Source organism: Antechinus flavipes, chromosome 1 (assembly GCF_016432865.1).
Source record: "Antechinus flavipes isolate AdamAnt ecotype Samford, QLD, Australia chromosome 1, AdamAnt_v2, whole genome shotgun sequence".
In the NCBI taxonomy this organism is placed as follows: Eukaryota; Metazoa; Chordata; class Mammalia; order Dasyuromorphia; family Dasyuridae; genus Antechinus; species Antechinus flavipes.
The window spans coordinates 127,864,146-127,936,234 of NC_067398.1; the positions used below are offsets into that span (position 1 = coordinate 127,864,146).

Genomic DNA, 72,089 nt, shown 5'->3' on the forward strand with positions numbered 1-72,089 from the left:
GCCTCTGTGTCTATTCCTCCTATGCACCTCATTTGCATAACATGATTACTATTTTTCATCTTAACTTTGTCCTAATCTTTCTTTTGAGCTGCCCTGTTGTTGTCAACAAATGGTATTCATTTTTCCATGTAAAAAGAAAAAATTTAAACAATTTGTCCATGTTGATTCCTTGAAATTGATCTTTGATATTGGTCTTATATGTTAAATTTTCTATTAAGTTCAGGTTTGGTTGACAGAAAGTCCTGAAAATCTACAAGTTCATTGAATAACCATTTTATCTCATTCAATATTATAGATAATTTTGCCGGATATGATATTTTTGGCCACAGGCCTAGTTATTTTGATTGTCGGTAGATATGATTCCTGGATCTATGTTCTTTTATTGTGGCTGCTAAATCCTATGTAATTCTAATTGTGAGCTCCAGAATATCTGAATTGTTTTTTTCTTGTTTCTTGCAAATTTTCCTCATTGATTTGGTAGTTTTGAAATTTGGTAATAATATTCCTATGTGTTTTCCACAAAAGATGTTGTTGAGATGGTGATCAGTGGACTTTTTCTATTTCTACTTTCCCCTCACATTCTATCATTCCAGGACAATTTTCTGGGATTATTTTCTTCCCAGACTCAAACCCCAACTTCATACACAGTCCTGGAGGTGAAAGTTTCTATGGTTTCTGCTGAGGCTCCAACCACACCAGGTTAGCCACTTTGGTGTTTCTATAGAGATAGCCTGAAGGTGTCTGCACTTCCCTTAGTTTAAGCCCTGGCCTGGGGTCTCTTTTGGATCTTTTTGATTGCATCTGGAGGATCCATATTCTGCCCCAAGTCTTCATTTTTCACTTCTCTATGTTCACTCTAAGGCGAGAATTTGTCCGATTTGTGGGGGAAATGTGGAGAGCTTGAAATTTACCAACCTACTCTGCTATCTTCCCAGAATTCTCCCTCATAATCAGTATTCTTTAGACAACACTTGGACATTCAAAGTTGTTAAAATTTCAAATCCTAAAATAAAAAAAAAAGTCTTATTAAAATTAAAAAAAAAATCTGCAGGGCATAACCAAATGTACCAGTATGAAGTATAGCAAGAGCTGACCTATGGCCCTAAGTCCCATGGTTGGGTTTTACAGCAAGGAGTCTTGACTTCAAATTCCTGTAAAACAATGTGGTAGGACTAGGGATATTATCATGGGGGGGGGAAGGGGGATGGTGGAAAATTGGTGGGTCCTGAGTTATGGACTTAAGAGTCAAGTTATAAGGAGTACATTTAAGAGCAATGTAATGACTGAAATATTATAAGCAATGAGTGAAACATATGATGCGATCATATATTTAGAGCTAGAAAGGATCTCAAGTCCAATCCGTTCATTTTAGCAATTTAAAAAATGAGACCAAGAAAACTTAGATTTGAATCTTTTTTTTTAATTAAAGCTTTTTATTTACAAAACATATGCATGGGTAATTTTTCATCAATCCTTTCAAAACCTTGTGTTCCATATTTTTCCCTTCTTCCCCCCATCCCCTTCCCTAGATGGCAAGTAATCCAATATATGTTAAACATGGTAAAAATATGTTAAATCCAATATAGGCATACATATTTATGCAATTATCTTGCTGCTCAAGAAAAATCAGATCAAAAAAGGAAAAAAATTAGAAAGAAAATAAAATGCAAGCAAACCACAACAAAAAGAGTAAACGAGTGAAAATGCTATGTTGTGATCCACCCTCAGTTCCCACAGTCCTCTCTCTGAGTATAGATGGCTCTCATCATCATAACATCATTGGAACTGGCCTGATTCATCTCGTTGTTGAAAAGAGCCACATCTATCAGAATTGATCTTAAAATCTTGTTTCCATGTATAATGATCTCCTGGTTCTGCTCATTTCACTTAGTATCAGTTCTTGTAAGTCTCTCCAGGCTTCTCCGAAATCATCCTGCTGATCATTTCTTCTAGAACAATAATATTCCATAACATTCATATACTATAACTTATTCAGCTCCAACTGAAGGGCATCCACTCAGTTTTGGATATAAATTCTTTCCCCATCTAAATGATGTTCTAGTTTCTAGTCAGAGACAGTGAGGTGGCACAGTAAAGTACTGCACCTGGGGACAATAAAACCTGAGTTTGAATTTGACCTCAGATAATTTGCTAACTGTGGAAACCTGGGCAAGTAAGTCTCTTTTAACACCTTTCAACTACAGTTTCCTCATCTGTAAATAGCAATAATTGTACCTCCTTTTCAGGGTGTTGTGAAGATCAAATGAGGTAACATAGTTAGCATGCTTTGAAAATCATATAAATGATTTATTTACTTATTTTTTTGAAATCTTACTCCTATTTAACCAGACTGTTATGAGCCAGAACTCTGTATTTAAAACAAGGATTCTTACAAGGTGTTAAGTCAGTGGAACTGATAAGACAATGGTTATCTAGTTTAGCATCCGGTGATTAATAGTTCCCTAAATTCAGTATGACTAATTTAATCTTACAACAAATAATGGTTTCCTGGTGATATAATGATTGGTTTATACTCAGTGTAGAGCATATAAGCTGGAACAAACTCAGTCAGGGTCAGAGTCAAATTCATTCATTCCATCTTGTGGTAGCTGGCCTCTTGTACTTCCCGCCCAGCCCCAGGTAAGCAAACTAGATTGTGAAGGAGACAATAAAGGATTTGGACTTTAACACCTGGCTATTCTAGTGGAGATTACTCTGCTGAAACAAAGGCTAGTCCAAGACCTCCAGAAAACCCAACAGGAACACTACAAGACTCCATAGAGGAATACCTTCAAATGCAGCTTTTGCCTTGTTTTATACAGTTTTCATTTGGAAACTTGAGGGGAAAACTTCCTTCCTAGACTATGCTACGAATGAGCAAAGTGAAAGATTTTTGTTCAAGGAATAAGTACTGAAATGTTTCCATTTCTGTTCCAATTAATTTTTTTGTTTATTAGTTTTGTTGTTTATTAAGACTCAAATTGACTTTAAAAGTTTCCAATCCTTGACTGGGTGGAGGCACGATGAATTACTTGTAAATAAGGCTTAGAACCTGTCTGCTCTCTGGGAGTTGGGGTTTTAGGAAGAAAGAACCATTTATTTTTATTTTTTCCTGGAAAATTTAATTATTTTGTTAATAATGCCAGCATTTTAATAAAAGTATGGTCACTTGGGCTATATCTCTCTTAGACCAAAGACCAAAAGAACCATTTATAAACTAACCCCTACCCCCCCAATTCTTGACATAGTGTTTAATTAATGTTTATTGATTTCCCAAAAGAATTCTCCCACATAGTTGATTTCAAGTCTTTATGGACTAGTGTTGCCCAGAATTTAGTGACATATCCTTTTATAGAAAAGTGACATTATATTGGCTTACAAGCCTTTCCTTGAAAAAGGTAGATAGTTTCTCAGTTTTTAAGAAAAATCCATACATCAATTTCTAAATTCATGATTTCATCTAGATATTCCTCCAATGCTGCAAATAACCTTCCATGTCTTCTCATGCTGGGAGATTTTTTCTTTTCTCTTCCCCAAAACCTTCATAAGGAAATGATAGGATCAAAATGCATGGAGGACTCAACCTTGAAATATTCCAGGGGTACCAGTGCAACATTTGGGCTATCTGTCCCTGAACATACTAAATGCTTTGCTTAATTCCTTTTCTGCTTATACACAAAAAAATTAGTCCCATCCTCAAGAAGCTTATAGTTTAATGGGAAGACAACGTACAAACAAATATATACTTGGCTACCTAATAGCCAAACAAATAGAAAATAATTAACAGAATGAAGTCACTGGAATTAAGAGGGTTTGGGAAAGGTTTCCTGTAAAAGATGGAATTTTAGCTAGAACTTAAAGGAAGCCAAGGAGGTCAGGAGGTGGAGTTGAGGTAGGGAAGCATTCCAGGATGGAAGCAGCCAGAGAAAAAGCCTGGAGCTAAGAGTTGGGGTGTGGATCTAAAGTACAGGGTGGGGAGAAATAAAGCTTAAGAAGAGTGACAAAGTAGAAGGGGCTATTTATACAGATTTTTGAATGCCAAATATAACACTTTGTAATCCATCTTAAAGGAGGTAGAAAATCACTGTAGTTCACCAAGTAGAGTAACTTGGTTGGATTTGAATTTTAGGAAAATCACTTTGGTAGCTGAATGAAGGATGGATCAGAGTGGAGAGATTTGAAGCAGGCAGACCCACCAGCAGGCTACTTTGATAGCCCATGTGAAATGATTCTGAAGATTACACTTATTAAAGGTTTCCAGTGGACTTTGAGAATGGCCTGCACAAGATTTACTCTTGACTCTGACTACAACTCACTTAAAACCTGGGTCCCACTGTACCTCCTTATAGTCTTATTACAGTACTATTTTAATGAATGCTTTGTCAAATTCATCACCTGTTTAGCAGTGTTGAGGGTAGCAAAGGATCATAGCAGTGAAAATTTTAGAGGTCATCTAGTCTAACCTCTAACTTGGACAGATGTGGAACTAAAGTCCAGAAAGTTTAAATGATTTACTGAGATCATGTAGTAGTACATGGCTGAGTTGAGAGTCAAACCAAGGTCTTTTGATTTGGAATTCTTTCCACATTCATGGAATATTTAAGTTTATTCTGAGCAGAGGCTATTTCCTCATTGGCCATATTGGTCACAGTGTTATGGAAGAGGCACTGGACCAGACATAAAAGAACCACATGAGGACTCTGAGCCTCAATCCCGCCAACTGGAGACTGGGGGTGATAATATCTTTGTTCAGTCATTTGTGTTCAACTCTTTTAAAAAGAAATAGTATTTTCTTTTTCCAATTACACATAAAAATAATTTTCAACATTCATTTCTGTAAGATTTTGAGTTCCATTTTTTTTCACCCTTCTTCCCTTACCATCCCCTTCCCCAAGACAGCAAGCAATGTGATATAGGTTATGCATGAACAATAATTTTGAACATATTTTTGTATTAATCATATTGTGAATGAAAAATCAGAACCAAAGGGGGGGAAAAGAAAAAAGAAAAAAAGAAAATTAGTTTGCTTTGATCCGCATTAAGTCTCCATAATTTTCTCTTTGATTGAGGATGGCATTTTCTATCCCAAGTCTTGGAATTATCTTGGATCACTGCATTATTGAGAGGAGCTAAGTTTATCATAGTTGACATAATCTTGCTGTTAATGTAAATAATATTCTCTGTTTACTTCACTCAACATCAGTTCATTTAAATCTTTCCAGGCTTTTCTGAAATCAGATTGCTTATCATTTCTTATAGAACAATAATATTCCATTACTTTCATATACCATAACTTCTTCAGACATTCTCCAATTGATGGGAGTAATATGAAATATGCCTGGAAAGATAGGTGGATAACAGATTGTAAAAAGCTTTAAATGCCTGACTTAAGATTTTGTATTTTATAGAAGCAATAGGAAGCCACTGAGGATTTTACAGTGGTGAAAGGGAAAGTAAAATAGTCAGATTTGTATTTTAATAATATCATTTGCCAAGACAAAGTGGTACATGCTTAAAATTCTTGCTATTAGGAGTATCTGATGGATTGAGTTTTGGAGTGTTCTAAACTTCAGTGAGGCTAAAGCCAATTTGGATATCTGCAGCCCAGTACTAGCTGATTAAAGATGTATGAACCAGCTCAGGTCAGAAAAATGGAGCAAGTTAAAGCCTCTTCACTGATCAGCACTGAGGTCAGACCTTTGAGTAGATACTCAGTTCCAGTCTAGGCATTATGGGGAGAAATAGTCTCAAAAAAAAAAAAGAAAATCAGTTTGGCAGCTTGTAGAGAATAGATTGAAAAGGGGATGGACTGGAAGCAGGGAACTCAATTAGAAGTTATTAGAATGATCCTGGTTAGATAAAAACAAGGGCCTAAACTCATTAAATTAGAGGCGGGGAGTAGAGAGAACACAACTGTTTTCGAGAGATATTGTGGAGGTCCTTTTGGGACCTCTCCATCCCAAAGAGAGATGGCCATCAGAGAGCTGGTAACTTTAAGGAGGCTCATGGCAGAGGGGAAAGAACTCAAGATTTGGAATCAAAAGCTTTTGTTTTGAATTTTGTCACTTGCCTGTGTGACTAGGAAAAGCACTTCAACTCTCTGACCCTAGTTTTTGTTGATTAGTCGTTTTTTTAGTCATGTCTGAGTCTTTGTGACCCCTTTTGGGAGTTTTCTTGGCAGAGATAGTAGTTTTCTATTTCCTTCTCCAACCCATTTTAAAGGTAAGGAAACTGAGACAAATAGGGTTAAATAATATGCCTAGTATCTATAAATAGGAAGTGTCTGAGGCTGGATCTGCACTCAGACCCTTTTGACTCCAGGGCCAGTACTCTATTCACAGTGCCATCTAACTGCCCAATGCTAGTTCACTCATCTGAAAAATGAAGTTAGAAATAATAATTTCTAAGTTTCCTTCATATGTAGGTCTATAAGACAAATTTGAAACATTAAAGTTAGATGTACCTATTTGGACTCATCTGCATAGAACTGTCAACTGGACTCCACAGAAACTGATGAGATTGTCAAAGAATGGAGTGCAGAAAAAGCAGAGAGCCTCAGACAAAGCTTTGAAGGACACACATTTAAAAAGCAGGACAGGAGTTTAGGAAAGAAGATTAAGAAAGATCCATCAGACAGGTAGGAGAAAAACCAAAAGAGAACATAACCACATAAGTCAAAGGAAAAATGCCCAGAAGGAGGTTACTTGACAGTGACAAAAACTGAAGTCAAGAAGAAAGAAAACTCAGAAAAGAAGGCCCACTCATTTTTCAGCAGTTATATTAGCAAATTCAGAGAAAGTAGTTACAGTCAAGTAGTAGGATAAGAAAGACATCAAATTGCAAGAGATTAAAAAGTGAGTGGGACATGAAAAAAAGGAGGCAACCATCATAAAAGGCTTTTTCTTTGAAAAAAAGGGAAAAAAGATAAAGCCTGGAGAAAAGATTTAAAGATAGAAGAGAAGCAAGTATGTTTTTAGATGGTGAGTAAAAAAGCCAGCAGATAAGGATAAGTTGAAAATAAGAAAAAAGAAGAAATTAGTTTGGGGGTAGGGGGAGGAGACTAGAAAGACTAGGACCAAGAATTAAAGTGAAAGTACTGACTTTAGCAAGGTGGTCCACCAATTTATCAGAGACAGGAGCAAAATAGGAAAGAAAGGGATGACAAAGGGTTTAGGAGTGTGGAGTGGGAGAGAAAAGGGACATCTTATGAATGGCCTCTATTTTCCTTACAAAGTAGGAGTTAAAGGTTTTCTGATAGAGGCAGGATGTAAAAGATTGGGTAGAGGATGTAGATATATGAGGTCAGGGGAAAGAAAAATTGAAATTGCTTCATAAATGTGACAGAATCAGCCAGAGAGAAGAAAAGCATTAATGTGTAGCAATCAGTATCCAGTTGAAATTAGGTAACATAAATTTGTAGAGGATCCAGCTTCAAGACTTTTTCAGCAGCAATACAATAAGAATATAGAAGGTAGGTCAGTCAGCTCTTTTATAAAAGGGAGGGAATCTCAGAGGAGCAGGCACTAGAGAAGGGAGTAAGAAGGAAGGGGAGAGAGGAAACTAAAAAATGGATCTTGAAGAAGATAGGATATGAGTTGAGTTTTTTTAATTTTGAGATTGGTTTTTCCTATCTCATCCAGGAAGTTCTGTAACCAATCACAAAGCAGATGCATGAGGAAGCTTTAACCCACTCTTTTTTTTTCTTCCTTTCCTCCATCCCTTTCTTCTTTTCTTTCTTTCTTTCATTTGTTTTTGATTAGATTTTAATTTCCAATTTTTTTTCTCTCTCCTCCTCATCCCTCCCTAAGATGGCAATCTAATACACGTCATACATGTACAATCATATTAAACATATTTCCACATTAGACATGTTGTGAAAGAAGAATCAGATCAAAAGAGAAAAACCATGAGAAGATGTTGGAATCTTTACAAACTGTTAAGTCATTAGAGTTGATAGAGACAATAATTATCTAATTTAGCATGGTTCAGTATCACTGATCTGATCTTACAAGGAGATGTTTTGGGCCAGAACCTGAAACAAGATACTAAGTAGAACTAATTGATACAATGCTTGTGTTCACACCAGTACTCATTGGAGTTCACAAGTATGGGAGAAAGCAAACTTTGTAACTTTGTGAATTCACACCTCCCTTAGGTGTGCCTCAAAACATCTCCTTCTAAGATCAGATCAAGGATACTGAACCATGCTAAATTAGATAATTATTGTCTCTATCAACTTAATGACTTAACAGTTTGTAAAGATTCCAATCTGATCTTACAAGGAGATGTTTTGGGCCAGAACCTGAAACAAGGTACTAAGTAGAACTAATTGATACAATGCTTGTGTTCATACCAGTACTCACTGGAGTTCACAAGTATGGGAGAAAGCAAACTTTGTAACTTTGTGAATTCACACCTCCCTTAGGTGTGACTCAAAACATCTCCTTCTAAGATCAGATCAAGGATACTGAACCATGCTAAATTAGATAATTATTGTCTCTATCAACTCTAATGACTTAACAGTTTGTAAAGATTCCAACAAAGAAAAAAACAAAGAGTAAAAATAATTTGCTTCAATCTGTATTTATACTCCATAGTTCTTTTTCTGGATATAAATATCATTTTCCACTGAGTCTTTTAGAATTATCTTATATCATTGTATTGCTGAGATCATCTATCAAAGTTGATCACCCACACAATGTTACTGTTATAGTGTATGTTTTCCTGATTCTACTCACTTCATTCTACATCAGTTCACATAAGTCCAGGTTTTCCTGAAATCTGCCTGCTCATCATTTCTTATAGAACAAAAGTATTATATTACATTCAAATACCACAATTTGTTCAGCCCAACTGATGGGCATTACTTCAATTTCTATTCTTTGCTACCACAGAGATCTGCTATAAACATTTTGGTACATGAGGATTCTTTTCCATTTTTTAAGTGATCTTTTTGGGATACAAACCTAGTAGAGGTATTGCTGATTCAAAGGATATATATAGTTTTATGTTACTTTGGGCATAGTTCCATACTGCTCTCCAGAATGGCTGGATCAGTTTATAGCACTACCAATAATGCATTAGTATTCCAATTTTCCTGCATTCTATCCAACATTTATCATTTTCCTTTTCTAAGCTACTCCATTTCCAAATTGAGTCAGTTCTCCCTCCTTGGGCAGCCCAATGACTCTTCTATCTCTGGGGCTCATTGTTGTTCAGTCCTGTCCAACTCTACATGATCCCATTTGGAGTTTTCTTGGCAAAGATACTGAAATGGTTTTCCATTTCGTTCTCCCGGTCATTTCATGGATGAGGAAGTGAGGCAAACAGGGTTAAGTAATTTGCCTACATAGCGTCTGAAGCCAGATTTGAATTCAGAAAGATAAGTCTTCCTGACTTTGGGCCCAACACTCTATTCACCTTACCATCTAGCTACCCCACTACATTGGTGCTCCACTAATTAGTGTGGATGCTTGATCAGTTTTAGCCCTACTTGAAGTACAGAAGCCTGGAACTTAAATGACTCATCAGTCTCAACACCTAACTTTTAGAAGCAAAGGTTACAGGCTTGAACCACTAGTCTCAGATGAGCTAAGTGCTGAAGAAAGCCAGTGAAGTCAGTAGGCTGAGGTGAGGGCGGAGATCATTCCAAGTATGATGGACAACCGATGAAAAGGCTTAGTGTGTGGACAGATAATTTTATTCAAAGAACAGGAGTGCCAGTGAATTGTAGAACATGTAGAGGGGAGTAAGGTGTAAGAATATTGGAAAGGAATAGGTTGTGAAGACCTTTAAAAAACAAATATGGGATTTCATATTTAATTTTAGAGGTAACAAGCACTGCAGATTACTAATGAGAGAGAGAGAGAGAGTGTAGGTAATCCAAGGCTGAAGTTTGGCAAGGTATGACTGTTGACAGAACATGGGACTCAGGAGTAGATGTTAGTGTATAGCTGAACTGCTCAAGCCTATGAAAGGAGAAAAAGGAAATCTGGGCAAGGCGTTGATGAACTGGAAAAATTGATAGAGGAGGGTGGGAACTGGAGTTCATGGTAAAAATAAATAGCTTGTGAGGCAGAGAGATTTAATCAGAGGAGGCTGTATTCTGAGTGTTGAAATTTCAGAGATCCAAATCATGAAGGTGGAACAATTATGAGTGATGTAACTAGGTCAAGAGGTATGGTCATTCCTGAGTTTGAAGGGAAACATGGGAGTTTAAGACCCTGAAAAGTTGGAAAGCCAGAATGCTCAAGTGGACACTAATATACATATTGATGTCTACAAGTACAAGATTAGGGGCTGGGGTACAGAAGAAAATCATGAATTTTCAGGTACTAAACTACTCACCGGAAGGAAAATAACCTGGAGATAAGCAGATGCTATGACAAGGATTTGGACAAGATAACAGAGATGGAATGACCTTCAAAAGGAAGATGTTAAGTAATGGGTGCAAAGAGACAGTGTAGAAGGGAGAATGAGGAATGAGGAATGAAGAATATCCCTATTCCTCTTGCTGGTTCTATGCTTCTAAAGGTATAAAAGAACCACTCAATAATAGAATAGCTATGGATGCAGTATTTCTTCCAGGAAAGAATCAGTTTTCTTTAGTACAAGACAAAATGAAGAGAACTACAGTAAAGGGGAAGCAAGAAGTTCAGCCAGTACAATGGCATAGGAAGACAGAGGATGATCTAGATGGTGGAGAAGTAGATTATTAGGTGTGAAAGTACAGGGAAATATAGATGGGGAAAGAATTTGCACTTTGGGAGATGTTGATTCTGAGCCTCAAGGATAAAGGGGAAGTGAAGCCCAGACTTTATTACGATCAATTGATGGGGAAGGTGACATTCTTTATGGCTGGATTTCTTCCTTATTTTTAAATAGAAATTTTTTACGTGCAATTTATAATCTGATTTTCCCATTCTATTAGAAAAACTCTTGTAAACATGCAAAGTCTGTAAGCACTAATTTACTCTTTGGTATTAAATTTTTCTTTATAATCAAGAGATTCACATACAATAACCAGAACTTTAAATTAACATTAAATACCACAAGCTGAGCATTGCACAGGCTTTTGTGAAACAGATACTTGAAACATTTTAGAAATGGCACATTTTGACAAATTTTAGGGTTTTAACATGTTTCAATGTTAGAGGAGAAATGAAAAGACATCCTAGTGAGTTCTCTTCGGGTGGGAGGGTGAGAATGGGAAGAAAAGTCTTATTTGTGCTTTCCACTTCTTAGATCACTTACTATTTTGTCTGATATTGCAGGTCTCTGGTTTCTTCTAACTAGGTATTAACTTCTTGAGGATAAAGGTCTATTCTTTTCCTTAGCTTGGAACAGAGAAAATACTCAAACAACTATTTGTTGAGTTGGATTGTAAACAATGAAAGGATGGGCCGCGTGTTTGCTCGTTATTACGGTCTCTGGGAGAGGCTAGAGACAGGTTTCTTAAATGGATTAGGTGGAAGCAGCGTGCAGTCCGCCGAGGGGAGGGGGATCTTACAGAAGCATCTGCTCCACCGAGCAATCATCTGCTCTCACAGCCTGGGCTAGGAGGAGGGCGCCCGGTGGCAGGAACGTGCTCGCCCTCTCTGCCACCACCAGGGAACTAGTGGTGAGCGCTCAGCGCTTCTGCTGCTCCTAGGTGAGGGTGAGTCGGAAACACACGTGTAAGTCATTGTATTAGAGAACAGGTGCGGCACAAGGGGGAAAAAAGGACACAAGCAGAAGTCGTGGGAGGGGGAAAAATGCCGGGGGTGGTTGGAAAGGGAAGGGCATATAATTTGGGAGAGGGAATTTGTCAGGTATGGGGGAAAGAGATGAGCCCCTGGTGGAAAGAAATAAAAAATCTTGGGAATAATGAGGTGGGCTATCTGTGGGAAGAGTGAGGTAAGTCTTAGTAGAAGTGGGTAAGTCAGTCTTCGGAATTAGGGGAGGGAAAAAAGGAAAGAGATAATTGTTGAGAATGAGAGGGAAGATGGTACATTTTAGGAGGGGAGGTGGTGGGGGGCGACCACGGAGTAGGTGGCCGGAGGAGGAGAGCGACGACTTTAAAGAGGAGGCGTGAGTGTTTTGGATGGCGGAGCCCGAAGGGGCCGCAGCTTACAAGGACGCAGAATGAGTGGAGGTGGGGGCGCAGAAGCTTCTCCGAGATAGTCCGTCGCTCCCACGTGTCCATAGAAGCTGGGGGGCTGGAAAAAAACAGGCGAGCTCCCGGGGGACGCAGAACGAAGGAGGCTCCCTCTCGCTTGAGGACTCAGACGGCCGCCTCTTGGGAAAGGGGTTTACTCCAGCCTCCATAGGCACCCAGCACCGAACACGTGGTTCCCGGATCTCGCCCGCGCTTGAATCCCTAAGGCCGCTTTTCCTCCCCCCCTCCCCTCTCCCTTCCGCCCTTTCCCCCCTCCCCCCCCTTTTCCCCTGTCAGGCCGGGTCGGGGGCCGGCGCCAGCTCCTTCCGGGAGGCAGGAGAGAGGGCGTGACTTATTTTTCGTTTCTTTCACCTCCCCCTCCCCCCGCCTTTCTACTTCCCGTCTCTGCCGGCGCTCCAAGGACGTCGCCGTCCGACGTGCTACGTAGGCACGTTGACGTAAGTGACGTCCAGGTCCGGCCCGCTCCTCCTTCCCAGTGTAAGCGCCGGCCCGGTCGGGGCGGGGGAGGAGGGGGAGGAGACCCAGGAGTCGTTGTGGGCCGCGGGCCGGACCGGGTCTCCGGCGGGCGCGACGGGAGCCCCGGGGTCTGGCGGATAGGGCTTGGCGGGCCGTTAGCGGCTCGCCTGGGGCCCTCCGCTCCCATCCTGGAATTGCTCTGTGGGGAACCCACGAGCCTCCCGGTCCCCGGCCGTCCCGCCGCCCGCCCGCCCAGGAGGGCTCCAATTAGGTCAGGCTGGGAGTTCTGAGCGGGGTCCCTCCGCTCCCGCTGCTCCTCCCCGGGCCTTCGGCCTCCCACCCCACCTCCCCCGCAACCGTGGCTTCCCGCCCCGTGGGTGATTTTCTTGCTGGTCGTGGGGGGGGTTGGGGTCTATGGGTGGGGGACCGTCGTCGGGGGCGGGAGGTGGGTGAAGGTTATCGTGCCACTGTCTTGCAGAACAGCTCGCTGGCCATGGAGGCTGAAGAGACGATGGAATGCATTCAAGAGTTTCCTGAACATCATAAAATGATTCTGGACCGATTGAATGAGCAGCGGGAGCAGGACCAGTTTACTGACATCACTTTGATAGTGGATGGTAGGTACTGGCCGCTGCTGGGTGTAATACTGGGCAGTCTCTTCCTTGCCATCTCTTTCCGCCCCCCCCCCCCAACATCTCCCCCTCCTCCATAACGTCCTTTTTGATCACTCATCTTTCCCTCTTCTTAGCTCCTCAACCTACTTCCTCCCCACTTTAATTGATGTGAATTGGAACTCTAGGTCACCAGCTCTGTCAGCCTGATGCTGTGAACTGTTTTTTTGTCACAATTTCGAAATTACCTTGTACTTATAATTCTTTACTTTCTGCAGCCCTCTGGGAGGTTTGTCAGAGAATGCATTTGAAGATTGCTCAAATGCTTTTCTTTTTAAATGTATCTCAGTTTTAGAGAAGCAGTCCCTTTTTGGAAAATGGTATTACTTTTAGTTTAGCTGATCTTCTCAACATTCAAATATTGCTCATTTTGGGGCTCCATAGGGCCTTCATCTTTCCCTTTGTTGGTCCATTAGAATATAAGGAAGCTTAGCCAGTTTGTGCATTATGTGTAAAGTAAACATTAAAAAAAGTAGACTCCTTATGGCAAGTAAAACTTGATTGCCCGTTACATTCAGGACCATTCTTTGTCAAAATATCTCCTGGTTGCCAGAGTTTAAGTGTGAATGTTAAATTTCCTGGTGCAAAGGCACAGCGTTACCCAACTAAGTAATGCTTCTTTCCAAAACTTGAAACTATACATTTAACTTAAAAGGTTGAGTTTTTCTTTCTGTTTATAAATTTCAGTTGAATTTGATATGGTCTTTGCTGCCTGATCAGAAATGTTGGAGGCTACTAAATGGCTGTCATGCTTCCTTTCAGAAGTGTTTTAATTTTAAATGAATACCAGTTATGCAGCTCAAGAGACAATGACTATAAATTTCTTAGTTTGAAATAAAGACTTAGTTTGTTCTCCATTCCAGGTATAAATGTTTGCCAAGTAAAAAGGATAGTGACCTGACTTGAATTCAAAGATAATAACTAAATGGTCCTTTTTTTATTTCACAGAATTATTTTTCAAAATAGATGGTGTTTTACATATTTTTGTTATTTTTAGGTCACCATTTTAAAGCCCACAAGGCTGTACTGGCTGCTTGTAGTCAGTTCTTCTACAAATTCTTTCAAGACTTTACTCAGGAACCTTTGGTGGAAATAGAAGGTAAATTCTTATTTTCAGTTCAGTATTTATATTAAATGTGTACTATAAAGTGAAGAAGGGAGTATCTGGTAAAAATGATCAGTGAGAAGAAACTTGCATTATATATAATAGCAAATACTTAAGGAACAATAACTGTTAGGTTATGTTCTAAATTTTGTTGAAACCAATGAGCATCATTTTTGTAGTAATGAGATGTGAAAATTGTGTAACTGAGATTTCTTACTAGTCAGCGATACGAAATATGATCATATAATGAGTTTTGTAAAGTATCATTGGGAATAATTTTCTTTTCACATTTGTGGTGATGCTGCTAGTTGTTACCTTATATGTTGAGTAGCATGCTTTTTTTTACTAGCAGAGAAAACATATGTAATCTTATTGGAAAAGTGAATTCTAAGAATATGAATTCTTAGCCATGTGCTAATCATGAGAAAGGGTGAATTGATTACAGAAAGATCAAGGTGAAAGGAATTAGATAATATCCAGATTCTTCCTTGAAAGAAAAGTAGTAGTGTCTTTGCTATTCCCCCTAATCAGTCAGCAAGCATTTATTAAGCATTTGAAGTGTGCCATGCATTGCGCTTAGTGCTGGAGGGAAAGGGGAAAAGGAGGAGTACAAAGACAAAAAATAGTCACTATTAGTGTCCTTAGAGAGCTAACATTTTGTGAAAGGGGATTGTATACATGTGCAAACATATATGCATATGTCAAAGCACAACTATTTATAAAGTTAGAAATATATAAAGAATTATCTTCCCTTTAGAAGATAATTTGAGGGGAATCCCTAAAGGTTTTAGAGAGGAATTGGCCCTTGAGCTCCCTGAGGAATGAAATGGGGATTCCAAGAGGCCTGCATCTAAGAAATGCATTCTAGGCATGTGTATAAAAGCACAGAAAAACAGGAGATGAACTGTCACGGGTAAAGAACAAACAGCAAGTCCAAGTTTGTCTGGACAATGAAAGAGATGATGTATGATAATACTGGAGAGGTAGGTTGGAGGCAGGTTTTGAGGAGTTTTAAATGTCAGAAGAGTTTGTATTTAATTCTAAATTTCAAAGTTTATTGAACAGGAAGTGGCATCTTCAGGAATGATTTTAGGAAATATTTGGGCAGTGGATTGGAGAAAGAAAAGATTCGAAGCAAGAAGATCTGAATAAGAGGTTATTGAGAATCATTGGGTTAGAAATGACCAGAACCTGAACTACATTGGTGATTCTGAATGGAGAGATAGGTTAGGGTATAAGAGATGGAATGAAAGAATCAGCAAGACTGGCTTACCTATATGTGGAATGAGGAGTAAGGAGTTGAGGGTAATTCTCAACAGAACTGAGATAGTTCTGAAAAAAAATGGCTTTGAGGTAAAAGTTGAGTTTTGTTTTGAACATAGTAACCTTGTGAGATCCATTGAATTATCCAATGAGCAGTCAGCGATGGTAGGACTGGCACTCAGAAGAGAAAGTAGAGTTTTGCCCATGGTCTGGAAGTCATCTGGGTGGAGAGAATAATCTTACCCATGGGAATTGTTGAGGTCATTGGAACAATATAAAGAAAGACAAGTGCTTTTCTGCATATCCATAGTTAAGTGGTGGAATTATGTTTAGGAAAACAAAACTAAGCAGTGGTCAGGCCAGGTAGGAGGTAAACAGAAATTTAGGGGGAAGAGAATATCTAAAAGGGGAGTCTAAACAGCACTGTAAAATACATAGAATTTGAGAAAGAAGAAAATATATTCTAGAAATTGCTTTGGGGGAGGGTTAAAAATATTTTCAAACATAAGATTAAAAACAGAAAATTAGTTGTTTTGATTTGGAGTCTTTTATTCTAAATGTTCCTCATCTTTAAGGGTGGATTATTTAGGAGTATTAACTCAGTCCTAAATTTTGGAAGCAAAGGGAAAGAAAGAAAGGTTAAAGATTAAAAAGGTACCTTTTACATTGCTAAATTAAAGATTATGTAAAAATTATAGCCAACTTTATGACTATCCATGATTAGACAAACATAAACTTAGTGATCTAAATCAACAGTTCTTAAACATTTTGGTCTCATTTATACTCTTAAAAATTGAGTATCGCAAAGAGCTTTGCTTATGTTGGGTATCTAAATAATTTCTTATTAGAAAGATAATTTTAATCTTGGAGACCCCCTGAAAGTATTTCAGAGACATAAAGGAATTTGGAGGATCACACTTTGAAAGCAGAAAAAGGTGAAATCTACTTCAGCTTTCATGGTCTCAAGGAGATTCCAGTGAAGGATATTTTTTGTGGATATCTGGTAGCCTTAAAGACAATATTAGATGTTTACATGAAGAGAAAAAAGGGTGGTTTAATCTCATAGTTACAATTTTTTAGTGATTGTAAGGGAGAGGGGAAGTTGAGCCAATTTGCTAGCAAAGCTTGGTCAGCTCTGATTTTTAAGCTTGGGACTTAAGTGTCAAGTTCTTTGTTTATTCTTTTATTACTTCTGAAACTGACTCTCTCTAACTCAGGCAGGCTGTGAAAGAGTAGCAGTCACTCATGGGCTCATTTCTATTACTGATTGGCATAGGGCTTTGATTTTCTTCCTTTCTGATCTGGGCCATTTTACCCCACCAGCCTGTTACCCTTCCTCCTCTAACCTCTTTCCTGAGGATTTGCATATTAGTTCCAGATACCCAATCAGCTTAGCCACTTATTTGCAGGGTAGAATAAAATACTTGTATTCAGGTATTGTCAAGTAAGAGTTTGGTAGCAAACTCAAGTCTCCCTAGTAGTGGGGATTATAGGCATGATACACTGGAATACCTTGTTTCCTAGTTTTTTAAAAAAGGTGATGCCCAAGGTCATATAGCTAGTGAGTATTTGAGATAGAATTTTGAATTCATATATCCTTGACTCCTGGTCTCTGTGCTCTGATTCACTCTGTTGCCCTCCAGAATTCAAATCAGGTCCACCACTCCAAATCAGATGTTTTGGGATCAGATCTTTGATTACGCATTGGAGTTGACATTGGTAGTTGCCAACTTAACTAATATATATTATAGATTCTCCTGTTTATCTACAATAATAGGACTAAGAAAATGGGTCCAGTGGAATCCCATTGAGCTTAGTTACCAGTTTCTGATGTCTCAGGGTAGCTTTAAACAGAAAATTCTCCCAGCTGAGTTGCTTCTCTGAGTAACTTCCACTGCCACCTCCCCTAGGGACTATTGCATTATCTTTCAAATAACTGATTCTTCCTGGAATTCCCAGCCTTTCTCAAATTGCTTTTCTAGTGATAATTCCTCCCTTCTAAATCTAAAAAAATTTAAAGAAATAGGATGTCACTGGATTTAATGTATTTGAAAGGTCTTCAAGTATGTAAATTATTGATTATAATTTGAAGAGTGCTTTAAAGTACAAGTTAGGTGAGTAAAAACTTCAATTTGTACCAAGTTTAAAACATAAATATTATGTACCTTCTTAAGTGACTGTTTTATTCCTTTTCCATTCCTAATCTTTGGGGTACTGTCTTTTCTCAGAAGATCTACGCTGAAACTCAAATTACTGCTGTGTTTGTGGGACAATTAGGTGGCCCAGTAGATTATCTAGTCTGAAATTAGGAAGACCTGAGTTCAGATCCAACCATAGGCATTTCTAGCTGTGTGACTTTAGCCAAGTCATTTAACCTCCATTTGCCTCAGTGTCCTCCTCTGTAAAATGAAAATGGTAGTATGTACTTCCCAGGGCTATTGTGAGGATAAAATGAGATAATTATATAAAGTGCTTAGCACGATGCTTAATATTTAGCACTATACAAATGTTATCATCATGATCCATAGAGAAACAGTTCCTTTTAGTTTGGATGATATATCCTCAACTTCAGGTTACAGCTGTTATGTTATTAGGGTTACTTTTATCTGTGGCTTCTCCTCTAGCTGATACTGAGCTTTGTAAAGGAGTGTTGACTCCTCTCCAAATGAGCACAGTGCTCTCCCATTACAGGTATTTAATAGCTTTTACTGTATATTGTATTTGTAGAATCCTTCAAGTCAATATATATTCCTTGCATTCTACCCAACTAACCATTTCTAATTCTGGCCTCTGGCTTAAATGTAAATAGTGACCACCCCGACTTCCAGCCTCCAGGAGTACACATTTGAACATATTAACTTTCAGTGGGGTTGCAGGTCTCCTAGTAAGAGTCTTTGGAAATTTTCTTTAATAAATAAATATATAAATGCTCTTCTTATTGGCCCTATTCCTTGATTTTTTTCTTTTCTGAGAATTAGGGCCAGGAAGAGGAAGGAGGGGAAGAATGCATGACTGCTTACTTTTGGAAATTCCCATAGAATTTCATGTCTTTCTTCCAAGCTACAGATGAGGAAAATTGGGCTGAATTGTGGAATATGGATGCTTATTCTTCCAGCTATTCCTATTTAAACTGCTTAACTCATCCACTAGGAAGAAAATACCACACTGCGTCCTTTTTTTTTTTTTTTTTTTTTTAAAACATTTAGCCCTACCCTAATTGAGTTGATATTGTACTAAGAATATTCAGACCTCCAAAGTAGGGAAACATTCCATAATTGAAATGAAATCATGTTAGCACACAACCCACAATTTATTTTATTTGTTTTGCTCATGGAATTCCCTGTCAGTTTATAGGGAGAGGAGTAATTTTGTTACATTCCATAGCAGAGTCTTTTATAAACGTGGCTAAATAGTAGCAAAATAGAGTTGTCCTTCCAGCTCAGTGTCTCTGTAAGTAATAAAATAACCAAAAGGCAATAACAAGAGGAAGAAAAGTTCAGAGTAGGAGCCTTGATAGTCTCTGAATAACCAAGGTGCCTCTGGCATGCTCATCTGGGAGCATCTCATAGTATTTATATAACTTCTATAACTTCAGTCCATTAAATCAGTGATCCCAAATGCAGGTTTCAGATCCTGGGCCAGGTGATGACTGAGGAGTAGAGAGAGAGTAGAAAAGTTATTGCAATGGTCTTCACATTCATATGTGTACCACAGCATCACAATTTTTATCTTTATTTAGCTTCAACAAAATATGCAGCATAACTTGGTATAATAAGCAATTGTACTTTTGTAGGCTAAACAAAATGTCTTGCATTTACTACTGTATCAAGTGTTTGTAGATGCTATTATGGGAATACAAATCCAAAACATTACTAAATTCATTGTAGAATTTTGTTGATTTATTTTCTTGAACGTAGATAGAAAAATTTATCATATAAAAAGTCCCAGAAATTTTTTGATGATCTCATATCAAAGATTGGGAATCATTGCTTTACTGGGATTGAATGTCAGTAGCTCCTGTGAGGATTTTCTTGAAGGCCACATCCAGAATATAAAAAGAGTTAAGATAACACAGAAATTCTTTTTCAGAGAATGTTCTGTCTGTTCTGAGAAAGTCTTGAGTTGAAATTCTGTCATTAACCTTAAAAGTTGTCACTACTTTAATTCTTTCTTATCTATCCATTATCATCCTACACTTTGTTCCCTTCCTTTGATTTATATTTTCCACAGTATTTATTGTACTACAGAAATGCTTATGATATATTTGTAAAGAAAGGTTTTGTGATAAGTTGAAACAAATTGAAATAAAAATATGAAAGTTAAAAGGGACTTGAGGAGGTCATCTAGTTCAGCTTGCAATGTGGTAACCAATGTCAAATATATAGACAGATTTGTACATACATACACACATACATGGTCATTCATAAAGTAGTTTTTTGTTGTAATCTATCAGTCCTTCCTGTAAGAGAGAAACTTCTTTAAAAAGCAATTTTGGCATTGTGGCTCTGTGAAAGCACCTTCAAACGTCAGCTAAAGGTAATAAATTACAATTTTCTAGCACTGGGTTTTGTTTTTCTTAACTATAACAGCTTCTCAGATGGTGTAAAGCACTTGTTAATTCAAGTTTCCTTACAGGTGTAAGTAACATGGCTTTCCGTCATTTAATTGAATTCACATATACAGCAAAATTAATGATACAAGGTGAAGAAGAAGCAAATGATGTATGGAAAGCAGCAGAATTTCTTCAGATGTTAGAAGCCATCAAAGCACTCGAAGTTAGGTAATTATATTTCTTTAGCAAGGTACATTCGTATATTAAAGGATGTCTTTAAATGTATATGGTGTTAAATATTATTCAAACATAGTATGTTTTGTGCTGGAATTACAGTTTTAAGAGGAATAATATTGGTTGTGCAAGACAGTTTTGTATTTATTCACTTGGATTTATTCTATGTATTTTAGAACTGGAGTAGTCTTTATTCCATTTCCATCATTTTACATATGTGGGAATTGAAACCCAGATAGGGGAGGTAATTAACTCATGCTCATTCGGGTATTATGTGTCAGAGCCAGAATTTGAACCTGGGCCCTCTGGCTCCAAATCTAATTTTCTTTTCCATAATATTACCCATTTTTCCATTCTCTTTTCCAATATCTGCTCCTGCCTAAAGCTCTGTCAGGAGAATGAGTTTAGATTTATCTTGCATGTGTATATAAAGTCATTCAGAAGACCTGAATGGAATTTTTTTGTTCTTCAAGAATTCTTTAGTGTTACTAAACGAATAGTACCCACTTAAAAGGTTTGTTTTCTTTCTTTTTTAAATTTTTATTTAATAGCTTTTTATTTACAAGTTATATGGATGGGTAATTTTACAGCATTGACAATTGCCAAACCTTTTGTTCCAAATTTTCCCCTCCTCCCCACCTCCTCTCCTATATGGCAGGATGACCATTACATGTTAAATATGTTAAAGTATAAATTAAATACAAAATAAGTATACATGTCCAAACCGTTATTTTGCTGTACAAAAAGAATCGGACTCTGAAATAGCGTATAATTAGCCTGTGAAAGAAATAAAAAATGTAGGGGGACAAAAATATAGGGATTGGGAATTCTATGTAATGGTTCTTAGTCATCTCCAGAGTTCTTTCGCTGGGTGTAGCTGGTTTAGTTCATTACTGCTCCATTGGAACTCATTTGGTTCATCGCATTGCTGAAGATGACCAGATCCATCAGAATTGATCATCAGATAGTATTGTTGTTGAGGTATATAATGATCTCCTGGTCCTGCTCATTTCACTCAGTATCAGTTCATGTAAGTCTCTCCAGGCCTTTCTGAAATCCACCTTCTGGTCATTTCTGACTGAACAAAAATATTCCATAATATTCATATACCACAATTTATTCAGCCATTCTCCAATTGATGAGCATCCATTCAGTTTCCAGTTTCTGGCCACTACAAAGAGGGTTGCCACAAACATTCTTGCACATACAGGTCCCTTTCCCTTCTTTAAGATGTCTTTGGGATATAAGCCTAGTAGTAACACTGCTGGGTCAAAGGGTATGCACAATTTGATAACTTTTTGAGCAAAGATCCAAATTGCTCTCCAGAATGGTTGGATGTATTCACAATTCCACCAACAATGTATTAGTGTCTCTGTTTTCCCACATCCCCTCCAATATTCTGCATTATCTTTGCCTGTCATTCTAGCCAATCTGAGAGGTGTATCGTGGTATCTCAGAGTTGTCTTAATTTGCATTTCTCTGATTAATAATGACTTGGAGCATCTTTTTCATATGGCTAGAAATAGTTTCAATTTCTTCATCTGAGAATTGTCTGTTCATATCCTTTGACCATTTATCAATTGGAGAATGGCTTGATTTCTTATAAATTAGAGTCAGTTCTCAATGTATTTTGGAAATGAGGCCTTTATCAGAATCTTTGATTGTAAAAATGTTTTCCCAGTTTATTGCTTCCCTTCTAATCTTGTCTGCATTCGTTTTGTTTGTACAAAAACTTTTCAATTTGATATAATCAAAATTTTCTATTTTGTGATCAATAATGAACTCTAGTTCTTCTTTGGTCATAAATTCCTTCCTCTTCTATAGGTCTGAGAGATAAACTATCCTGTGTTCCTCTAATTTATTTATGTCATTCTTTATGCCTAGGTCATAAACCCATTTTGACCTTATTTTGGTGTACGGTGTTAAGTGTGGGTCACTGCCTAGTTTCTGCCATACTAGTTTCCAATTTTCCCAGCAATTTTTGTCAAACAGTGAGTTCTTATCCCAAAAGCTGGGGTCTTTGGGTTTGTCAAACACTAGAGTAAAAAAGTTATTTACTGTTTTGTCCTTTAAACCTAACCTATTCCACTGATCAACTAATCTATTTCTTAGCCAATACCAAATGGTTTTGGTAACTGCTGCTTTATAATATAATTTTAGATCTGGTACAGCTAGGCCATAAAAGGTTTGTTTTCTAATAAAGAGAAGTGTGTGTGTAAGTGTGTGTGTGTGTGTGTCTGTGTACATTTACACTTACATACAGTACACACATAAGAATGTCGGGTCTGTCTTCCAGAATTCAGAGAAGATTGTTTGCTCTATTTTTCTCTAAATGCACAAAAACCAAAATTTGAAGATATAAACTTGAATTTCAAAATAGTAATATTTTTAAACCACCCATGGAATTCTGTTTGAAGCAGTGTGCCTACCTCACTCTCCCCAATTTATTTATAATTTAGTTAAATGAAAAAGATCTATAAACCATACCATTATTAGATTAGAAACCTGAAGTGAGGAAATTACTCTCTTTTAAGACCCCTAACCAATCATAAAATCAAATGATGCCTTGCCCACTATAGTTGCCTAAAATGGTTTTTGGGATGGTATTAATGGTGATCTTTGAGGATAGTTGCTGAAATTAGTTTTGGGAGTTCTGCTAAGATCCCTTTAGGCAAATATGGATATTGGTACAGTGGTTGTAGTTAAGTCTGAAGTGGGGGATGTAGGGAGTGTGTCTGCCCATATACACATAAACACTTGCACTATACAAATATATATATATTTACAAGCCTGTTTAGAACACTAAATCATTAATGCGGCAGACTCAAATAGAAATAGATCCCTGTGGTAGTATGTTGATTTAAAAAACTACAAATTAACATGTTGTATTTTATTTTGTTAAACATTTTTATTTATATTTTAATATGGTTGGGGCTGCTCAAGGTTGCAAGTTGGACATCTTTGTTGTAAATAATATTAAATTCATTTGGAGGCTCATTAGAAGAGAGATTACATAGAAAAATTGATCTCAAATAATATCACAGCAAATGAGTAAATTTAAAATTAGAATATTAACTTGTCTTTTGAAATACATGCACTAGATGCCCCAGGACAGTTTTTTTTTTTTTTATCTTTTTAAAAAATCTGAATACCCCCATCTCCCCAAAAGGGTCATTTTCATATACTGCTAAAACATGACAGATATTCTGAATCTCTGAATACCATTCCATAGCATTATTTTTTTAATCTTTTTATTGATATTGTAAAAATTTTCCACAGTTTACCTTCCCCTCACAGAGAGCCATCCCATGTAACATACTTTTAAAGAAAAAAAAGAAAAGAAAACCTCCCCTCACTCCCTCAGCAAAACTTATCAATTCATTGAAAAAGTCTGAACATGCTATCAGAGGTGGGATGGGTGTTTTCTGATACTTCTTTTAAGACATTCTTATATTTGTTCTTTGTATTTTTGTAACATGCACTTTTGATTATTTTGTGGTTGTTTAATCCATTTACATTGTTATAATTGTATAATTTTTTTGGCTCTGCTTATTTTAGTTTATATAAATCTTTCTGTGCTTCTGTCGTATTTGTCATTTCTTATAGTAAAGTAGTATTACATTTGTGTATCACAATTTATTTCTTTGCTATCATAAAAAATACTAAAATATTTCACAGACCTAATGCAATCTTTGTATCAAAGAATATGGACATAAAATTTTAGTTACCTTATTTGCATGATGAAAGATTGCTTTCTAGAATATTATGTTGCTTTCAATACAGATCCATCAACAATATACTGTGTCCTTATGTTCCTAGAACCTTTTTTACATTTAACTATTCCCATTTTTGTCATTTTTGCTATTTTGCAGAGTATTAAATGAAGTTCAGAATGTTTTTAATTTTCCTGTCTCTTAGCAATTTGGAGAATTTTTTTTCATATATTTTTTATTTGCAGTTATCCTTTTAAGATTTACTTGTTCATATTTGATCACTTATAAATTAGTGTATTTTTAAATTATTTACACATCTTGAATACCACCGTTTACAAGTTTGATACAAAGTTTTTTTTTCCCAGTTCACTTTTCAACTTAACCTTGATTTTAATAAGTATGCAATAAATTTAACACATTACCCTCCTTGAATTTAATCACATTCAAGTGGATGGATCTCTAATTTTTATTGGCATTATTATTGTTACCCTTAATCTTCATTTTATTAACCTCAAAAAAGTGAACACGTCCATTGTCACATAAAAGTACACTTAAGTAAAATGTATCCACAAAGCTACTGTGTCCTGAAATGTGTACCGTTTGGTCTTCTGTTATCTCTCTTTCAGAAAGGAGTCAGCATATACTTCTATGCCTTTAAACTCATGGTTGGTCACCGCTTTGACCAGAGTTCTTCAGTCTTTCAAAAGTCTTTCTTTATATTGTTGTTTTCCTTGTACAGCTATTCACCTGGCTTTCCTCACTTCATTTTATGTCATCTCATGCTGTCCATTTTGAAGTAGGTTTTTTTTTTTTTTTTTTTTTTTTCATTTTTTTAATGGTGAGGAAAAATTTTATTGCATTCATATATCACAATTTGTTCAACTATTTCTCAGTCACTTAAAAGGCAAATAAAAGCACTCCATTTCTTTAAGATTCCATTTGTTCTCTCCCCTTCCTTCAGAATCAGAGTTTGTTTTGCCTGTGATTATTACCTCCTCAAATTATCTTTTCTTTTAATTTCTGCATATCCTTTATTTAGCTATTTAAGTTTAATGTCTTCACTATGTGTGTATTCTCATCATTTGTTGTCCATTTCAAAGAAGCGAGGTTCATCTGTCCACTTCCCCCACTTCCTTATTTACATATTGTTAATTATATCCCCTACTGAAGGCCATCTCTCATCTTGATCTATATCAGGCCACTGGACCCAGATATCTCTGGAGGGAAAAATGAGGCAGGTGACTTTGCACAGCCCTCCCTCACTTAAATACAATTCATTTACATGTCATGATATCACCTTCCTGATGTCATAATCTTTCAGAACGAAGGACAAACAAGAACAACATACTCCCCAATTCTTTCTCGTTTGAACACTAGTATATTCCTCATTTTATCTGCCTTTCTCCTTCCATTCTTCAAACCCACACAACAGAATCGGCATCCCAGGTTCTGTGTTTTTCTTTATTTAACTCTAATACACTTTAAAGACATTAAAAGAGGAATACAATGGGACATTTATTTCTTCCCATTAGAATTTTAGTCATTATCATCAACTGTTTTAAATTGCTTAAGTAAATTAAACTTTTTAGATTTCTTTGGAGTTTATGTTTTAATTCAAAGTTGATACTTGGCTCTGGTCTTATTAGAAATACTTGAAAGCCCTCTGTTCCATTAAAAGGTCCATTTTTTCCCCCTACTCTACCTACCTTGGTAGGGTTACATTCCTTTTTGTATTATGTATTCCAGAAGCTAGATCATCTTATATGATTCTGCCTTTAGTTCCTTAATACTTAAAAAGTTTATTTTTGGATACTTGTATTTTTTCTTTGATGGGAATGCTGGATATTAGCAATGATAATCTTGAAATTTGTCAATAAGTTTTGAGTGGATTCTTTCTACATTTGATTCTCATTCTAACAGATTTGGATAGTTGTCATTTAGAATTTCTTAAAAGATTGAATATCTATTTATTATAGTTTTCATAGAACACAGTGATCGGTAAGCTATTTTTCAGGTCAGTTGTTTTTATATTATCTTTTTTTCCCCCCCATCTTTTGTCTTTGCTGTCTTATGAAGTCATTATTTTTTGTTTGATCATTCTTGCTTTCAGGGAGTCTAATTCTTGAGTAAAGTGTACCACCACTTTCTCTTCAAGGCTATTTAATTTTCCAATTTTTCTAGAACTTTCATTTCATTTTTAAAAATTCTTCATTTCTTCTAGGTAGTCATTTATAGAATTGTATATGTAAGTACTAATTCTAGAGAGTACTTTTTTCCTTTGAGTCTGTTTATAATCATAGAGTTGAATTTACAAAAAATCTTGATATTGATTGTTTTTTTTTTTTTTTTTTTGATTTGTTCTTCTCTACACCTTTAGTTCCTAAATAGGAATTTTATGCTAGGCTTAGGTTTCTTCTCCCTGTGCATTTTTGGGTAGAGTGATTAGCCTACTTCTTCTTTCACTTAAGTATCTGGCTTCTTATGCTGACTTTCATCTCCTTGGGTTGTGCTGCCCCTATATCTCAGAGGTTCAAAATGCTATATCTTTAGGGACCTCAGACCCCCTGAGCCTGGGCTGTTCCACTGTTGGACAGCCCAGACAAAGCTTACTGTTTGCTGGGCTTTCTGACCACCATGGGGCTTTTTCAGGAGAGTTATCTACTATTGCTGCCTCTGGCTATAGATCTTTCCATTCTACGTGTATCTATCTCAGGATACTCTGGCATTATGCTTTCCTTGTGAAATCCTCTTTCCTATTATCCATAGACTTCTGAGTGATATATTTGTGTGTGTGTGTGTGTGTGTGTGTGTGTAGTGCCAGTATAGAAGATGTCATTTATTATATTAAGTTCCTGGTTGTGTTTTTTGATCACTATTTGATTCAGTAAGAATTTCAGTGTTTATTGGAGTGGTTACAGATGGAAAGTATACTTGTTAACAGAATCTTCTCTGGCTTTCAAATGTGAGTCCACATAAGAGTATGTCAGTATAAGTAGTATCCCTTTAGTTGTTTATACGATCAGCTAATTTTTAACCTAGTAATAGCTGGTTATTCTCCCAAGGTTTACCTGTTAAAATGATTATCTAAGCTAATTTAGAAGTATATTCAATGGTAAAATAGCTTTGTTTTCAAAAATAGTGTCTTGGAAAAGATCCACCTAGGTAATAAGTAACAGTGACACTGAGTTGAATTTGGGTTTTCTGATCATTTTAGGTTTTGAATGCCTTCTTAAACTTCCCACCTGGAGCTTTATTAATAGAGCATGTTAATTTTGAAAGTGATTACAGTGTGATTTTAATATTGTAGCTGTTGTTTTTGAAAGTAAACCAGGGAGTATGATACCTTTCTTGTTTATTTCTGGGATGCTGTTCTGGAAACTAATCTCACAGATATTCATTCTCAGGAATTTAACTTGTTCTTTTGTCCCCAGAAGATAGTCCTGATGTTAATTTGATTTGTAAATATTGAACTTTCAGTATAAAATGACAGTAATTTTCATTGAAGTTATTGATGTGTATCATCCAACTATTTTATCGTCAAACTTTTTCATTTCCAAAACTTTTAATTCATTATCATTATAGCTACATGTACTTTCAGTAAAAATGCTTTGTGAAATAGCCACATTATAAGCACAGTTAAACCTTAGTGATGTATTTTAATGGAAAAAGTTGATAAAAAAAAGATAGCTATGTAATATAAGAGTAATGTGAAGTGCATATTTTTTGTAGGATGTCAAATGATTTTAAATTTGTCTTTTTCGTTTCTAGTATGTCAGCCTTTTAGTGGAACATTTTACTTGGTAAAAGGTAGTGTATACACCTGTGGATTCATGAACTTTAAAAATAGTAACCACTTTAGGCACTTTAGTGTAACACTTATTTTATAGATGATGAAATTTAGGCCCAAAGTAAAGTGACCATGAAAATTAAATAGCCTTTCATATATGAAGATAATAGTAATTGTCATATTTTTGAGTATAGGAAATTGAATATTGCTATCTTCTAGCTATTTTGATACCTTTTTTTTTTAAATATTGATATTATAGTTGATATTATAGTTGGCATTCTTTGTGTATCTTTGAAGCAGATGTGAAAGTTGTATAGTTACTTTGAGAATTTGAGATGATCTTAAAAAACTATTTGAATAATTTATAGACAAGATGGCTTAAAGATAGATATTTCTGCCTGTAATATACAGTATGAATGTTAAACTAATTTCAGAATTAGAGGAAAGTTCTAGAATTCTTTTCTTTGGCAATAGATATTACAGGGAAGCAGGAAACTATCCCTTAGGTTTTCAGTCCATACATTATGTCAGACTGGAAGGATAGGAAAAGGGGATAAATGTTTATATAGTTATCTATTTTGTACTAGGTACTGTGCTAAGTTATGTTTATAAATGTCATTTCATTTGATCCTTGTGAGGTATGTGCTATTATCTCCAGTTTACAGTTGAGTAAACTGAGTCATAAAGCAGTTAAGTGATCTATCCAGAGTCAGCAACTGAGGCTGGATTTCAACTCAGGTCTTGACTTTAGGCTATTATCCCACCAGCTATTTGCTTTTGTATATAGCATAAGATATATGTTTACTACATAATGTATATAATATAGCTTTTTGGATCAAGATCTTTCTATAAATACTATTCACAGAACAGTTGATGATGTATATCTCTGTACTTTCTTAGTGTAGAATAAGGGAATGACTCTAAAAATCAAAAGAGTTGTGATCTTTTTTTACTACTGGGAATTCCACCATTGCTTGTTTCAGTATATCCCCATAGGAAAGCTTATTTTGCAAGAAGTAGAGGTTATATAAGATAATGATCCATACACTTTCATTGTTCATGCATCTTAGGAATAAAGAAAATTCCTTACCACTAGAGGAAAATGCAACAACAGGAAAAAATGAAGCAAAAAAGAGGAAAATTGCTGAAACTTCCAACGTTATCACTGAATCGTTACCCTCTGCAGAATCAGAGCCTGTGGAAATTGAGGTGGAGATTGCTGAAGGGACAATTGAAGTAGAAGAAGGCCTAGAAACTCTAGAAGAAGTTGCTTCTGCAGAACAGTCTATAAAATACATACAGAGTGCTGGTTCCTCTGATGATTCTGCTTTGGCTTTGTTGGCTGATATTACCAGCAAGTATCGTCAGGGTGATAGAAAGGGGCAGATTCAAGAAGAAGATGGCTGTGCATCTGATCCCACAAGCAAACAGGTAGAAGGTATTGAAATTGTGGAACTTCAGCTGTCACATGTGAACAACTTGTTCCATTGTGAAAAATGTAACCGTTCATTTAAATTGTTTTACCATTTTAAGGAACACATGAAATCACACTCCACTGAGAGTTTCAAGTGTGACATATGCAATAAAAGGTATCTTCGGGAAAGCGCGTGGAAACAGCACCTCACCTGTTACCACCTTGAGGAAGGTGGAGCCAGCAAGAAACAACGACCGGGAAAAAAAATTCATGTATGTCAGTACTGTGACAAACAGTTTGATCATTTTGGGCATTTTAAAGAACATCTTCGCAAACATACAGGTAATTTTTCTTCTTTTCTCCTTAAATTAGGTTATTTATGTCAGTTATATAACATTCCCCCCCCCCCCCTCCCCCAAACATACTTTAAAACTTTTAGCAAAATGGTTGCTATTTAAAAGAGGCTGGGGTGGGATTTATGTTGGGGGAAAAATTTTTTTTCTACATTCTGTTCTCCTTAGTATTGCAAAAAATTTTTTTATTGTTGCCATCCAAGCTGTTTGCACAAAATTACTGGTAAATATTTGGAGGCTTTTAGAAACAAAATCGTTATCAATGACTAATTTTATCATTTTATACTAGATTTTTCTTTTTTTGAGGTGGAAGAATAAAGGATAATGAGACTAAACAGTAAAGACTAATCATTTGAACTTATGGCAATAAAAGAAAATAAAAATGGCCATATTCAAAATATTTTAGAAAATCTTAATTGCAGTGAAATGATCTAGTTATTCCCTTGCATGTTTTATATAATGTCTATTTCAGCCATCTCTTAATATCAAATATGTGTTTGGGGGATTCCTCAAAATATATTCAAATATTTCCCTTTTCTGTCTTAATTAGGAGGTAGGAATATAGGAGGCATAACACTTTTCCTGGAAATTTTAACTTGGCATGATAGAATAGTCTTTGCCTGATGAAGGATATAAAGTGTTACAATAAGGTTAGAAACTCCCAAAGACTATTCAAGCATTTTGCTACCTTTCATCTTTAAAGATAGTATCAATGATCCGCTGTCTCTGACACTGCTCTTGGTTTGGTATTATGGAGATTTGCATGGCTATCTTGTGGAACTAATAAATACATAGAGTATTTATATCATGAAAGGATTTCAATTTTATTTTTTTCCTTCATGCCTTTATATATAGTTGTTTAATTTTCAAAAATAGTGCTCCTGCTCTGGATATTTTTTTCACCTTTTTCTATTTCACCAGAAGGTGGCAGAAGAAATAAAAGAAAGTTTCTAGAAGCTCTGATTTTTGCCTGCTTGCATTTTGGATTTCCTTCACAGGCTAATTGTACAATATTTCAGAGTCCAATTCTTTTTGTACAGCAAAATAACGGTTTGGACATGTATACTTATTGTGTATCTGATTTATACTTGAATATATTTAACATCTACTGGTCACCTTGCCATCTAGGGGAGGGGGGAAGGGGAAGGAGGGGAAAAATTGGAACAAAAGGTTTGGCAATTGTCAATGCTGTAAAATTATCCATGCATATAACTTGTAAATAAAAAGCTATTAAAAAAATTAAAATCCCATCTTCTACCCAAAAAAAAAAGAAGAAGCTCTAATTTAAAAATCCACCAATAGGAAGATGCAGAAACTATTGCCTATAATAGTTCTGATATTTTTTTGTGAGTTTATTATCTGTAGTACGTTACCAATATTGAGAAAAGTAGATTGTTAACAAAAGTGTCAAATATGGTTACTGAAAAAATTAACACATGACAAATTAGAAAACTTGAGTATTAAAGGATCCTAAAAATTTAGTCTTGGGACAGCTAGATGGTATAGTGGCTAGAGCACGAGCTCTGGAATGAGCAGGACTTGAATTCAAATGGAGCCTCAGACACTTAATTCTTAGTGTATGATCCTGGACAAGTCACTTAACTCCAATTGCCTTGTCAAAAATAGTAAAGGCTCTGTGTGTGTGTATGTGTATATGTGTGTGTATATGTATGCATGTGTGTGTGCCTGTACACAGGCATTTATTTATTGCCATATTTCTTTCCTTTAAAAAATTAGACTAGCAAATAACTGCATGTTTCCTTTTTTTTTTTTTTTTTAACTTACATGTCTTTATCCTTCTTTTACTGAAGAAAACTAAAGAAAATATCTTTGTAAAATACATCTCCTTTTGAAATATTTATTGTGCAGCAGAGAATTTAAGTAGATACTTTCTTGGGGTAGACAGGGTTTAAATTAAAGAAGCAGTTAGCACTTAATTGCTTGTTTTTAAATACCATAAATAAGATAGCAGAGAGGACAAGTAGGCATTCTATCTTTTCAGCCTCTCACCTTTCTTTCCTTAGCCTCTGTATTTTTTTTTTTTTTAAATAACTTTTTATTGATAGAACGCATGCCAGGGTAATTTTTTACAGCATTATCCCTTGCATTCACTTCTGTTCCGATTTTTCCCCTCCCTCCCTCCACCCTTTCCCCCAGATGGCAAGCAGTCCTTTACCATGTTGAATGGGTTGCAGTATATCCTAGATACAATATATGTGTGCAGAACCGAACAGTTTTCTTGTTGCACAGGGAGAATTGAATTCAGAAGGTATAAATAACCCGGGAAGAAAAACAAAAATGCAAGCACTTTATATTCATTTCCCAGTGTTCTTTCTCTGGGTGTAGCTGCTTCTGTCCATCTTTGATCAATTAATAGCCTCTGTATTCTTACCTATCTTGGTTTTTCTTCTTGATTTCAATGGTTATCATCTTCTAGGATTATAAATGTACTTCAGCTCCAAACCTACATTATAAATTGGGTGGAAGGAAAGAACTATATTAGCAAAAGTAATAGACCAAATAATTAGGAATTGATTGTGTTAATAAAGAACAAGGTTAATATAAAAACTGAATGATCTCTGAAGTTAGCCATCCCCAAAGAAATTAAGTATGTATTCCTTAATCTCTAATTGATGTAGAACCCATCTGAGATGAAGAAGGAAAAGAAATCACAATTCAATTAAGAATGAATCCACTAAACAAGTAAACTGGGTTGATTTTTCTCTACAACTTGTAGTACTTTAAATTTATTCAAGAAAGTCAAGTGTTGTTCCCTATTATGATTGCTGTAGAATAGAATGCAGGTCTCCCTAGAGGTTTTAAAGCAAAGGCTAGATATCCGTATTTTGGTTACGTTGTAAAGGGAATTCCTGTTTTGAGTATTGCTTTGATTAGATGGGTTTTGAGGGCTCTTATAGCCTTGATGGTCTCTCTGTGACAAGTCAGAATATTTAATTTTATCGTGAGACTTTCTTAAACATTCTGACATCTTTTGAAATAATTGAAAACATCCAGGGGTTGGCATAGAATTGTCCCAAAATTAAGTAAGTTGTCAAAGATATATTAATGGTTTCTTTGGAGGTTTTTCATTTATTTATTTATTTTTACAAATACTTGTAAAGATAGTTTTCAACATTCATTTTTTATAAGACTTTGTGTCCCAAATTTTTCTCTCTCCCTCTTTTACTCTTTTATCTTCCCTAGATAGCAAGCAATCTGATATAGGTTAAATATATGCAATCTTTTAAACATAGTTTCATATTTGTCCTGTTGTGCAAGAAAAATTAGACTCTAAGGGGAAAACCACTAGGAAGAAAAAGAAACAAAAGGTAAAAATACTATGCCTTAATCCACATTCAGTCTCCATAGTTATCCCTCTGAATATGGATGGCATTTTCCATTCCAAATCTGTTGGAATTGTCTGAGTCAGAAGATTTTTTTTTTTATTATTATAGCTTTTTTATTTACAAGTTATATGCATGGGTAATTTTACAGCATTGACAATTGCCAAACCTTTTGTTCCATTTTTCCCCTCCTTCCCCTTCCCTCCCTCCCCCCTCCCCCCAGATGACAGGGTGACCAGTAGATGTTAAATATATTAAAGTATACGTTAGATACAAAATAAGTTTACATGTCCAAACCGTTATTTTGCTATACAAAAAGAATCGGATTCTGAAATATTGTACAATTAGCCTGTGAAGGAAATTTAAAAAAAAAAATACAGGCAGGCAAAAATATAGGTATTGGGAATTCAGTGTAATAGTTCTTAGTCATCTCCTCTTTCGCTGCGTGTATCTGGTCCAGTTCATTACTGCTCCATTGGAACTGACTTGGTTCATCTTATTGCTGAAGATGGCCAGGTCCTGATCCTGATCATTTCACTCAACATGAGTTCGTGTAAGTCTCTCCAGGCCTTTCTGAAATCCTCTTGCTGGTCATTTCTTTCCGAACAATAATATTCCATAATATTCATATGCCACAATCTATTCAGCCATTCTCCAATTGATGGGCATCCACTCAGTTTCCAGTTTCTGGCTGCCACAAACATTCTTGCACATGCAGGTCCCTTTCCCTTCTTTAAGATGTCTTTGGGATATAAGCCCAGTAGAAACACTGCTGGATCAAAGGGTATGCACAGTTTGATAACTTTTTGAGCATAATTCCAAATTGCTCCCCAAAATGGCTGGATGTATTCACAATTCCACCAACAATGTATCAGTGTCCCTGTTTTCCCACATCCCCTCCAACATTCCACATTATCTTTCCCTGTCGTTCTAGCCAATCTGAGTCAGAAGATTTAGTGGAAAAACTGTTTCTGTAGTATTTATGGAAAGAAGTAACACAAAAGAAAAAACGAATAAAGAAGGAATATTCTTTGCTACTGATCTACTAAATAATGTTGTTGGGCCTTTATATTTCTGGTGAGAAATATTCTAAGACTTGGATGATTTTGGGCAGGGTTCCATTCTTGATTCTCTTTTGGCTTGATTTTAGATAGAAAAATCATTTGTTCTCTATGTACTTTAGTTTCTATGTATGTACAACAGGATGATAATTATATATATCACCTGTTAACATCTTTAAGAACAAGCTGGTTGACTAATTTTTGATTTAGTAGATAGTAGATCAAGGATACAACAGAGTCAAAGTAAACTTGGTAGAGGGTTTCTGACTTCATTTTGAAGAATATGTTCTATATATTTATAATCAATTCAATAAAGGTATTATTTAGTACCTGCTTTATACAGGGCACTATGTTAGGTGCTAGAGAATATAAAGAAAAAAACAAGTTTCCAATCTTACAAATCTTGTGGCCTTCTTGATAGATAATAACTTGTATACAAATAAGCACAATGTTATTTGAGGAAGGAGAGAACACTTCATTGGGAAGATAACGGAATAAATAGTTTCCAAAGAGGCAGTACCTGCCTTGAGTGTTGAGAGAAGATAAAAGACTCTGAGAGGGGGAAAAATGAGCTAGTACATCTCAGTAATGGAGAAATAACTTGTACAAAATTGGGATATAAAATATCAAGTTCAGATAATAGATAATTGTTCAATTTGACTACATTGTCAAATGTGGGGAAGGGAATAATATGAAATGCACCTAGAAGGGTAGATAGATGTCAAATTGTGAAGGATCTTCAAAATCCAAGTTGGTATTTTCAATAGGAAATATTCAATTTCAACCAGTGAAAACTTTTCAGGTGAAGCCATGGCCAAACCTATGCCTTCTTAGGAAGATTATTATTATTATTATTGATGATAATAATAAATATTTTTTATTTTCAAAATATATGCAACGATAGTTTTCAACATTCATCCTTGCAAAACCTTGTGTTCCAAGTTTTTGTCCCTCCTTTCCCTCTACCCCTCCCCTGGACAATAAGTAATCCAGTATAGGTTAAATTTGTGCAGTTCTTCTAAACATATTTCCCCATTTATCATGCTGCAAAAGAAAAATCAGATCCAATGGGGGGAAATGAGAAAGGAAGGAAAAAAAATCAAGCAAACAACAAAAAAGGTGAAAATTCTATGCATGTTTTAATCCACATTCAGTCCCCATAGTTCTCATTCTGTATGCAGATGGCTCTTTCCATCACAAGTCTCTCACAGTTGATCATCACATAATCTTGCTGTTGCTGTGTACAATGTTGTCTTGGTTCTACTTACTTCACTTAGTATTAGTTCAATAAGCATCTCCAGGCCTTTCTGAAATCACCCTGCTGATTATTTCTTGTAGAATAATACTTCCATTATAATACCATAACTTACTCAGCCATTACCCGGTTAATGGGCATCCACTCATTTTCCAGTTCCTTGCTACTACAAAAAAGAGGTGTCTACCAAGCATTTGATGGGAGTGGAATTCTGTTGAGACAGTGGGCTAGATATAAAGATTTAAAATTCACCTGAATTCTGATGAGGGAAGAAAGGAGACAAAAGAAAGCAGAATAGAATCATCCATACAGAGATAGTTGATCATCCTTCAAAAGAGACTTAAGAATAAGCCATTGAATTGCTAGAAACTGAACAGTTTCATGAAAGCCAAGCAAAGAAGAAAAAGAAATGCAAGAGGAGGAGAGAGAAGTGCCTTATAACAATTTAAATAGTCTTGTCTTTGTGAACTTCACAGATATATTTGTTTTATAGCAGAAATTACAATTGCCATTTCATTTTTAAGACTTTACAGATCCAAATAGTATTTTTAAGGTATAATTCTTAACAACAAAGCTACTCTCGTAAAAGAAAATTTAAATCATTTTAAAGAATATTTTAAATTTGATAATGTAACAATTCCTAATTGTGTCTCCTTTTCAATTTTTTTTCTTTGGTGTATTTTAAAAATATTTGTTGATGCTCTTTTCTTTTTTTTTTTTTTGTAGTAGCTCCATCACTATCCATTAATTGAAGCCTCTCCTTTGTAACAATGGTACAGTGTTTTGTAACAGTAGTACAGTTAGGCAAAACAAATAACATATTGACTATATTTTTAAAAATATAGCAATCTGCACCTCGAGTTCATCACCTGTCTGCTAGAGCCAGGAAGTATTTTTCATTATTAGCCTTCTGAAATCAAGATTATTATTAGTCACTGTATTTATTGGTCAGAGTTCTGAAGTCTTTCAAAGTTCTTTTGTTTTATGTTGTGCCCCTCAACTATAGATTGTTCTCTTGTTTCTGCCCATTTTACTCTGTTCATTGAAGTGTCCCCAAATCCGTCATTGGTCATATTTACAGCCTGATAAAATTCTATATTACACAAATATACACAGACACATATGTATGTATGTGTGTGTGTGTGTGTGTATGTATGTATGTGTGTGTGTGTATATATATATATATATATATATAATATATATATATATATATATATATATGCACTACAATTTGTTTAGTCATTTTCAGTTGGTGGCAAGCCACTTAATTCTCTTAATTTTGAAGTATAGATCTTCATAGAATATATATAGGGTGTCCCAAAAATCTTAGTGCATTATAAAGCTATATATATATATATATATATATATATATATATATTTCTCTGAGTAGTGACAGTAACTTAAATATAGCAAGAAGAAAAGATAGAAAGTATTTCCTCCCTGCACTCCCCCTAATCTTGGCATACTGTCCTAGAATTATACATAGGGGTTGTGTTAAAACAAAGCAGATATAGTGTGATAGCAAGACACATATATAGAGAACAGTGGTGGCCTGGCCAACTCATAACTGGAACTGCCAGATCTCTCTGACTTCTTTCTGTAGCACATCTTCACAGAGTTCACTTTGGGGCATGGTATCAGTGATGGAAGAGCTGTGCTATTGCTCTTCTGGGACAATGGGGTCTTCGCTGGATAGGTCATTGCATGTAAACCTTAGGGATTTGAAGGTAAACCAGTCTAGAAACTTTCTAAGTCTTCTAAAGGTTTTAATTTTTTTTCCTGATTATATTGAATACAGTGGAATAGTTTTTATGTAATGATCTTATTGTGTTTATTTAACTAAAAAAAGATTTGGGTTTTTACCTGATAATAAAATTTATAATACTCAAACTCCTATTTATTACTTTTAAATTTTGGGAAGCACTTGTAATCCATAATATGCAATTTAGTGCTTAATTATCTACTGCATTATGACTCAGGAGAATAATTAAAATAGATAAATTTCACTTTCTTTTTTTGTTCCTCATCTCAGGCTTGTGAGACGGCAAGTATTCTCATTTTTCAAATGCGGAAATTCAGATTTAGGGACATTAAGACATTACATAGATCTGAAACTTAAAAGAAGATTCCTTTTTAATGCTTTTCTGAATCCTCCCCTCCCTCCCCTTTTTTTAAAATGAAATTCGGTATTTGAAGACTGTTGTAAATATTGGATTATGCAACCTCAGAGTTGGAAGGGACCTGAACTTCTTAGTTCTTAGTGAAATCAGTTATGTTTACAAGAATCCCTTTCTACAGCATCTCTATGAAGCAGTCTGTGTTTTCCTTGGAGACTACTAGTGAATGTAATCATTTATTCTTAAACCTTTTTTTTCCCCCTACTTATAGTTAGAAATTTTCACACTATATCGAACAGGTAATATGTGTCTCTGTCCTAGTTTTTCCCTCAGCAAGGAAGTAAGATAAATTTAATAGTTTTTTCCACATGACAACCGAGTGTGTGTCTGTGCCTGTTCTTGTCCCTTTAAATAATGAGATAATCATGCTTATGTTTGACTATTATCTCATATCCTAAAATTCTCTGATTCTGATTTCAGTGTTAAGCCATCTCCTGGTAGAAGTTATATACATTAGTAATATATGTAATCCTTTCCCCCAAATGAACTACTGATATACTAGGTTAATTGATATTTTTATTTAAGAAAAAAATTAGAAGATCATTAAATGGATCTGAGTCCAAATTAAAGGTGCTTCCTCAATAGATATTGTAATAGTCTTGTTAAACTTGATGTACTGAATAATACTATATTTTCCCTTTTTCAGATTCTATAAGAACTTCTTATTCATGAACAATGAATTTCCCATGTCCCCAAACACCAGTGGATTTTCAGTCCAGTTATAAAGAATTCTAAAATCAGTCTTTGAAGTGATCTTACTGTTCCTATTTCCTTTAATTTATAACTCTATTCCTCTTTTTTAATAGGTGAAAAGCCTTTTGAATGTCCAAATTGCCATGAACGTTTTGCTAGGAATAGTACACTCAAATGTCATCTGACTGCATGCCAGTCTGGTGTGGGGGCTAAAAAAGGAAGAAAGAAGCTTTATGAATGTCAGGTATGTAAGGTTTGCTTTTTTCCCCTCCTATTTTTTTTTTTTTTTTAAACACAGGAAGTCTGTCTTGTAAATATTTGAAAGTGAGACCTTGTGGTTTTTTTCCCCTTGGCTTCTAGGATATCAGAGCTCAAAAAAGCGCTTTATTAAAATGCTAGGTGGATTTAGAAATCAATAAGAAGAAAGGCCACTATTTTGACTCTTAGTAGTAAATAGAAGAATGATTTAGCTCAACCCCAGGGTACAAAGATTTTTATTCCCTAAATTTCCAGAGCTATCATGAAAACTCTATAATTCCAGACAATAGCAGGTCCTGAATGGATATTTTATTTTTGAAAAATTCACTAAGTTCGTTTATGTCTACCTGAGCCATTTTAAGCCAGCTCTTTGAGGGTAGCTGAAATACTTCCCTATAACTGTTGTAACCTGTATGTATTCCAGATTTTAGCCTAGGGAAATGTCACTGTTACCTTCTGTTACTAGTTTAGAATATAATAGGACCACTAATATATATGTAAATATAAATGAGTATTATTACAAAAGATCTGTTGGTTGAATCTGTAATCTGAAGTGAAAGAAAACTACAAATGTGGAATTAGCTTGGCTAAAGATAGATGGCAAGTTATTAGGATAGCTGTATTTAGAACAGCCTGATTGACTTCTTTTTTCTATATTAATGTCCTGTGAATTTTGCAGCTCAATACTGTCTCATATTTTTTTTTCTAATTTATCTAGGTGTGCTAACTATTAAAAGCTGTTTCACCAAAATCGGTCATTAAACAAAACTTGAACATTTTAAGGATTTTGTTAGTGGCCATTTTGTTTTGATTTCTTTTAATGATGTAACAGATTTCAGAAGTTATTCTATAACAAGCACACAAATACAAAATGCCAAGGAACTGGGTTAAAAAAAAGCAAGCTTTCACTTCTCACCAAAAATGACCAAGAATTAATTGATATTATTTTTATTTTTCCTAAATTAAATTTCTAATTGTATATACTTCTTATTTTAACCAAGAAATGATGGGTCAGAATATTTCTTAGTAGCATATTTTGCAGTTATGTTGTTTAACAATATTGGTCATTTGATAACAATACAAATCATATGTCTAAAAACCCTGTGAAATAAAAAATTCTCTTCTCCCATCTTATCATAGTTTATATTCATTGAGAATTGAGGCTATAGCTTTTAACTTTGTTGTTTTGTGCACATATGAAAAATGTCTCCAATAATATGCAAGCAAAGTAAAAAAATTATCTTAATTATTTTACAGTTAATCCATAATATTCTTAACTTACTATCAGAATTTATTTTAAGGAATATTCTTTTAAAATAATGTACATTTGTTTGAAAGTTTGTCATGTGCTTAATGATTTCAGGTCTGTAACAGTGTATTTAACAGCTGGGACCAGTTCAAAGATCACTTAGTGATTCACACAGGAGATAAACCCAACCATTGTACCTTATGTGACTTGTGGTTTATGCAAGGAAATGAACTAAGGAGACATCTCAAGGAAATACACAACATTTCAGAACGAATAGTGACAGAAGAGCTTCTTTCTGTAGAGACAGTGGAAACTGAACCTGTGACATCGATGACTATTATAGAACAAGTGGGGAAGGTGCATGTATTGCCACTGCTTCAGGTCCAGGTGGATTCAGCCCAAGTAACTGTGGAACAGGTCCATGCAGATTTGTTAGAGGACAATCAGGTGCAAGGAACACAGGTGGAGGAACTACCAGAACAGGTCCAAGTCAGTTATTTAGAAGTGGGTCGAATTCATACGGAAGAAGGAACGGAAGTACATGTAGAGGAGTTGCATGTTGAGCGTGTAAATCAAATGCAGATGGAAGTACAGAATAACCTTCTAGAAGAAGCTGACCTAGAGCAAGGAGACCCTGAAATCATGGACCAGGGAGAATTAGAAGAGAGTAAAGAGAGCCAAGCAGATGCTGCTGAGGCCAATAAGGAAGATCACGAACAAGGTGAAGATTTAAAGACTGAACCAATGGTAGATGGACAAACTTTAAAAACAGAAACCTAGGATAGAAAAGCTGTGCCAGTTGTAGGATGAAATACCAAATGAATATTTTTTTTTTAATTTACATTTTGGGTTTTTGAACTAAGGGCAGTGTGACTATCCTTAGGAAAACAGACAGGTGGACCAAAGCTAGAATTTTTCCTATACTGCTGAACCGCTCATATTATCCAGAACTGAATTTTCTTCTTTTTTTCCTTTTCTTTTTTTTTTTTCTTTTTTTCTTTTTTTTTTTTCTTCACTAAATGCCACAGAGGAAAAAATTTTTTCCCAGAAATGGGGTAGTTTTGAAAAGTTGATTAGTGGAAACTTAAATGGATTGCAACTTATTATACTGTTTGGTATGAATGTAGCTACTTTCATTGTGATAAAAGTTCCCTCTTCCCAGGTCATTGCCCTTCCTGAAACATTTTGCATATTATAAACTCACATGTGAAATCATTAGAATACATATACATGTTCATGTATTCTAATGCATGTTAGAATATGTAGAAAACACAGGTTTGCATGAACCAAACACATTTGTCACTGTGCCGTAAAATTTTAGCTTTTGGATTTTACCTCCCACCCCAGTGTTCAGTGAGGCCAGCTCTGCGGCAGGGACAGAGAAATGGTGTTCAAAGTTTCAGAATGCAAAAAAATAATAATAAAACCCACACCCATGTGCCTTTTTCAAAACTGACTAAACTTCTATAAAGCTTCTTTAGCTCTTTAAAGGTTTGTGTGGTAAAGAGCCGTGTAGATAATGCTATAGTGCTTTATATTTTTGTGTATAATTGTCAGCTACCAATTCTTTTTCATTTAAGTTTGATTTCATACTGTGGCAGTTTTTTAAAGGGCCATTTACAATTGGGAGATTTGGCTGCATCTGTGGTAAATTTTATTTGGACAAAAAGTTGCACTAGTATTTTACCACCAGATGGAAAAAAGATTAAAGAAAGGTGTCATTTAAAATTAATGTATTTAAAAGCAAGTACAGAGAAAATATGTATATAATATATCAGGCTTTGGTTTTGAAATGGAACCTTCCCCTCTCCCCTATTCTTAATGTAAAGATCTTGTGCTAAATCTTTTAAAGCCATATATATGAGTGCTAAACTGTGGATTTAAAAGTAGGAGTGTAAATATTTTTAATCAGTATTACTTGGAAAATAAAGTATAACCAACCACACAAAATAAACCGTGATATTATTTCCTTGATCTGTTGAACAATTCAGGAGGTATTTTAATGTTTTAAAGTAAACTTTAAAATATTTTGTGCTTCTAATTTTTAATAGTTTACTTTGTGTGTATGCATGTATCTGATTCTGTGTTTTTTTTTTAATGTACCCAGTACATAAAGGGGTTATGTTGGTGACTACAAATACAAACCCAAATATGGAATTCTAAGTAAGGAGCAAACCGAGCTCAATAAATCTTACTGTTTTTGTTTTATTTTTAAAATTTGGTTTTTATTTGATATTTTTGTTGTCATGGTTTGGAATCCTTTACTAACCCAACAAGGACAGGGAAAGGGAATTCTAAATTACATGACTAACAATTCCAACATAGTGGGAATTCCCACAAAGTGCAGTGTGGGAAATACACTAAACTCATGTAAGGTGATTCTAATGTCAATGAAACCTCTTTTGTAAAACACAGAAACAAACTTTATTTAGTTCTTGGTAAAGTAAAAAGTGGTAAACAAAAATAGTTGAATTTTTCAGATATATTTTATGTAGATATATATCCATGGCCATTATGTAATTATTCTATAGAACTTATTCACTTAAAGGATTTATTATGAAGCCATTTAATTATACTAGCAGTGAATTTCAATGAGTATGCATTCAATGAGACTTTTGGAGTTTTGAATTATCTGTAATCAAAGCTTTGCCAGATAGGGGTCCTCATAGACATTATATAAAAGACTTAGTCATAATCTAATGAGTCTGAAACTGAAAATAGCCTTGGCTGCACCAATAGGGAAGGCCAAAGTATGAAATGGGTTTATTTTTAAACATAATCTCCTTTACTTGCAAGAGCTCTGCTCATAAGATGAAGATCAGCTGCAAAGGCACATTGAAGGGTCAGATGTTGCTGCTGAACTTTCAGTTTGGCAAAGTATTCTAATCCAGGTTAGCGTTTTCAGCAGAAGAGCTGGTTAAAACCAAAAAATCCCCATCAAAAAACATTTCTCTTCACCCAACCCTCTCTTCCTTGAAGCTCTTAGGGAAAAATGTAACTACTCTATGGTTTTAAATCCTTATGTGAATTATATATCATTTGGAGTTAGATAATCACTAAGGAGAGATGAAGACTTTTGTCTTTTCATGTTACCAAAGAATTAGCTTGACAGTCCTCTGTGTACTAGATCATAAAAGTCAGGTAAATGTACAATGAAATCTTTAGTACACTATATATGTTATAAGAAACTGTCTTCAGACATGTTACCTTTTTTACTCCTTAATCCTTATTGTAAGGATCATATGCTAACTTTTAAAAGCCATAGATATTAGTCTAACATTAAGTCAAAATACACTTCACAATGTCAGTGTGTGTACAGACTTGGGAACCTTCAAGCAGTAACCAGAATCTCTGCAAAGCATTACAGTATTTCCCGTGGACCTTCCTAAGGCTTATTTGAATCCCCTTTTACACACAAAAAAGGGCAGAAAAACTTAGTAGTAGTTGTTTTGTTATTCAGTTGAGTCCAATTCTTTGTAACACTATTGGGTTTTTTTGGGCAAAGAGACTGAAATGGTTTGTCATTTCCTTCTCCAGCTCATTTACAGGTAGGGGAAGTAAGAGGCAAATGATTAAGTGACTTGCTCAGGGTTACAAATGTCTGAAGCTGGATTTAAACTTGGGTCTATTTAAACTCTAGGCCCAGCAGTAGAGTCTGTTGACAGTGTGTTAAATGTTTACCTAATATGGGAAGATAAATGTAATTAAATCTTATTTATTACATATGCTAAATCCAAACATTTATTTTGTGCAAAGTGTTTTATTAGACTTTCCTGAGTGGAATATGTATATTACATTTATGCAAATAAGTAAATAAGTCATTTCAGGAGAGTGTGTGAATATTTATGGAATCAGGAAAGGGAAAAGACCCTATGGGAAACAGCACCTAAGGCTTGCTCTGAAGGAAGCTAGAAATTCTTACGGTGCAGGCAAGAGGGAGTTCACATCAAGATCTTTGGGAGCCACAAAAAGTATGGAGGTAAGTAATGTCGTGTAATGTATCATGAATGATTTAGTTTGGATCAGAGAGTGTGTGCAGGGGGATAATACAAAATATGATTGGAAAGGTAAATTAGGAGCCTGGTTATGGAGAATATTAATTTATTAGGCTGAAGATACTGTATTTTATCTTGGGAAGATAAGGGTCCATTGAAAGGCTTGAGAGAAGGGAACTTGGCCCATTTGTATATAAGAAGGTCAGTTTGGCTGCTGTGAAGAGGGTGGAGCTAGAAAAAATGAATTAGACTATTACAGGAATCCTCTTGGCTATAGAAAGTCAGAAGAGTTTCAGCTGTTACATTATTAAGATTCTGCCTTACAGTTTTGAGGATCCTAGGTTCTAAAATTTGGAAGGTACCTTAAAGGTCATCTGGTCCAACTTTATTTCGCAAATGAGGAAACTAAGGCCTCAGGGTAGAAATGACTTAAAGAAATTCACACTGTTTAGGCAGCAGAGCCAAAAGTGCGCATATTAACACTTTACCTCTTTTTGAGTGTATAGTTTTTGTTCAGGTAAGTCAAAATTAAATTCTAATTTGAATTCGATGTTGTTCAGTTGTGTTTGACTTTTTGTAACTTCATTTGGAGCCTTCTTTTTTTTTTTTTTTAAAATAGCTTTTTATTTACAAGTTATATGCATGGGTAATTTTACAGCATTGACAATTGCCAAACTTTTTGTTCCAATTTTTCCCCTCCTTCCCCCCAGCCCCTCCCCCCGATGGCAGGTTGACCAATATATGTTAAATATGTTTAAGTATAAATTAAATACAATATAAATATACATGTCCTAACAGTTATTTTGCTGTACAAAAAGAATCGGACTTTGAAATAGTGTACTATTAGCCTGTGAAGGAAATCAAAAATGCAGGTGTGCAAAAATACAAGGATTGGGAATTCAATGTAATGTTTCTTAGTCATCTCCCAGAGTTCATATCTCACCATAGGGCTGTGTGGTCCTAGACAAATCACCTAAGCTGTTTGCCTAACTTGCTCATCTGTAAAAATAAAGTGGAGAAGAAAATGGCAAACTACTATCTATTATTGTTCAGTAAGAAATGACCAGCAAAATGATTTCAGAAAGGCCTGGAGAGAATTACATGAATTGATGTTGAGTGAAATGAGCAGGACCAGGAGATCATTATATACCTCAACAACAATACTATGTGATAATCAATTCCGATGGACATGGCCATCTCCAGCAATGAGATGAACTATATCAGTTCCAATAGAGCAGTAATGAACTGAACCAGTTACACCCAGTGAAAGAACTCTGGGAGAAGGCCCTAGTACTCTATCCACTGTACCACTTAGCTGCCACTAGCTGAGTCTGATAAGAACTGCAAACAGTATTTGAAGCTTACTGCTAATTGTTTCATGTATAATAGTAAAGCAGCCTAAACGGTCGTGGTACAAGGATTCAAATTGAAAACAAACTTCATCAAATTAGCTGCCTTGACATAACTGGTGCTTGACAGTTAAATTTAGAGCATTTAGATATGTAACCCATAAAACATATGACTTAGGATGTTTCCAGTTGACAGAATTATCTGTGTAGCTCATTAGATTTGTCTGAAGAGCTATTATACTTGAGTTCTTGGCTTGCAGAGCACATAAGTGCTTCATGAATATTGTTTCTTTAGTCTTTTTAACATCTCCAACATGTAGGGAAGAAGAAGAAGATCCTTTTCTTCTAATTTGCCATATCAAATGAGTAATACTGGTCTTCATGTTTTTCTATAATTAAATTTCACATGGCTAATGAATGGCATGTATATCATTACCACTAAAGCCATCACAATCATTCTAAAAATCTGAACTGGAAAGACTCAACATAGATAACATATCTTTATATTTTAAGAATGAAAAAACATAGTTGCTCTTCATTTGGAGAATACTATGGGGAAAACGGGGAGATCAATAAAGGAAGCTCATCATATGTGAGAAGTGACCATATTTAATTTTTTGTAGGAAATCATATCTGGATGCCCTTACCTGTGAGCTATTAATTGTGATCTTAGGTAAGCCGCTTCTCTGACAGTTTCCTTATCTAGTGATTCCATTTAACTATGACCTCAAAGATTTCTTGCAATTTCAAAATTTCACTGATTTTCAATAAGCTTGTCTTAATTGAAGTTGCAGAAAAGTTGCTGCTTTGTATTGGTAGAAGTTTCCTTGCCTGGAGTTTGAGATAGTAATAACATCAGAAGTCTGGTCTTCAAAAACAAACAAAAACTTTTAGAAGGTTTTTGAAATAGAATACTGCCTTTTAAATATAAGAAGATTAAAAAAAAATCAGAATCTGTTCTATTGAATTCAAGTTGATTCTTTTTAATAGCTTTTTATTGACAACATATGCATGGATAATTTTTCAACATTGACCCTTGCAAAAACTTATGTTCCAATTTTTCCTCTTTCCCTTCAACCCTTCCCCTAGATGACAGGTAGTCCCATACATGTTAAATATGTTAAAAGTATATGTTAAATACAATATATGTATACATATTTATACAGTTATCCTGCTACACACACACACACACACAACACACCCACACCCACACACACACACAATCAGATTTAGAAGGTAAAAATATCCTGAGAAGAAACAAAAACGCAAGCAAACAATAACAGAAAGAGTAGAAGTTCTATGTTGTGTTCCACATTCATTTCCCATAGTTCTTTCACCGGATGTAGCTGGTTCTGTCCATCATTGATCAACTGGAACTGATTTGAATCCTCTCATTGTTGAAGAGAGTCACTTCCATCAGAACTGATTCTCATATAGTATTGTTGAAGGATATAATGATTTCCTGGAAATTTCACTTAACATCAATTCATGTAAGTCTCTCCAAGCCTCTCTTTATTCATCCTGATGGTGATTTCTTACAGAAAAATGATATTCTACAACATTCATATACCATAATTTACCCAGCCATTCTCCAATTGATGGGCATCCATTCAATTTCCAGTTTCTAGCCACTACAAAAAGGACTGCCACAAACATTTTTGTATGTACAGGTTCCTTTCCCTTCTTTCAGATCTCTTTGGGATATAAGCCCAGTAGGATCACTGCTGGATCAAAGGGTATGCATAGTTTGATAGCTTTTTTTTTTTTTAAATAACTTTTTATTGACAGAACCCATGCCAGGGTAATTTTTTACAGCATTATCCCTTGCATTCACTTCTGTTCCAATTTTTCCCCTCCCTTCCTCCACTCCCTCCCCTAGATGGCAAGCAGTCCTTTACATGTTGAATAGGTTACAGTATATCCTAGATACAATATATGTGTGCAGAACCAAACAGTTCTTTTGTTGCACAGGGAGCATTGAATTCAGAAGGTATAAATAACCCGGGAAGAAAAACAAAAATGTAAGCAGCTTATATTCATTTCCCAGTGTTTTTTCTTTGGGTGTAGCTGCTTCTGTCCAAGTTTGATAGCTTTTTGAGCATAGTTCCAGATTGCTCTCCAGAATGGCTGGATGTATTCACAAATCCACCAACAATGTATCAGTGTCCCTGTTTCCCCACATTCCCTCCAACATTTGTCACTATCTTTTCCTGTCATCAGCCAATCTGAGAGGTGTGTAGTGGTATCTCAGAGTTGTCTTAATTTGCATTTCTCTAATCAATAGATTTGGAACACCTTTTTATATAAGTAGAAATCGTTTCAATTTCATCATCTGAATATTGTCTGTTCATATCCTTTGATCATTTATCAATTGGAGAATGGCTTGATTTCTTATAAATTTGAGTCAATTCTATATATATTTTGGAAATGAGGTCTTTATCAGAATCTTGAATTGTAAAGATGTTTTCCCAGTTTATTGCTTCCCTTCTGATCTAAATTCGAGTTGACTTAACACTGAAGATGCTAGTTAATGGCTGGCCATGAACTAAATGCAAATTTGTGAATTCACTGGAAACAGGTTCTCCACTGATAATGGGTCTCTTAGTTCCAATAGTTCCTTGAAAATAAGGATTGCCATTTTTGTTTTTTTATATCCACAGTACCTGTTACATCAATAAGCTGAATAAATACTTGTTAAATTCTAAATTCATACTTTGTCCATTATCATTCCCTGATGCTGATATAAACTAGATGCCAGATTTGGCCAAATAAGATTTCATCAGAATTACAATAGTGGCTATGGATTTTTGTTATTTCAGAGGAAATGATAAAGGTGTTTGTCTATTAATATATCTAGAAAATAATTTATAAATTTATGTATGAATATATATTTTGTTTACATGTGTGTTTACATTTGTCTACAAGTATTATTGATATATTTTTTAGCATAGTTAGAGGCATCTGAGCCCATTAACCAATGTGTACTTTATTAAACATCTAGAACAATCAAAATTAATGACATCCTATTTTTAAAATTTTTAAAATTATATCTGATAAATTAAAATGTTATCTCAAGGTCATCTTAATGTACATTTCTCTAATCAATAATGATTTAGAGCATTTTTTCCATATGGACATAAATTATTTTTATTTTTTTCATCAGAAAATTTACCTTTTCATATCCTTTGACTGTTTGTTAATTGGGTAGTGACTTGTATACATATATAGATCTGACAAACTTCTTAATATATTTGAACTAATAGAACTTTATTTGAGAAATTGTATAAATTCTCTCCTCCCCAATTTTTTGTTTTCTTTCTGATCTTGGATACGTTTGTTTTATTTGTACAAAACCCTTTAATTTTAATGTTATCAAAATTATCCATTTTACACAAACTACTGCCATCTCAAATTGTCCATCTATCCATAAGTCTAGATGGATAATATGTTCTGTGTTCTTAAAATTTTTTTGAAAAATTTCTATATCTGGATCATGTATCCATTTTGTCCTTAGTTTGGTAAGTGGTGTAAAATATTAGTTTATATCCAATTTCCATCAGAATAATTTCTACTATTCAATTTTTACTAAATAATGATTTCTTATCCCCCAAAATTAAGTCTTGTCAAATACTTGTCAAATACAAAATTACTATATTCATTTGCTGCTGTAAATTGTATATCTATTCTGTTCCACTAATTTACCTTTTTGTTTCTTTTTCAGCACCACATAGTTTGGACAGTTAGTTTTTAGTATTCCTCGATGCCTTTCTCTCTCTTTTTTTTAACTTTTGAATTATCACTACCAAGCAATTCCCTACTCACTTTTGCCCTAAATTGAAGTCTTCCTTTATTCTGGGTCAAAAGCATAGGTAGTTTTATAATTCTTTGGGTATAATTCCAGATTGCTCTCCAAAATGGTTAGATCAGTTCACAATTCCAAAAATACATTAGTGTCCCAATTTTTCCATATCCCCTTCAACATTTGTCACTTGTTCCTTCAATCATTTTAGCTGATTTCATTGCCCTTTTCTGTTTTGTATTGAAATTATATGATTTTAGAGAACACTTTGACATATTTCCTGTTTAACTTTTCACTAGAAACAGAAATTCTTTCTACCACAAAATTGTCTGGTCCCCGTTGGATCTCTTCAAATTGTGGGAAACATTTATCTTTTTTTTAAGAACAGGTCTATGTGCCAAATCAAAATCTAACTGCCTGCAACTTCCACTGCTCCTGATCTGGACCTCTGGCAGTCCATAGAAAATTTTATTCAATTACATGGCAACCCTTCAAATATTTGACAGCCAGCACCATCAGATTGTGTCCATTTAGTCTTCTGTAGGATATGAACCTTAGTTTCCATTGGTCACTCTTCACTATTCTGGCTATCTTTTTCTGAGAGGATACTCTTTTAAATACTCTTAATACAGTTCTTAAAATTTGGTGCCCTGGAGTGAATACAAGATTCTAGAATGAATACTGCCCTGCCCAGGTGCAGAATATGTGTTTTGTTTGTATTGACAGTTTCCTTTCTGTTGTGCTCTGTCCATAGTATTAATATAATATGTATATCAAAGTGGAAAAAAGGTAGAACCAGAAAATATTCACTCCCACATAAGAGGAAAATTGAACAAGAATGACTGGACTAAAAATCTTAATGAAGACTTAGAAGGAGTGATTGAAAAATTGGTCCATTTTATGCCTTGAAATTAATGATTAAACAAATTGTATTGATTAATCCTAAATCTTTAGGTAAAAATACTTTAATTTTTCAAAATAAAGCAATTAGCATATTGATGGAATGATAGGCATTTTATATAAGCATCAATCAATCAAGTATTTACTAAACATCTACTGTATGCTGGGCACTGTAGGTGCTAGAAATACAAAGTTAGAAATCAAACAGTGTCCATGTAAAATGAGTGCCTTGAATAGTGGAATATTGTTAAGTCAAAAGATTAAGGTATAAAGGACAACATACTAATGATCATTTTTTTTAAATCTAAAGAATTAATTAAAAGGTTAAAGTAAGCTATAATCTTTGACTATTGATGCACATTTTAGGGGCTGTGCAACTGTTACAAATATCTCAGAAGGAACCTGGAAATCCAAGTTCTCCATCCATTGCTCTCTATTGATGATGGCCAATGGAAAGATTATCATCTGCTATATAACTGCTGGGAAATAAGTGAGCCAAATGGCATAGCTGGTCTCAGAATCATATATTTCTATTTCAACTTTAACCTGTGACATCAGTCAAAACAAAAACACTAACAATATAATGTAATGCCAGAGAAACTGAGGCAAGATAAGAGATTAGAGAGCATTTAATAATTTACTAAATGGGAGAGATTTAAATCAAATGGATCCATGGTTTGGTCCCAGGACTGAATGAGACTATCACCTCCAAGAATCCACAAACAATATGAGTTCTCAATGAGCCATACACATAGCTCAGACTTGAGGGGGATTGAGGCAGGGGCGGAGTCAGGATGCTGAGAGCGGAAACTGGACTCTGACAGGATGGGGTGAGCCACCAGAGATCGTCTTGATGAGACGATATCTGACATTCTGATAGCTTGGGATGGGGAGAGGCATTCTGATATTCTAAAACATCAGATCTTTTATCCTTATCAAATATTGTGATAAAGAGGGAGTGGAGGTTTTGCAGGACTGAGCTTTGAGAAGCAGAGAAACTGAGTCAGAACTGGGTCAGGATATTTAGGGAAACTGAGAACTGTGACATAACAATAACTTTAGAACTTGAAAGGACCTTATAGTTCATTTAGTCTAAATATTATTTTAGAGAAAAGGAAACTGAGTTCCATGAAAGTTAACTAATTTGCTCAAAGTCATAGTCAAGGTTAGAACTACAAGAACTCGGGTCTAGAATCCAACAGTTCACATAAAGGAAAAATGCACCTTTAGGCAATTTTAGACATAATAAAAGCAAGTATCCAGAACAGAATATTCTACTATATTCTGCTAATGGTCAAACCATCTTTATAGTACTGTGTTCAGTTTTGTGTACCATACATTAAGAAGGGCATTGGTAAGCTGCAATATCTGGAAAAGAGAAATCATAGTGGTAGCCTGGAGTACATGCTATGTGAAGTTGGATTCAAAGAACTGAGGATGTTTAACTTAGAGGAGGAAAAAAAAAAGACTTGGGGAACACGATAGGTGTCTTTAAGTATTTAAAATCTGTCACATGGAAGAGATTAGATTTGTATTCTTTGGCTTCAGATGGCAAAAATAGGAGCAATGAATAGAAATTTCAAAAAGTCAAATTTTTGAATTTGAGCTAACCCAAAGTGGAATGAGTTACCTTGAAAAGTAATAGCTTCTTCACTGGAACGAGGCTGAACGATTCCTTTTTAGGAGTATCATAGGGAGAATTCAAGCAAATGGTGGATTTTCCAAATTATTGGGTAAAGAGTATTCTCGTTCAGGTACGAACATCAAGGTCTCATCCAGCATGGATTCCTGACTTCTAATCAATGCCCATTCTTCTAATATGGAGCATCTTTTCCCTCTCTCCTTTTTTATGATTCATGTACTGATTGTTATTTTTGAAGCTTTCTGACTAATTTGCATTTAGATACCCTGTCATCTTAGTGAAATAGATTTCCCAAGCATATAGTTTTCTCTTTTTTTTTTAAATTATAGCTTTTTATTTACAAGATATATTCATAGGTAATTTTTCAGCATTGACAGTTGCAAATCTTTTTGTTCCAACTTTTTCCTTCCTTCTCCCCACCCCTTTCCCCAGATGGCAGGTTGACCAATACATGTTAAATATGTTAAAATATAAGTTAAATACAATATATGTATACATGTCCAAACAGTTATTTTGCTGTATAAAAAGGGTTGGACTTTGAAATAGTGTACAATTAGCCTGTGAAGGAAATAAAAAATGCAGGTGTGCAAGAATATAAGCATTGGGAATTCAATGTAATGTTTCTTAGTCATCTCCCAGAGTTCTTTCGCTGGGTATAGCTGTTCATTACTGCTCCATTAGAACTGATTTGGTTCATCTCATTGTTGAAGAGGTCCACATCCATCAGAATTGATTATCATATAGTATTGTTGTTGAAGTATATAATGATCTGGTCCTGCTCATTTCACTCAGCATCAGTTCATGTAAGTCTCTCCAGGCCTTTCTGAAGTCCTCCTGCTGGTCATTTCTTACAGAACAGTAATATTCCATAATATTCATATGCCACAATTTATTCAGCCATTCTCCAACTGATGGGCATCTACTCAGTTTCCAGTTTCTGGTCACTACAAAGAGGGCTGCTACAAACATTCTTGCACATATAGGTCCCTTTCCCTTCTTTAAAATCTCTTTGGAATATAAGCCCAGTAGGAACACTGATGGATCAAAGGGTTTGCCCAGTTTGATAGCTTTTTGAGCATAGTTCCAAATTGCTCTCTAGAATGGCTGGATGTGTTCACAGTTCCACCAACAATGTTTCAGTGTCCCAGTTTTCCCACATCCTCTCCAACATTCCGCATTATCTTTCTCTGTCATTCTAGCCCATCTGAGAGGTGTGTAGTGGTATCTCAGAGTTGTCTTAATTTGCATTTCTCTGATTAATAATGACTTGGAGCATCTTTTTCATATGGCTAGAAATAGTTTCAATTTCTTCATCTGAGAATAGTCTGTTCATATCCTTTGATCATTTATCAATTGGAGAATGGCTTGATTTCTTATAAATTAGTCAATTCTCTATATATTTTGGAAATAAGGCCTTTATCAGAACCTTTGATTGTAAAAATGTTTTCCCAGTTTATTGCTTTCCTTCTAATCTTGTCTGCTTTGTACAAAAACTTTTCAATTTGATATAATCAAATTTTTCTATTTTGCAATCAGTAATGATCCCTAGTTCTTCTTTGGTCATAAATTCTTCCTCTTCCACAGGAAACATATAGTTTTCTATGTAATATGGTTATTCTGAAGCTAATGGGTGGCACAGTGGATAGAACTCCTAGCCTGGAGTCAGGAAGATCTGAGTTTAAAATCTAGCCTCAGGCATTTCCTAGCTATGTGACCCTAAAGTCACTTACCTCTGTCTTCTTCAATTTCCTCAACTGTAAAATGAAATAACAATAGCACTTACATCATAATAATGTAACAATAGCATTTATAAGTACCCACTATGTGCTAGCACACTGGGCTGAGGGCTTTAAAAATATTCCCTCATGTGATCTTTACAGCATCCTGTTGAAATAGATGCTGTATAGCTTCACAGCTATAGTTGTGAGATTGTTGTAAAGTGCTTAGCATAGTGCCCAGTACAGAATAAGTGATTAATAAATACATTTATCCTTCCCCTTCTAAAGTTAGTGTTTTATACTGATTTCCAGGAATGCACATTTTCATTTTCATTTTCTATGCACATTGAAAACTAGCTGCAGCATTTTAATATCTTTCTACTGATTTTTGGAGAGATGGCTAAATCCTGCTAAAATTTTTGAGGTAATTTAGAGCAATATTATAAATTATGATAAATCTCTTCTTTCTGTGGGGTTGCTTTGGCAGTCTTAAAGTTCATTGCAGCTGTCCAAGGTTTTAATTCATTTCCTGATGAGCAATTGTCATAAAATTTTGTATTCCAAAGTAAAAGTATCTCCTTATTTTGTGTCCTTACATCTGTCGGGTTATATTCCAAATTTGCCAGTTTTTTTTTTTAATCTGAATACAAAATGCTTCATAAATAATAGTCTTGCAGTAAGTAGCAATCAGATGATATTTTCCCTGCATACTCTGTGAAATTCACAGTAACTTTGATCTTGTCTTCATAAGACAATCATCAAAATCATATTAATTTTATCAAGTTTTTTTTTTAAAGTTAGTTCCAAAGTTGCATTTGATGTTGTGAATAGTAACTGCTTTTCAACCTCTGTGTGACCCTAGATTAAGAGATGACATTTGCTCATTTGTAAAATGGGGAAATGAGGACCGGAATTAATGTCCCACTTCTGATACATACTGATACATACATACCACTCTATACAATCACTTTATCTCTTAGTGCCCCAGGCAAATTTCAAAAATGTTGGTTATCTTTAGAATAAGCTTATCCTGAAGTATCATACCAATAACATCATAGGTACCACCAAAAAAAAAAAAAAAGGCAGGAATAATATCTGGCATCTACTTTTATGTATTTATGTATTTATTTTATTTTAATAGCCTTTTATTTACAAGTTATATGTATGGGTAACTTTACAGCATTGACAATTACCAAACCTCTTGATCCAATTTTTCCCCTCCTTCTCCCTACCCCCTCCCCCAGATGGCAAGATGCCCAGTAGATGTTAAATATATTAAAATATAAATTAGATACACAATAAGTATGCATGATCAAACTGTTATTTTGCTGTACAGAAAGAATTGGACTTTGAAATAGTGTACAATTAGCCTGTGAAGGAAATCAAAAATGCAGGTGTGCAAAAATATAGGGATTGGGAATTCAATGTAATGTTTCTTAGTCATCTCCCAGAGTTCTTTCGCTGGGCATAGCTGGTTCAGTTCATTACTGCTCCATTGGAATTGTTGGTTCATGTCATTGCTGAGGATGGCCAGGTCCATCAGAACTGGTCATCATATAGTATTGTTGTTGAAGTATATAATGATCTTCTGGCCCTGCTTGTTTCACTCAGCATCAGTTCATGTAAGTCTCTCCAGGCCTTTCTGAGATCATCCTGCTGGTCCTTTCTTACATAACAAGAGTATTCCATAACATTCATATACCATAATTTATTCAGCCATTCTCCAATTGATGGGCATCCATTCAATTTCCAGTTTCTAGCCACTACAAAAAGGGCTGCCACAAACATTTTTGTACATACAGGTTCCTTTTCCCTTCTTTAAGATCTCTTTGGGATATAAGCCCAGTAGGATCACTTCTGGGTCAAAGGGTATGCATAGTTTGATAGCTTTTTGAGCATGGTTCCAAATTGCTCTCCAGAATGGATGGATGTATTCACAATTCCACCAACAATGTATCAGTGTCCCTGTTTCCCCACATTCCCTCCAACATTTGTCACTATCTTTTCCTGTCATCAGCCAATCTGAGAGGTGTGTAGTGGTATCTCAGAGTTGTCTTAATTTGCATTTCTCTAATCAATAGATTTGGAACACCTTTTTATATAGGTAGAAATCGTTTCAATTTCATCATCTGAATATTGTCTGTTCATATCCTTTGATCATTTATCAATTGGAGAATGGCTTGATTTCTTATAAATTTGAGTCAATTCTATATATATTTTGGAAATGAGGTCTTTATCAGAACCTTGAATTGTAAAGATGTTTTCCCAGTTTATTGCTTCCCTTCTGATCTAAATTCGAGTTGACTTAACACTGAAGATGCTAGTTAATGGCTGGCCATGAAGTAAATGCAAATTTGTGAATTCACTGGAAACAGGTTCTCCACTGATAATGGGTCTCTTAGTTCCAATAGTTCCTTGAAAATAAGGATTGCCTCTGGAATTATGCCCAAAAAATTATCAAATTGTGCATACCCTTTGATCCAGCAGTGTTTTTATTGGGCTTATATCCCAAAGAAATACTAAAGAAGGGAAAGGGACCTGTATGTGCCAAAATGTTTGTAGCAGCCCTATTTGTAGTGGCTAGAAACTGGAAAATGAATGGATGCCCATCAATTGGAGAATGGCTGGGTAAATTGTGGTATATGAATGTTATGGAATATTATTGTTCTGTAAGAAATGACCAGCAGAATGAATACAGAGAGGCTTGGAGAGACTTACATGAACTGATGCTAAGTGAAATGAGCAGAACCAGGAGATCATTATACTCTTTGACAAAGAGAACTAACTGAGTTTCAATTGATAAATGACGGACAAAAGCAGTTACACCCAAAGAACGAACACTGGGAAACGAATGTGAACTATCTGCATTTTTGTTTTTCTTCCCGGGTTATTTATACCTTCTGAATCCAATTCTCCCTATGCAACAAGAGAACTGTTCGGTTCTGCAAATATATATTGTATCTAGGATATACTGCAACATATCCAACATATAAAGGACTGCTTGCCATCTAGGGGAGGGGGTGGAGGGAGGGAGGGGAAAAAAAAATCGGAAAAGAAACGAGTGCAAGGGATAATGTTGTCAATATAAAGTAATCATTAAATAAAAATTAAAAAAGAAAAAGAAAAAGAAAATAAGGATTGCCATTTTTGTTTTTTTATATCCACAGTACCTGGTACATCAATAAGCTGAATAAATACTTGTTAAATTCTAAATTCATACTTTGTCCATTATCATTCCCTGATGCTGATATAAACTAGATGCCAGATTTGGCCAAAAAAGATTTCATCAGAATTACAATAGTGGCTATGGATTTTTGTTATTTCAGAGGAAATGATAAAGGTGTTTGTCTATTAATATATCTAGAAAATAATTTATAAATTTATGTATGAATATATATTTTGTTTACATGTGTGTTTACATTTGTCTACAAGTATTATTAATATATTTTTTAGCATAGTTAGAGGCATCTGAGCCCATTAACCAATGTGTACTTTATTAAACATCTAGAACAATCAAAATTAATGACATCCTATTTTTAAAATTTTTTAAATTATATCTGATAAATTAAAATGTTATCTCAAAGTCATCTTAGTGTACATTTCTCTAATCAATAATGATTTAGAGCATTTTTTCCATATGGATATAAATTATTTTGATTTTTTTCATCAGAAAATTTACCTTTTCATATCTTTGACCGTTTGTTAATTGGGTAGTGACTTGTATTCATATATAGATCTGACAAACTTCTTAATATATTTGAAATAATAGAACTTTATTTGAGAAATTGTATAAATTCTCTCTTCCCCAATTTTTTGTTTTCTTTCTGATCTTGGATACGTTTGTTTTATTTGTACAAAACCCTTTAATTTTAATGTTATCAAAATTATCCATTTTACACTAAATACTGCCATCTCAAATTGTGCATCTATCCATAAGTCTAGATGGATAATATGTTCTGTGTTCTTAAAATTTTTTTGAAAAATTTCTCTCTATATCTGGATCATCTATCCATTTTGTCCTTAGTTTGGTAAGTGGTGTAAAATATTAGTTTATATCCAATTTCCATCAGAATAATTTCTGCTATTCAATTTTTACTAAATAATGATTTCTTATCCCCCAAAATTAAGTCTTGTCAAATACTTGTCAAATACAAAATTACTATATTCATTTGCTGCTGTAAATTGTATATCTATTCTGTTCCACTAATTTACCTTTTTGTTTCTTTTTCAGCACCACATAGTTTGGACAGTTAGTTTTTAGTATTCCTCGATGCCTTTCTCTCTTTTTTTTTTAACTTTTGAATTATCACTACCAAGCAATTCCCTACTCACTTTTGCCCTAAATTGAAGTCTTCCTTTATTCTGGGTCAAAAGCATAGGTAGTTTTATAATTCTTTGGATATAATTCCAGATTGCTTTCCAAAATGGTTAGATCAGTTCACAATTCCAAAAATACATTAGTGTCCCAATTTTTCCACATCCCCTTCAACATTTGTCACTTGCTCCTTCAATCATTTTAGCTGATTTCATTGCCCTTTTCTGTTTTGTATTGAAATTATATGATTTTAGAGAACACTTTGACATATTTCCTGTTTAACTTTTCACTAGAAACAGAAATTCTTTCTACCACAAAATTGTCTAGTCCCCATTGGAACTCTTCAAATTGTGGGAAACATTTATCTTTTTTTTAAGAACAGGTCTATGTGCCAAATCAAAATCTAACTGCCTGCAACTTCCATTGCTCCTGATCTGGACCTCTGGCAGTCCATAGAAAATTTTATTCAATTACATGGCAACCCTTCAAATATTTGACAGCCAGCACCATCAGATTGTGTCCATTTAGTCTTCTGTAGGATATGAACCTTAGTTTCCATTGGTCACTCTTCACTATTCTGGCTATCTTTTTCTGAGAGGATACTCTTTTAAATACTCTTAATACAGTTCTTAAAATTTGGTGCCCTGGAGTGAATACAAGATTCTAGAATGAATACTGCCCTGCCCAGGTGCAGAATATGTGTTTTGTTTGTATTGACAGTTTCCTTTCTGTTGTGCTCTGTCCATAGTATTAATATAATATGTATATCAAAGTGGAAAAAAGGTAGAACCAGAAAATATTCACTCCCACATAAGAGGAAAATTGAACAAGAATGACTGGACTAAAAATCTTAATGAAGACTTAGAAGGAGTGATTGAAAAATTGGTCCATTTTATGCCTTGAAATTAATGATTAAACAAATTGTATTGATTAATCCTAAATCTTTAGGTAAAAATACTTTAATTTTTCAAAATAAAGCAATTAGCATATTGATGGAATGATAGGCATTTTATATAAGCATCAATCAATCAAGTATTTACTAAACATCTACTGTATGCTGGGCACTGTAGGTGCTAGAAATACAAAGTTAGAAATCAAACAGTGTCCATGTAAAATGAGTGCCTTGAATAGTGGAATATTGTTAAGTCAAAAGATTAAGGTATAAAGGACAACATACTAATGATCATTTTTTTTAAATCTAAAGAATTAATTAAAAGGTTAAAGTAAGCTATAATCTTTGACTATTGATGCACATTTTAGGGGCTGTGCAACTGTTACAAATATTTCAGAAGGAACCTGGAAATCCAAGTTCTCCATCCATTGCTCTCTATTGATGATGGCCAATGGAAAGATTATCATCTGCTATATAACTGCTGGGAAATAAGTGAGCCAAATGGCATAGCTGGTCTCAGAATCATATATTTCTATTTCAACTTTAACCTGTGACATCAGTCAAAACAAAAACACTAACAATATAATGTAATGCCAGAGAAACTGAGGCAAGATAAGAGATTAGAGAGCATTTAATAATTCACTAAATGGGAGAGATTTAGATCAAATGGATCCATGGTTTGGTCCCAGGACTGAATGAGACTATCACCTCCAAGAATCCACAAACAATATGAGTTCTCAATGAGCCATACACATAGCTCAGACTTGAGGGGGATTGAGGCAGGGGCGGAGTCAGGGTGCTGAGAGCGGAAACTGGACTCTGACAGGATGGGGTGAGCCACCAGAGATCGTCTTGATGAGACGATATCTGACATTCTGATAGCTTGGGATGGGGAGAGGCATTCTGATATTCTAAAACATCAGATCTTTTATCCTTATCAAATATTGTGATAAAGAGGGAGTGGAGGTTTTGCAGGACTGAGCTTTGAGAAGCAGAGAAACTGAGTCAGGACTGGGTCAGGATATTTAGGGAAACTGAGAACTGTGACATAACAATAACTTTAGAACTTGAAAGGACCTTATAGTTCATTTAGTCTAAATATTATTTTAGAGAAAAGGAAACTGAGTTCCATGAAAGTTAACTAATTTGCTCAAAGTCATAGTCAAGGTTAGAGCTACAAGAACTCGGGTCTAGAATCCAACAGTTCACATAGAGGAAAAATGCACCTTTAGGCAATTTTAGACATAAAAGCAAGTATCCAGAACAGAATATTCTACTATATTCTGCTAATGGTCAAACCATCTTTATAGTACTGTGTTCAGTTTTGTGTACCATACATTAAGAAAGGCATTAGTAAGCTGCAATATCTGGAAAAGAGAAATCATAGTGGTAGCCTGGAGTACATGCTATGTGAAGTTGGATTCAAAGAACTGAGGATGTTTAACTTAGAGGAGGAAAAAAAAAAGACTTGGGGAACATGATAGCTGTCTTTAAGTATTTAAAATCTGTCACATGGAAGAGATTAGATTTGTATTCTTTGGCTTCAGATGGCAAAAATAGGAGCAATGAATAGAAATTTCAAAAAGTCAAATTTTTGAATTTGAGCTAACCCAAAGTGGAATGAGTTACCTTGAAAAGTAATAGCTTCTTCACTGGAACGAGGCTGAACGATTCCTTTTTAGGAGTATCATAGGGAGAATTCAAGCAAATGGTGGATTTTCCAAATTATTGGGTAAAGAGTATTCTCGTTCAGGTACGGACATCAAGGTCTCATCCAGCATGGATTCCTGACTTCTAATCAATGCCCATTCTTCTAATATGGAGCATCTTTGCCCTCTCTCCTTTTTTATGATTCATGTACTGATTGTTATTTTTGAAGCTTTCTGATTAATTTGCATTTAGATACCCTGTCATCTTAGTGAAATAGATTTCCCAAGCATATAGTTGTCTTTTTTTTTTAATTATAGCTTTTTATTTACAAGATATATTCATAGGTAATTTTTCAGCATTGACAGTTGCAAATCTTTTTGTTCCAACTTTTTCCTTCCTTCTCCCCACTCCTTTCCCCAGATGGCAGGTTGACCAATACATGTTAAATATGTTAAAATATAAGTTAAATACAATATATGTATACATGTCCAAACAGTTATTTTGCTATATAAAAAGGGTCGGACTTTGAAATAGTGTACAATTAGCCTGTGAAGGAAATAAAAAATGCAGGCAGACAAAAGTTGAGGGATTGGGAATTCTATATAGTGGTTCATAGTCATCTCCCAGAGTTCTTTCGCTGGGTGTAGCTGTTCATTACTACTCCATTAGAACTGATTTGGTTCATCTCATTGTTGAAGAGGTCCACATCCATCAGAATTGATTATCATATAGTATTGTTGTTGAAGTATATAATGATCTGGTCCTGCTCATTTCACTCAGCATCAGTTCATATAAGTCTCTCCAGGCCTTTCTGAAGTCCTCCTGCTGGTCATTTATTACAGAACAGTAATATTCCATAATATTCATATGCCACAATTTATTCAGCCATTCTCCAACTGATGGGCATCACTCAGTTTCCAGTTTCTGGTCACTACAAAGAGGGCTGCCACAAACATTCTTGCACATATAGGTCCCTTTCCCTTCTTTAAAATCTCTTTGGAATATAAGCCCAGTAGGAACACTGATGGATCAAAGGGTTTGCCCAGTTTGATAACTTTTTGAGCATAGTTCCAAATTGCTCTCTAGAATGGCTGGATGTGTTCACAACTCCACCAACAATGTTTCAGTGTCCCAGTTTTCCCACATCCCCTCCAACATTCCGCATTATCTTTCTCTGTCATTCTAGCCAATCTGAGAGGTGTGTAGTGGTATCTCAGAGTTGTCTTAATTTGCATTTCGCTGATTAATAATGACTTGGAGCATCTTTTTCATATGGCTAGAAATAGTTTCAATTTCTTCATCTGAGAATAGTCTGTTCATATCCTTTGATCATTTATCAATTGGAGAATGGCTTGATTTCTTATAAATTAGTCAATTCTCTATATATTTTGGAAATAAGGCCTTTATCAGAACCTTTGATTGTAAAAATGTTTTCCCAGTTTATTGCTTTCCTTCTAATCTTGTCTGCTTTGTACAAAAACTTTTCAATTTGATATAATCAAATTTTTCTATTTTGCAATCAGTAATGATCCCTAGTTCTTCTTTGGTCATAAATTCTTCCTCTTCCACAGGAAACATATAGTTTTCTATGTAATATGGTTATTCTGAAGCTAATGGGTGGCACAGTGGATAGAACTCCTAGCCTGGAGTCAGGAAGATCTGAGTTTAAATCTAGCCTCAGGCATTTCCTAGCTATGTGACCCTAAAGTCACTTACCTCTGTCTTCATCAATTTCCTCAACTGTAAAATGAAATAACAATAGCACTTACATCATAATAATGTAACAATAGCATTTATAAGTACCCACTATGTGCTAGCACACTGGGCTGAGGGCTTTAAAAATATTCCCTCATGTGATCTTTACAGCATCCTGTTGAAATAGATGCTGTATAGCTTCACAGCTATAGTTGTGAGATTGTTGTAAAGTGCTTAGCATAGTGCCCAGTACAGAATAAGTGATTAATAAATACATTTATCCTTCCCCTTCTAAAGTTAGTGTTTTATACTGATTTCCAGGAATGCACATTTTCATTTTCATTTTCTATGCACATTGAAAACTAGCTGCAGCATTTTAATATCTTTCTACTGATTTTTGGAGAGATGGCTAAATCCTGCTAAAATTTTTGAGGTAATTTAGAGCAATATTATAAATTATGATAAATCTCTTCTTTCTGTGGGGTTGCTTTGGCAGTCTTAAAGTTCATTGCAGCTGTCCAAGGTTTTAATTCATTTCCTGATGAGCAATTGTCATAAAATTTTGTATTCCAAAGTAAAAGTATCTCCTTATTTTGTGTCCTTACATCTGTCGGGTTATATTCCAAATTTGCCAGTTTTTTTTTTTAATCTGAATACAAAATGCTTCATAAATAATAGTCTTGCAGTAAGTAGCAATCAGATGATATTTTCCCTGCATACTCTGTGAAATTCACAGTAACTTTGATCTTGTCTTCATAAGACAATCATCAAAATCATATTAATTTTATCAAGTTTTTTTTTTAAAGTTAGTTCCAAAGTTGCATTTGATGTTGTGAACAGTAACTGCTTTTCAACCTCTGTGTGACCCTAGATTAAGAGATGACATTTGCTCATTTGTAAAATGGGGAAATGAGGACCGGAATTAATGTCCCACTTCTGATACATACTGATACATACATACCACTCTATACAATCACTTTATCTCTTAGTGCCCCAGGCAAATTTCAAAAATGTTGGTTATCTTTAGAATAAGCTTATCCTGAAGTATCATACCAATAACATCATAGGTACCACCAAAAAAAAAAAAAAAAAGGCAGGAATAATATCTGGCATCTACTTTTATGTATTTATGTATTTATTTTATTTTAATAGCCTTTTATTTACAAGTTATGTGTATGGGTAACTTTACAGCATTGACAATTACCAAACCTCTTGATCCAATTTTTCCCCTCCTTCTCCCCACTCCCTCCCCCAGATGGCAAGATGCGCAGTAGATGTTAAATATATTAAAATATAAATTAGATATACAATAAATATGCATGACCAAACTGTTATTTTGCTGTACAGAAAGAATTGAACTTTGAAATATTGTACAATTAGCCTGTGAAGGAAATCAAAAATGCAGGTGTGCAAAAATATAAGGATTGGGAATTCAATGTAATGTTTCTTAGTCATCTCCCAGAGTTCTTTCACTGGGTGTAACTGTTCATTACTGCTCCATTAGAACTGATTTGGTTCATCTCATTGTTGAAGAGGTCCACATCCATCAGAATTGATTATTATGTAGTATTGTTGTTGAAGTATATAATGATCTGGTCCTGCTCATTTCACTCAGCATCAGTTCATATAAGTCTCTCCAGGCCTTTCTGAAATCCTCCTGCTGGTCATTTCTTACAGAACAGTAATATTCCATAATATTCATATGCCACAATTTATTCAGCCATTCTCCAAGATGGGCATCTACTCAGTTTCCAGTTTCTGGTCACTACAAAGAGGGCTGCCACAAACATTCTTGCACATATAGGTCCCTTTCCCTTCTTTAAAATCTCTTTGGAATATAAGCCCAGTAGGAACACTGATGGATCAAAGGGTATGCACAGTTTGATAACTTTTTGAGCATAGTTCCAAATTGCTCTCCAGAATAGTTGGATGTGTTCACAATTCCACCAACAATGTATCAGTGTCCCAGTTTTCGCACATCCCCTCCAACATTCCACATTATCTTTCCCTGTCATTCTAGCCCATCTGAGAGGTGTGTAGTGGTATCTCTGAGTTGTTTTAATTTGCATTTCTCTGATTAATAATGACTTGGAGCATCTTTTCATATGGCTAGATATAGTTTAAGTTTCTTCGTCTGAGAATTGTCTGTTCATATCCTTTGACCATTTATCAATTGGAGAATGGCATGTACTTTTAATCGGAGAATTATAATTACCCTGAAGAGGAATTGGAACTCTAGGGGCTATTTCTCAGAACCATATAGGTCAAAGAACTCGGATTCAGTGATGAAGAAAAGAAGCTCCTTGGGAAGCTCACCTAGAGGAATATTTAAAATGGATGCCATTCGATCCTTGACTCCTTGTTCTTTTGGCGTCCGATGCTCTAGACTCAAGAAGTCGTGGTTTTCCCTATATAACTCTTGTTGAAATCTTGGTCTTAGGCATTTGTGACTGTTCACAGCTTTGGACAAGGGCGAATGTAAGTTTTTCATCACTCCTGGGGGAAAAAATTCCTTTAGATCATTCCTGGACCATGAAAAGTCTTAAAGAATGTCTGACCGGTGTCCCTGCTATCAGCTCGACTTCCCTCTTAATCTACTCTCCCCAAATCCCTCCCCGGCTTCAGTACTATCACTCGCATTTCTGCCCCCAACTTCTGTTTAGTTAATCTCCCTCCTTGCCCACTGCTATGGAAACTAACCCAACGGTCTCCAGCCAAAGTCTCATCTCCCTCTCAGTCCTGCTCCCCCTACTCCCTCCCCCTCCCCGCCCCCCGCTTGCGTTCAGGTCCCCTCTTCGCTTCCACTTCTCTCCAGGGCCCAGCCCCCAGCACGGGATTGGTTCTTCCATAAAAGCTGTCTCAGAACTCAGTCTGAGTGCAAAGCTCCGAGAGCAAGGGATGCAAGAGAGAAGGCAGGCGAACACAGGCTTGGGCTTCAGCCTGAATTTGTCCAGTGTTTGCCGCCGCTGACCCTTTTACTCGACAGAAACTTGACAGCTCCCTCGGTTACTCACCCTTTCACCCCACTCTGCTTCCAGTGCCTCTGCCCCTGACAGCCGCCAGTCAGCCTTAAGACAACTCTGCAATACCCGATAAGGGTGGTCTAGAGAAAAAGACCAGACTCAAGGGACTAGAGGTCCGCCTCTTTTGGGACCCTCCTCCTGTAGAGGTGGGGGGTGGGGAAGGCATCTGTGCTCAGGGCCGCCCCTGCCTCGCTCCCCCTTCCCTTTTTTTGCCCAAGCTCGCCTCTTAGGCAGGGGATATTGGGTCACAGGAGAGGGGTGACTCCAGAACCTAGCCCCGTGGAGAGGAAGGGCAGGTAAGGACTTCTCAAATAATGAAGTGTTTCTTGGCTCTGCCGACCCGCCAACCTTCTGGGCTCAGTTTAGCTGCAAGGAGGGCGGGAAGTTGAGCCAGCAGAAATTAAGGAGTTGGAAGACCGCCGAGGCAGGTGCGCCTACTGAAGACAAGAAATGTGCTCTAAGGATGTGGAGGTAGGTGGGAAGGAGCCCCCTATTATGGGAAGTATCCCTGGACTAGTAGGTAAAAGCCTGTAATGTTTGCAAAGAGTAGGATGTATCCAGAGCAATCTCTTAACAAGAACAAATCACATTCTAGGCACTCACTTGTGATTGTAATGAAGACTTTGAAGATAAGTTAAGAAATTAAACAAATCGTTTTTGCAGTTCGAGCATCTAAATGGAAACAATACTGCAAAAACGTCCTAGTATGGCTAAAGTTTATAAATCCTTGGGATGTAATCTTTCATTCAGTCCTGTTTCAGGCGCTTAAGCTCAACTTGTGGAAGTGATAGTGTGATGAATGTTTGCTTTTTTTTTTTTTTTAAGAAAAACTTAAAAAAAAAAATCCCCTCAAGTTTACAGCATAACTCTCTAATATGATTCATACAACAACTTTAAAAATGTGTCTGTGTGTAGTTTTGCAACATATTGTGGCAACCTTTTAAAGTTGCCATAGTAACTTTTAAAAATTGTTCTTGAAAGACTCCTTAGCTGAAACTATGACCTGTTCCTGAAGAGATTGTCAATGTCAATATTCACCTTAAAAAAACAAAAACAGACTCTCCTCTACAAAAATGCTAAAAACTTTTTTTCTGATAGTGATGGTATGTGTATGTGTCTTGTTTTTATGAATTTAAATCTCTTTTGGGGCTTGCAGTTTGCACTATAGATGTTTTCTATCTGCCAAATGAGAATAAATATCGAAACAAATAAAAACGACTGAAATAGTATTGCCTCCCCCATCTCCCTTCCCACCATTCTTCTTTCTCGTCAAAAAGAGTGTTTGATTCACAAGAAAATGTGGCCTGAAGCCAAATTGTCCCATTTAGTGTTTAATTTTGGAACCCTAATTAGCTTTCTAATTCAGTTAGGAATGGGGGAAGCCAAAAGGACTGAGGCATGCTGGAAGTAGTATATAACTCTGGGTTTTCTGGATGCTGTTTAATTTTGGTTAGCACAAAATTCAAGGGTTTTATTTTTGGCTCAGCCACAGGCAAGTGGTGAGACTGGACAAAACTAAACAGAATACTTTTTCTGTATCTGGAAGTTTAAGTCTGTCTTTAAATGTCTGCATTTTAATTTTATATGTAGTTTTTTTGTATATGTAGTTTGGGCGGAATCAAAATTTCCTGTTATTCTGCAAATTTAAGTGTACATAGTAATCTTTACAGATCAGCTAAAAGGCTCCTTATGTTCTTATTTGAGTCTGGGGAATCAACTGCCATTTCAAAATATTAATGTTCATTTTTTAAAAATCAGTACTTTTTAAGATGCATAGATATTTACACATGTGAACTCATAAGTCATTTCTGACCTTTGAATCCTTTGGTCCTATATATATCTGTGGAGCATGAATGTATTTTTTTTTCAAAGCTCTAGAACTCTTTCACTTAAGTATTTTTGAAGAGGGAACACTCTTGTTATATGTCCAGAAAGCAATTGATCAATCAATAAATATTTAAGCACTTACTAGATGCAGGCACTGTTGCTATCTGTTTAGAATACAAGAAAACAAAACAAAACAAAAAGCGTCTTTGCCCTCCAGAAACTAACATTTTAATAAGAGAAATAATATGTAAATAAGTAGAAACATACAAGATAAATAGTAAGATATTTCTATTTAAATGGAGCTTAAAAATGAAATCATATTATTTCTTCTTACTAGTATGTAATTTGAATCTAATTTATGTTATTCCTCCTGAATCTAGAAATGCTTTAACTCACCTGTTTTTCATTCTTCCTTCTTTGAAAGGAGTATTTTTAAAATTTTTTCTTCAAGAAATTATAAGAGTTCTAAGCCAGTGAATGAGTGGAATATACGTATCCATATTTATAGGTAGGCCAATATTAGTTCATTCACAAAATTAAGTAGGATAGCTAAATGTTTCAGTAGATTAGAGTACCAGAGCCAGAAATAGGAAAATGAGTTCAACTATGGCTTCAGATACTTACGAACTACTAAGTCATTTAACTCTGCCTCAGTTTCCTCATCTGTATAATAAACTGGAAAAGGAAATGGCAAATCACTAGAGTATCTTTGCCAAAAATACTCCAAATGGGGTCATGAAAAGTTGAATATGATTGAAAAATAACTGACCAATAAAAAATGGCCTGCTTTACCCTTCCTCAAAAAGCCCTATTATCTTGAGAACCTGGATAGGAGGCTAAATTTCTGAGGGGTCAGGGAAGCCCAACACTAGGTATACATGGGGCAGATATACAATCCAAGGCCACAGTTATCCAGACCTTAAGTCAACAGAGTACAGTTATCCCTTCCATAGTTTAGGGACTGGGTGCTAAGGGATATGGGCATCCCCATTCTCAATTTCAAAAATCTGGAAAATTCTCACAAATGTTTTTGACCCTTTCTTCATACCAGAAATCTGAATTATAGTATTTAAAAAAAAGTTGATATTTGAAAAGATATGTTATTATACAATACTATAGATATATTTTATGCATTTCTGAGTTTCTGAACTTTTCTTCTATTTGTAGCTTCCACAAAACTCCCTCCAAAGTCCCATTTAATTTCTTATGCTGACAGAAGGGGAAACTCTTAATGTTTAAGGATAATTTGCCTGCTTTTGTAGACTTTGCTGATAATTTCAGTTTAAATCGCAACCTTCCTTCTTTAATCCCTTTTGCAGTTATTGTGAACCAATTTATTAAGAGCCTTGGAATTGGAGGGAGAGACCCAGATTCAATCCTGGTTTTTTCTGATTACTCACCTCTGCTTTGAACAAGCCATCTGTAAATGCAGGTCTTACCTAGATGACCTCTAAAGTCCTTTCTGATTCTCAGTCTCTCATCTATGCTGTACAATTAGCAGTGTCTTATTCACTCAAGTCTTTATGTATGTAGTTAATTTTCCCAGTTGGAATGTAAATTCCTAGTTTGTTAAAACAGTTTGATAAAGCATGCCTTATACTTCTTTTGTAAAGATCTCTTTCCCCTTTATCTTCCTCCCTTCATAGAGGACCAAGCATATAGTATATTCCTAGTAGCTATTATCTGATTTATACTAATTGGAATTGAGGGAACCCACAAGAGTTCCAGGAGCAAGTGTCTCAATCCTTCCAGCTGCCAGTGAGACCAGTGGGACAGCTGTGACTCCCAGATGCACTAATGGGAAATTGACAAGAGCCTTTATCTTCTTATACCACTTAAAAGATTCTACTTTTAATAGACCCATCTGCTGAATTGATTATTCATCCCATCTAATGGCCCTTAAGCATGTAATTAATGTTTAATGCAGAGACTGTGAAGTAACCTATTTGAAATCATGAAGCACAGCCAAATTAGGAATTTCATTTGACTGAATTGAGATGATAGATGATCCAAATTGCTTGAAGTAATTTTTTGTTTGGTTGGTTATAGCACTACAATCTGTATAACTAGTTGTGATGGTTTTGTAATGAGTTGATCTACTTTTTTTTTTTTTTTATGGTCCTTAAGGTTAATCCCTAGGAAGGAATAGGCTAAATAGAAGGGAATACAGAAATTAAGGGAAAGATTTAAGAAAAGGGAAGGGACTCTAAGGGGGGGAAAGATCCTAAAGAGGGAGGGCTTCGTGAAGCAAGTAGTGCTCATAAGTTTAATCCTGGGGAGGAAGGTAAGAGGGAAAGGAATGAGAAAAGTATAATCTGGGATTAACAAGATGGCAGGAAATACAGAATTAGTAATTTTAACCATAAATGTGAACAGGGTAAACTCCCCCATAAAGTGGAGGCAGATAGCAGATTGGATTAAAAGTCAGAACCCTACGATATGTTGTTTACAGGAAACACATTTAAAGCAGGGAAATACACAGCGAGTAAAGATAAAAGATGGGAGCAGAATCTATTATGCTTCAGATGAAGTAAAAAAAAGCAGAGGTAGCCATCCTGAACTCAGATCAAGCAAAAGCAAAAATTGATCTAATTAAAAGAGATAAGGAAGGGCACTATATCTTGCTAAAAGGTAGCATAGATAATGAAACAATATCAATACTAAACATATATGCACCAAGTGGTATAGCATCTAAATTCCTAAAGGAGAAGTTAAGAAAGCTGCAAGAAGAAATAGACAGCAAAATAGACAGTATTATAGACACTATAATAATGGGAGATCTCAACCTTGCACTCTCAGAACTAGATAAATCAAACCACAAAATAAATAAGAAAGAAGTTAAAGAGGCAAACAGAATACTAGAAGAGTTAGATATGATAGATCTCTGGAGAAAATTAAATGGAGACAGACAGGAGTACACTTTCTTTCAGCAGTTCATGGAACCTATACAAAAATTGACCATATATTAGGACATAAAGACCTCAAATTCAAATGCAGAAAGGCAGAAACAGTTAATGCATCCTTTTCACATCATAATGCCATAAGAATTACATTCAATAAAAAGCCAGGGGAAAACAGATCAAAAAGTAATTGGAAACTAAATAATCTCATCCAAAAGAATGAATGGGTGAAACAGTAAATCATAGACACAATTAATAATTTTACCCAAGAGAATAATAATGAGATAACATACCAAAATGTGCAGGATGCAGCCAAAACGGTAATAAGGGGAAATTTTATATCTCGAGGCCTACTTGCATAAAATAGAGAAAGAGAAAATCAACAAATTAGGCTTGCAACTAAAAAAGCTAGAAAAAGAGCAAATTTAAAACCCCCAATCAAACACTAAACTTGAAATTCTTTTTAAAAAATTAATTAATTAATTAATTTTCTATTATAGCTTTTTATTTACAAGTTATATGCATGGGCAATTTTACAGCATTGACAATTTCCAAACCTTTTGTTCCAATTTTTCCCCTCCTTCTCCCTCCCCCCCTCCCCTAGATGACAGGATGACCAGTACATGTTAAATATATTAAAGTATAAATTAAATACAAAATAAGTTCACATTTCCAAACTGTTATTTTGCTGTACAAAAATAATTGGACTCTGAAATATTGTATAATTAGCCTGTGAAGGAAATTAAAAAAAAATGCAGGCAGGCAAAAATATAGGAATTGGGAATTGTAATGGTTGTAATGGTTCTTAGTCATCTCCCAGCATTCTTTTGCTGGGTGTAGCTGGTTCAGTTCATTACTGCTCCATTGGAACTGATTTGGTTCATCTCATTGCTGAAGATGGCCAGGTCCATCAGAATTGATCATCATATAGTATTGTTGTTGAAGTATATAATGATCTCCTGATCCTGCTCATTTCACTCAGCATGAGTTCGTGTAAGTCTCTCAGGGCCTTTCTGAAATCATCCTGTTGGTCATTTCTTACCGAACAATAATATTCCATAATATTCATATACCACAATTTATTCAGCCATTCTCCAGTTGATGGGCATCCACTTAGTTTCCAGTTTCTGGCCACTACACAGAGGGCTGCCATAAACATTCTTGTACATACAGGTCCCTTTCCCTTCTTTAAGATCTCTTTGTGATATAAGCCCAGTATAAACTTGAAATTCTAAAAAAGATTAATCCCTAGGTAGGAAAATTGAAAAGATACTTGTTAGGCCATGTAATCTTTTTTTTTTTTTTTTTTAAAGTAATGATAGACTTCCCCATTTGTGAGAAATTAATTGTGTAGCCCTTTGAAGTATACTAACCTGTTCTTTGCTATAAAAGCACCTCTTTTACAGGTTAATAGCACACCTTCCCACACCCTATTCCCACTATGATGCTGCAAATATATGCCTTCCAATCATGAAATGTCAAAAAACTTCAGAAGGACCCAAATCATAGAAGTCTTGAAAGAAGATAGAAAGGTGTCAGGTGAATATAGTTAGATATTAGTAGCAGCAAAGAAATGGAGTATAGTGGACAAAATGCTATACTTGGAGTCAGGAAGACTTCAGTTTGAATCTTGGCTCAGGCGATTAATAGGTATGAGCCTGAGCAAATCACTTAATCTCTTTTTTTTGTCTCAGTTATCCCAACTTAAAATGGAAATGATATTGCCTGCAAGATTATTGTAAGGATCAAGTGAAATAATATTTGTAAAAAGAGCTTAGCAAAGTGCCTAGCATACAGTAGGGTGCTATTATAAATATGCATCACCTCCTTTTCTCCTTGGGTGAGCTTCTACAAATACCCTTAACCTCTGGTTTTCTCAATTTCCCCATCTGCAAAGAAAGATCATTTATTTTACAGGATTATTGTGAGGAACAAAAGAAGTGATATTAGTAAAGAATTTTGCAAAACTAAAACTTGCTAGGCAAAAACATTATTATTATTATTGTATCTAAATTTTGTTATGAGACGTTCATAAACAAGGATATGTAGCATCAGAAAAGATAGTTCAAAAATGTAGCAAGAATGAGAAGTAATAGATGGATAACACTAGTCTCTTCTGAGTCCTAAAGTCTTATTACTGTTTAATTGCTGAATCAAATGGAATAGTATGTGCAATATGTTGGTATTTTCAATAATAGTAGCAAATAAAAGAAAAAAATATTTGTTGGCTCTCTATGGAGGATTTATAGGACATGAATGCAGTCTTCCTTGCTTTTCCTGCTTTCCTTGATAATGATGATTTCCTACTCATAGCATTTTGTTTTGCAACTCCAATGCATTTATCTATCTCTAATGCATTGTTATATTATAATTTTGTTGATACATAGTTCCTCTTTGGGACTATAAGCTTTTTGAAGGCAGGGACACATCTTAAGTCAATTTTGTATCTTCTCTCAATGCCATTTTATATATATTGGTCACTTATTATTTGTTGTAATCAAAATTGTTGAGTATAAAAAGGCATGAAGGAATTCTCATTTGCACACAGTGGATGGAATATTCATGTTGAACAAATTAAAGATCCCTCTTTATCAGGCCAAAAAAACCTCATAGTGTCCTTTACATTCATTAGCTTAGTTGAT

General features: G+C 35.3%; 1 protein-coding gene and 1 long non-coding RNA gene across 4 annotated transcripts; one reads left to right on the forward strand and one right to left on the reverse strand.

Annotated features, from left to right (window-relative positions):
• Nucleotides 1-10,954: 10,954 nt before the first annotated feature.
• On the reverse strand, nucleotides 10,955-12,532 carry LOC127557001 (uncharacterized). Its single transcript, XR_007952588.1, has 2 exons — nucleotides 12,113-12,532; nucleotides 10,955-11,646 (listed from the first exon to the last, which is right to left on the reverse strand). It is a non-coding gene; the product is annotated as an uncharacterized LOC127557001 (long non-coding RNA).
• Nucleotides 12,533-12,790: 258 nt separating this feature from the next.
• On the forward strand, nucleotides 12,791-41,959 carry ZNF131 (zinc finger protein 131). 3 transcript variants are annotated; one of them, XM_051990465.1, is made up of 8 exons: nucleotides 12,791-12,884; nucleotides 13,092-13,230; nucleotides 14,282-14,383; nucleotides 20,288-20,432; nucleotides 29,009-29,369; nucleotides 29,472-29,694; nucleotides 38,349-38,479; nucleotides 39,857-41,959. In XM_051990465.1, the coding sequence occupies exons 2-8, from the start codon at nucleotides 13,107-13,109 to the stop codon at nucleotides 40,520-40,522; spliced, it is 1,752 nt and encodes a 583-aa protein (XP_051846425.1). In that variant the 5' UTR covers nucleotides 12,791-12,884; nucleotides 13,092-13,106; the 3' UTR covers nucleotides 40,523-41,959. The 3 variants fall into 3 exon arrangements, with proteins under 3 accessions (XP_051846425.1, XP_051846422.1, XP_051846430.1); XM_051990462.1 differs by having other exon boundaries at nucleotides 29,009-29,694; XM_051990470.1 differs by lacking the exons at nucleotides 12,791-12,884; nucleotides 13,092-13,230; nucleotides 14,282-14,383; nucleotides 20,288-20,432 and having other exon boundaries at nucleotides 29,283-29,376.
• Nucleotides 41,960-72,089: the final 30,130 nt, after the last annotated feature.

Coding starts and splice junctions, on each gene's coding strand:
- ZNF131 (XM_051990462.1), top strand. CDS start 13,107: ATGGAGGCTGAAGAGACGATGGAATGCATTCAAGAGTTTCCTGAACAT. Junction 14,384..20,287: donor ACCTTTGGTGGAAATAGAAG/GTAAATTCTTAT, acceptor GTTTCCTTACAG/GTGTAAGTAACATGGCTTTC. Junction 29,695..38,348: donor ACATCTTCGCAAACATACAG/GTAATTTTTCTT, acceptor CTTTTTTAATAG/GTGAAAAGCCTTTTGAATGT.